This window comes from Microcebus murinus, chromosome 18, assembly GCF_040939455.1.
Source record: "Microcebus murinus isolate Inina chromosome 18, M.murinus_Inina_mat1.0, whole genome shotgun sequence".
Lineage (NCBI taxonomy): Eukaryota > Metazoa > Chordata > Mammalia > Primates > Cheirogaleidae > Microcebus > Microcebus murinus.
Window position 1 is genome coordinate 9,673,188 of NC_134121.1, and position 70,900 is coordinate 9,744,087.

The following is a 70,900-nucleotide window of genomic DNA, read 5'->3' on the forward strand; positions in this document are numbered from 1 at the left end:
ATAAGCACACTATAGCAGTGGAACAAGCAGGGATGTAACTAGAAACTGGGACCCGAGTTTTGTACCTTAATTCTCTAGGACTGTCCCCTTGCATGGATAAATAGGGAGACTTGGAAGATATCATACTGAGGTGCCCTTCCCTGCTTCTAATATCCTGACTTTAAGCCTTAAACTTGACTTAGGAATGAAGAGCAAATAAAAGGTTTCTTCAAAAGCTGCTATTCCCTTTCTGGATCATTACACAGGCTCTAACCTGTAGCAGCTGAGAAGACCAAATTTTATCTAAGAGCAAGCCTGCTGCAAAGAGATCTGCACAAATGTTTGGTGGCTTAAAACAGACCATCTTTTAAAATGTTTGGCATTGCAGATATTTAAAATCTCTTATTAAATAAGACTAGTCTTTTTTAAGTTCTTCACTTTCTTTCTTTTCTTTGAGACAGGGGTTCACCCTGTTGCCCAGGCTGGATCATAGCTCACTGCAGCCTCGAATTCCTCACTTTCTTTACAAGATTCCTAAGAATCCTAAGTCATTCCGATTCCAAAACAACTACTTCTGAGTGGTTTATATAAACTAAATCTTGCAGTTGTTTATTAAGGAACAGGCTATTATTGGTGTACTAGGGCTACTTTAACAAAATGCCACAGATTAGGTGGCTTAATCAAGACATTTATTTTCTTCCACAGTTCTGGAGCTTGGAGGGCCAAGATCAAGGTGTGAGGCTGAGTGTGGTGGCTCATGCCTGTAATCTCAGTACTTTGGGAGGCTGAGGTGGGAAGATTACTTGAGGCCAGGAGCTTGAGAGTGGCCTGGGCAACACAGTGCAATCCCATCTTTACAAAAAATAAAAAAATTAGTCAGGCACAGTGGCATGTCCCTGTAGTCCCAGCTACTTGGGAGGCTGAGGCAGGAGGATCACTTGGGCCCAGGAATTGGAGGTTGCTGTGAGCTATGATGATGCCACTTCACTCTAGCCCCGAGTGACAGAACTTTTAACGTCTCAAAAAACCCCCCAAATTAAAAAGAAACAAGGTGTCAGCAGGGTTGGTTTCTTCTGGAGACCTCTCTGCTTGGCTTGCAGATGGCTGTTTTCTGTCTTCATATGGTCTCCTCACCGTGCATGTGTGTGTCCTAAACTCCTATTGTTTTTTTAGAACACAAGTCATATTGGTTTAGGACCCATGCTAACAGCTTCATTTTAATTTAATTACCTTCTCAAAGTTTCTATCTCCAAATACAATCACATTCTAAAGTACTGAGATTATGACTTTGGTGTATGAATTTTGGGGGACATGATTCAGTCACTAACAGCATAGAATTTTTCTTTTCCTAATATAATATAAATACTTATATTAGGTTTAACATAAGTACTGAGAATTTAAAAACCAAAGGCCTGTATCATATGCATGTAAACCCATAACTGATGTATAAAAAGAATCTGTTGTCTGACTAGGCATTATATTTGCTGCATCTTAGGATTTACTGAAAAACTTTCAGAGAACTTTGCCCCAGAAGAGCAGCTTCAGATGGAAAAGGTGATAGTCAAGCCCTGATGTCCAGGGCAGTTACATTTAGAAACAAAAGCCAAGATTCACTCTATCACTCAACAATCTTTTTTTTTTTTTTTTTTGCTAACACACCAAGATGGGTGAAATTATTTTCCCCCAAAACACTCTCAAGGTGTGGTTCCTGGACCACAAGCATCTGAGTCACCTGTGATATCTGTTATGAATGGAAGTCTCTGCATCCCACCCCAGACTCCGTGAATTCAGCTCTGCCCTGAGAGCTGTGTGCTGTGCTGCCATCTAGGCACCCACTCCACTCCTCATCCCTGAGAAAGGTCATGCTTGTTTGAGTTGCAAAACCCAATCACCTTTATTTTACACACAGTGCAGTATGTGCAGAAAAGTACTCTGTATCACATTCATGATCAATATCCTCTTATTTCCACTTGGCATGTCATTGAAAACCTGGCACATCATTTAGCTAAAACTCATGACAAAGACCCCTAGAAAATTTGGACCAAAGGTTTTCTCCAAATAGATTCCCTCTTCATTAGTCAAATTGACACCTGCTGACAGGGTAATCAAAGGCAAACCTGACAGTGATATTCATTAACAAGAAAGACTAAACTTATGGTTTCAAGTGTAAAGATTAACTTTGAATGGCAGAGAACCTAATTAGACTGTTATCAGACACCAAGAACTCAGCAAAGAATTCAAGATGAAAGCAAAGCGCCATAGAAATCACACTCTTTTCTGCAAAGTTCAGTCCCACAACCTGTATGGCAGGGGTCCAAGATGCTGGAGAGGCAGCAGAGCTGCTTGGAGGGGAAACGCACTAGCCGTGCCTCTCCCTGCTGTGCCCTTCCACCACGTCCACTCTTCACTGGCTGCACTTCATCTTGGTCTTCTGGTCTCACCGCAGCTACTTGAAAGACTTTAGGTTGTAATCTTTACATTTCCAAGAATCTATTTTGGCTGAACACAAGGGTAATAATATCCCATCCAGAATGGAGATGTTCTCACGGTACACAGGTCACTCTGTAGGTTGCATGTATATATTGGCTCCTATGGGAGACAAAGCTTCCTTCCTCTTTAGCAAGAGAATACTGCTTCCGGCAACGCTGCTTTGGCTAGCTCTTTTTCCTGTGTGCCCACATGTGTGCAGCAATTGAACCAGCTATTTCTCCATTCTTCTTGTTCTGGCCAAAATAATCTAGAAACTCACCATCTGGTCCAATCAAGTACATTATTATTGTATGATCCACCTGCAGAGAAAAGGAGGGGGGGAGTGTAACAAAGATTATTACCAAAATAAACTGCTTATTTTACTGAATAAATGCTGCAGGATAAGAGAACTTTACATTAATGCTTAAATAACTATTGTAGCATCTATTACTTATAGAATGGGCCTAAGCTTATTATAGCACATTTAAAGTGAAGGATTGTCTATAATCTTTTGTGTTCCAAAATTTTGCACTGGCTATTACTTATAACATCAGTTAGAACACATGGAATTCTTTTGATTCAATCCTTAATACACTCATCTACACACATTCTCTTAGAAAAAGAATCCATGTTTTAAGACATGGCTGCTGCAGGCCTTCATAAAACAGTCAGTGCTTGCGAAACAGCAATGCTTATTTGGAAATACTTTCACTTTGAGTAAAATATCTCATCTGACCCCTTAACCATAGTATAAAGAGATGTCACATGGAATTAAAAGTGTTGTTGAAAAATTACTTTTTTTAGTAAGTCGTTAGGTGTATTCCTTTTATGTTTTAGGAGGAACTGGTTGTCATTCATTACTGTCTAAATTCTGTTTACCATGTTTTATAAGAGGAAACCAGAAAACTAACCACTGGTTTAATTAAATGATCTACAAATTATAACACAATATTTAGTCCTGATATTAGTAATTTAAACAGAAACAGGAAAAGACATGCTTTTCTCACCTAGGAAATTTTTATATACACTGCACTGAGCAATCCTATCTGAAGCAAAGCCTGGAAAGCAAATTCTCAGGGGCCACAGTTGCTGTACCCCTAAAGAGTCATCTTAAATGCATCATCCATTTTCCTGGCAAAGTTCTTAACTTAAATTTAGATTAGTCATCAATTTCTTTAGTTAGATGCTTCCACAAAATCTAATTTTAAATAAGCAGATTTGTCACTTAAGTGCCTTTGGAATTTATTGCAGGCTCTATTGCTACTTGGCAAGATAAAAAGAAAGATAGGAATGTGATCACACATACCAAACTGGAGCTACTCCCCCATATATATCCCAACACACATTACATGTCTATGAGGTTATTATTTTTTTTATATACACACATTCATGAGAAGCTAGCAAATGGAAAGTCCCACTTGCCTACCCACATAAGGAAAGAACGTACACCAAGAGCTCAAACAGCTGGCGATTTCATGTGTTGTGAAATAATTTACTACTGGAGCAAGACAGGGGATCTATGTTTCTGCACACATCTAATACAGAAATCAGAATTAAGTCTCCAGTTCTCTCTTTAAGCCTTACACAAAAACTTATACTGCTCTTTCTCCCTATTTCTTCCTTTTCTCAATTCTTTCTTTTCTCTCTCCCTTAAAAAACAGACTTATAGTGTGTGGGACTATTTTATGAGTGTTCTTACTATAAATTACTTTCTAGTATACAATAATAATATTGTTTTCTGTCAAATTTATTGGTGGTCACTTCTTAATACTCAATTGGGTTGTGGGCAAAGCAAATTTACATTTATTCTAATACAGAGATCTTCCAAGTTCTAGTACTTCCTAGTATAGAAAAAGAAAACACCAGCATTTATTGACAAGTTTTTTTCATGTGTCATCTTAGCCCATGAGACAGGTATCCTCCTCCTCTACAAATGATACAACAAGCTGGAGAGGGTAAGCTATATAATTATTAAGTGCCAGATCTAATCTTAAAATCTGGGATTTGTCCAATTTCAAAGTGTTACCACCATGATGCCACTATCTTTAATTCTACCGGACGGCAGCAACTCAGTTTTTATAACATGCAAGGGTTTTTTTTTTTTTTTTTGTATAATGTTTTATTTTTTGAGAAGGTAATACATGTACATTAAAAACAAAAAGAATATCCAGTAAACATATACAAGGAAAGCCTTCCTCCCATTCTGGACTCCCAGATTCCCTCAGTTCTTCTACCCGCAGGGGGCCATTGCCAACAGTTCCTTCTCTATTCTTCCAGAGAACTCTGCATTCCCTACTGTGTGTATATATCCATCACCACCTATTTCTTTTCATACACAGGTAACAATATACATTACTTGTTTTCTCATTTAACAATGTATTGAATATTTTTATGTTTTAGTACATACATAATAGTTTATTTTTAAAAATGGTTGGTTGGTTTTCAAGTCTTTTCTCTTTACAAACGATGCCGCAGGGTATATAAATTCCAAAACGTAGAATCTTTGACCTAAAAAGTATTTTATTTTAAATGTTGAGAGAAATTGCCAAATTGCCCTCTGAAGAGTGTGCATGTATCAGTTTATTCCTATCAAAAATGCACAAAAGCTCCTGTTCTCAACACTGTATTTCCTGTTTTTCCAATTTTGACAATGCATTTTCAAACTTTCTGTCTATTGCTGAATAGGTGAAAAATGGCATCTTGTTATACAATTCACATTTCTTTTATTATGAAACTGAACATCTTAGGTTTGAAAGCCATTTGTATTCTTTTTTCAAAAGTATTTTCTATTATAATACTTATATAATAATGCAATATCATATATAAGGCAATAATGTGCAAATTTAGTTTTCTATGGGATTCCAAATGTTTGGCATGTCCAGTTTATATACATTATCAGTCTGAAGATTCCATTCAAAAGGCAGAAGCTTACCTTTTGTTACTGTTGTCTGAGATTCAGAAAACCTCAATCCATTACATCTCAAGGGTAACCTTTAAGGCAGTCCCTCACTCCTTGCAGGTCCTTAAATCTTAACAGAAGTTTCCCAAACCATCTTGTGGATGAAAATCTGTGACCTCAAGGGACAGAAGTCACACTAATGAAAAACCTAAGAAGCTGGAGAGTGTCTCCTCCTATTGGTTGATTTAGAAAATGTATAGCAATGAATTCCTCATTGATTCTTATCATAAGGTCAAATTCTTATGGCAAGAGACCAGTATTTCTCAAAACGGGGCCTAGCATGTATTCTAGACGGTCCAAAAAGTCTCCATAAGAATTATATATTTGCATTTTAATTTGTAAGATTAAAAAAATTAATATCCATATTCTGGATTATCTGCATTATGAGTACAAATTTCAGTGCCCAGCCTATGTTTGGTTTATGATATCACTAGCTGTACACTGCTGGTTACAGGCAGGTAACATGAACATGACACATTTTTGCCAAGTCAACACCAACCCATCAAGGCAGGCTACACAAACATTTCAAAGTATTTTATTTTTTTATTTTTTGAGAGAGTCTCGCTCTGTTGCCCAGGCTAGAGTGCCGTGGGGTCAGCCTAGCTCACAGCAACCTCAAACTCCTGGGCTCAAGCAATCCTTCTGCCTCAGCCTCCCGAGTAGCTGGGACTATAGGCATGTGTCACCATGCCTGGCTAATTTTTTTCTCTATATATTTAGTTGTCCAACTAATTTCTTTCTATTTTTTAGTAGAGATGGGGGTCTCACTCTTGTTCAGACTGGTCTTGAACTCCTAACCACAAGCGATCCTCCTGCCTTGGCCTCTCAGACTGCTAGGATTACAGGCGTGAGCCACCACAAAGTATTTTAAATAGAAAGACCCTGAGGGGCAGTTGAATATAGCTGTGCATCTAATAGCAGTCTGACCCAAATCCCATTCTTGTGGTGAGTGGCACTTTGGTTTCAGGAAAACATCCTGTCACTTTAACTGAATGTTTTAAATTTAAGTTTTATAGGCTATTATTATTTTTAGGTTTTTTTTTTTTTTTATTTTTGCACCATATATGACCTGAAGAGGCTATTTGGTTTTATTTATAAAATTTCTTTTTAATTTCACAGCTATGAGCTCTAAGCACAAGACTAGGGAAGGTTACCTAGTTTAGGGCTATATTACATTGATGAATGATTTAATAAAACTCATTTAATGCTGGAAGTCAGATTGATTAGGTCATCATCAGTTAAACTCAAAACCAGTTAATACAACTCTCTATAGAAGAAGGAAAGAAGTCTCAAAAGTTCCTTTTCCATGGCTTCCTCTCTTGGCCACTATGCCCCTCTGCTCTTCTCTCATCCTTCCCATGCTGCTTGTATAGCAAGAAACCACAGGAGAGGCCCTCTAATTTCTTTAGAGTTAGGGCTTAAGTAAAAATGCTCATTTTTCTCTTGTCATTTTTCCCAATGAATCCAAGTTTCCCTAACTCTAAAAGGCAGCAGACCTGGAAGATAAAACTGCTGTTTGGGATTAATCGAGGCAAAGTGGCCAGAAGCCTGCTTTTAGTTTAGGCCACAGGCTACAGGGCCACAATATGTCCCAGGTTCAAAGGTGACAGAGAAACCAGGGTGGGCTGTAGAGACAAAGCACCACAGTGAGAAGTCCCCTCCGCACATCACACCTCGGACAGGCTCAGGGAGCTGGAAGATCAGTGATTCAGGGTCCTGTACATTTTTTTTTCCTACAAAACCAGCTTTGCAGCTGGAAAGACTTTCATGATAATTATTTTGCCCAAACAATATTATAGAAAAAGCAGAGTATGACAATTGAGGGAAAAGAACTGAAATCACACTAAGATACAATGTCAACTCTTAATCTGATAGGAGAAAAATGTCTACATTGAGAAAAAACTGGGTGGATGGGGTGGTCCTTATGCCCTTTGTTGGTGCTTCCCTGTGAAACCACTGATAAGCAAAGATACACAGTAACTTGGGCATTAGCCCAAGACTTCTGGGGAAGTGCTGATGAACGTGAAGATAGCTCTTTAATGTAAGAGCCACAGAAGTACAACTTAACAGAATTCCTGTTCCTTATCATTAAAAAGAATATATTAAAAACCTGACTGTGCAAGGCACATAATTGATATGCAAATAAACCTTACAAAAGTTTATCTTCCAATAGTTTTTGTCTTCTCTTGCTTTTCAGAATTCTCATTCAACCAAAAAGTGCAGTTCCCCATGGTCTAAAACTGTGTCTCAAAAGGAGCAATTTACTATACCTCCTACTGGGGGGCAGAGAGAACTAATACGATGTTTTTAAACTGAAATAAGACTTGTCCCAAAATGATGGCTCCTCTTTATTTCCAACATGGTACCCATGTATTTGATTTTATATTGCCCCATAATTTTATGTGTCACTAGAAAAGTAAAACAGGCAATTAAGGAGAACAGTGAATATAAATTTTAAAAATATGCTTTTGTTATCCTTTCAAATATCTAAAATTCCTAAGGAATTTGCAACAATCTTAGGTTTTCTTTCACTCAGAAGCAAGTCATTCAAAGCTGTATGAAGATTTGGGATCTGGGAGCGGGGCACATGGTAAAACCTGAGCATTTACTTACTATGTAGTCCTCATCTTCATCCTTGGGACCAGGGCTATAATACACCCTGTAAGCTCGGGCCACTTGATCGATTTCTTCTTTTGTGCCAGTCAAGCCAATCAGTTTAGGAGAAAATTCTACATAAAAAATGAGAAAAACAGTGAAAAATAAAAGCTAGTAAAAATAAAACCACCATCTAGACTTCATAAAAACAGTATCAGTTATAAAGCAGCCTGATTGCTACTTTCTTCCTGTGAGTCCCCAAACATTTCTTTATGATTTAAAGGAAAAGAATTCACACAGAACAAATGAAAATTCTCTTTTATAACATTTAAGTCAAATCCTTTTATGACTATTAGTAAAGATCTGGAAAGAATACTTTCTAATTATTTAAAATCATATTTTTAATTAATTTAGTTTTTAAGAAATACTTACATGTAGTTCTGAGATACACTAAAGAACTTCCATTCTGTTCTCCATTATGTCTGCACTAATCTACATTCCCACCAACAGTGTACGAGGAAGGAATAAGTAGATCAGAGAGATCCAGGCTGTATTTGTCTTTCTCTGCCTGGCTTATTTCTCTTAGCATAATGTCCTCCAGACAGAACCATAATTTATAACTTGAGGACTGTAGGGTGGCTATTGTCCACCCTATTTTTGGAGAAGTAGAGAAATTAAAGGTGCAAACAGAAAAAGAGAAACTAATGGAGTAGATACACAGGGCATATAAGCAACAGAGAGAAACAGACTGACTCCTGGCTTTCCTAAGAATTTCCAGATCATGAATCCAGTCTCTTCCTGAGAACTACTCCTGCTCTTAGGATTTGTCAAATTCCTGTGAATACTTATAATAAATTCCCTCATTTTGCTTAAGCTGTTTTGAACTGATTTCTATTCCTTGCAGCTGAACAATTTCAACTCACACACTGCACTATCATGTTAAAAAAAAATTTCCGAGGCTCCATAAGCCTTAGGAAATAGCCCCAAATTCTGAAGCCAGACCCAAAGCTCTGACTAACTTTCTAGACTCCTTTTGGCTTCTCAGCCCTCATTGTGGTTCTGATTTGCATTTTTCTGACTAGAGATTTTGAGCATTTTTTCATATATCTGTTGGTTACTTTAATGTCTTCTTTTGAGATGTCTATTCAGATCATTTGCTCATTTTTAATTGGATTATTTGTTTTTTTGCTGTTGAGATAAAAGTTGAGTTCCTTATATATTCTGAATACTAATCCCTAGTCACATGAATAGTTTCCAAATATTTTCTCCCATTCTGCAGGTTATCTCCTCATTCTGTTAATTGTTTCTTTTACTATGCAGAAGCTTTTTAGTTTTATATAAAACCATCTATCTATTTTTGCCTCTGTTATCTGTGCTTTTAAGGCCTTATCCATAAAATCTTCTCTGACCAATGTCCTGAGGCACTTCCCCTATGTTTTCTTCTAATAGTCTTGTAGTTTGGGGTCTTAGTCTTTAATGCATGTTAAACTGACTTTTGTATATGGTGACAGAAAAGGGTCTAGTTTCATTCTGCATGTGGACATCCAGTTTTCCCAGTACCATTTATTGAAGAGACTATTCTTTCCCCAGCAAATGTCCTTTGTGCCTCTGTGGAAAATCAGTGGACTGTAAATAGGTCCAATGATGGACATTTGGGTTTTTCCCACTTACTGGCTGTCACAAATAAAGTTGCCAAGAGCATCCATGGACAAGTTTTTGTGTGGACATATGCTTTCATTTCTTTTGAGTAAGCACCTAGGATTGGAATGGCTAGATTATATAGTTGGTATATGTTTAACTTTTTAAGATACTGACAAAATGTTTCCTAAAGTGGATGTAGATTTTTTGTGTTCCTGTCGTCAGAATATTAGAGTTCTAGCTCCTCCCATCCCCACCACACTTGGTACGGTCATTTTAATTTTGGCCACTCTAGTAGATGGTTAGTAATATCTCATTATAGTTTTAATATGCATTTTCCTAATGACCAGTAATGTTAAGCATCTTTTCATGCTCACATTTGCCACTTTAATGAAGTGTCTGTTCACATCTTCTGCCCATTTTTATGGAGTTCGTTAGGTTTTCACATGTATATGTATATAGACTGATATATTATTTATATTCTAGGTACAAGTTAGGTACATGATTTACAAATATTTCCTGCCAGTGTATGGTGTGTCATTTCAGTCTCTTAATAGTGTCTTTCAAAGAGCAGTTTTCAATTTTGATGAAGTCCAAATTTGTCAATTTTGCTTTTTATATATAGTTCTTTTGGTTTGATATGTAAGAAATCATTGCCTAACCAAAGGTTATAAGGGTTTATACTTTCTTCTTCAAGTCTAGAGTTTTTTATTATATATATTTAAGCAGGATTTATGTCCACAGTTTGCACGTTTGTCAGAAATTTGGGCAATAGCATATTCATTTACTAATGAATTCAGTGGATTATGCACAATCTTCAATTTAAATGTATTATGGCAATTATTTTTATCACATATTAACCAAACCGTAATTTTCCCAAATGAGTAGACATTTGAGTCGCTGTATCTAACTGAAATATCAAAGCCTCATGTTAATATTCTTCAACAGCACTCCCATATAGTGATCAATGATGTAATCATTACTCCCAAATCACATCTCCCAAATCATTTTGGGAGATTTTTTTAAAAATTCAAGTTGGTATTTAGAAAAATACTGCAATTTCAGCAATTCAGTTAAAAAAAATTTTGGATATGCAGCTATGTCAAGTTTCATTCACCTTTCTCTTCATTTACTCCCAGAGCAGAAAAGAAAGACAAGCCATCCTGCCTTTTTAGAACGATTTCTTAATTTAGAATGAGTTTACTCAAGGAACAAAAATAGGCTTCTATACCTTTGGAAGAAGGAATTGCTTATTGAATGTTGGGCTATCATTTCAGTAGTCTGATGAATCCAGATGTTTTAAGTGACTTCTAATGGCTCATTCACATAAATTCCAAAAACTTAACAGCAAATACAGGAGATGAATGATTTACCCTTAGCCCTGAACTTTTTTTTTTTTTTGAGACAGAGTCTCGCTTTGTTGCCCAGGCTAGAGTGAGTGCCGTGGCGTCAGCCTAGCTCACAGCAACCTCAAACTCCTGGGCTCAAGCAATCCTTCTGCCTCAGCCTCCCTGGTAGCTGGGACTACAGGCATTTGCCACCATGCCCGGCTAATTTTTTATATATTTATCAGTTGGCCAATTGATTTCTTTTTATTTATAGTAGAGACAGGGTCTCACTCTTGCTCAGGCTGGTTTTGAACTCCTGACCTTGAGCAATCCGCCCGCCTCGGCCTCCCAAGAGCTAGGATTACAGGCGTGAGCCACAGTGCCCGGCCCCTGAACTTTGTTATAACTGCTATTTTGGAATGATGAGTATTAGTTGTCCAGCCCTTTAACAGAAGTTCAGAGTAGAATCTCACACCTGTGTTGGGATTATTTGGGATATAAGATACAGATATTTTGACCTGGTATCAACTTAACTGCAAAGCAAATTTTTTTCTCATATGGTGCAATGAAAAACTATAATATATGTCTTATAATATTTTTCAACTTTAGTGTATTTCAGAACTACATATATTTTCTTAAAACTACATTAAGAATGTGATTTAAATAGTTAGAAAATATTTCCTCCAGATCTTTACTGGTAGTCATAAAACAATTTGACTTATATGTTATGAAGGAGAATTTTCATTTGTTCTGTGTTTCTTATTTACATACTGACTAGTCACAGTAATGATTCTGAGCTTCATCTTTTTATTCACCTGTAAAAATGGTGACACCACCACTTGTCCTATTTTACAAGGCATTGTGAGGTAAATGAATTGATATTTCAAAAACTGTAAGAGCTAAATAGATGTAAAGTATAAGAAGACATACCTTTCACATAATTTGCAATGGTTTCTTTTGTGTCCCTCTCTGGGTCAATGGTGATGAAAAGTGGAGTTAAATTTGGCAGAGATGGAATATCATCTGAAAGGAAGTTCCAGTTAGTCAGTATTCATACCTTAAGGGAAAAGACAAAGGAAACCAGCAATGACAGGAGAGTTTAGTGTGACAGTAAGGTATTAAGGAAACACAGGATATCTTAACATTCAGGTGCAGAGAACAGAGAAGGGGGCAGGATGGCTTCTAGGAAGAACAGATTCATATACAGAAGTACTACCTGTGGTGGAATCAGATACACATCCTATCAAATACCAGTGCATACGCTGGGCACGGTGGCTCACACCTGTAATCCTAGCACTCTGGGAGGCCGAGGCGGACGGATTGCTCGAGGTCAAGAGTTCGAAACCAGCCTAAGCAAGAGTGAGACCCCGTCTCTACTATAAATAGAAATAAATTAATTGGCCAACTAATATATATGGAAAAAATTAGCTGGGCATGGTGGCACATGCCTGTAGTCCCAGCTACTCGGGAGGCTGAGGCAGCAGGATCGCTTGAGCCCAGGAGTTTGAGGTTGCTGTGAGCTAGGCTGACGCCATGGCACTTACTCTAGCCTGGGCAACAAAGTGAGACCTTGTATCAAAAAAAAAAAAAAAAATACCAGTGCATAAATGTTGTTACTCCAGATCACATCATGTGGCTATCTCATCTCCTAATTCAATCCAGTGTTTGTAATTTTTTCCCTTACCACCATATGTCAAGGGCAAGGTAAACTATTAATAAGAACTGAATATCCGGACGCAATTCATTTTGAGAAGGAGGCATCCTTTCTTCTTATTGGTACTAATAAAATGCCACTGACTGCAGTACCATTCCATAGATTTCCTAGACTAACCATCACAGTCACGAGGGAAAAGGCAACAGCAGTGTCAGTGACAAAAGGCTATGATAAAGGAAAGGACATAAAAGCAGAGTTAAGTGAGACCCAGACCACACAGACATTTTTAAGTGATCTAATATTTAGCATCAAATTATATTTCCTTTGGTGGAGAATAAGGTCACAGGAATCAAAACAACAAACAAGTCAAGTGCTAAGAGTGTATGCTCTTGCAAACCAAATTATTACAATACCCAACCTAACAGTAATACAAGAATGTGAAAAAGATAGTAACATCAAGTAAACATATACTTTGTATAGTTAGTGATGGCTTTCTTACCTATTTCATTCACAACTTGAATCATTTTTTCTAGTTCTTCTGGACAGATGTCAGGGCAATGAGTGAAACCAAAATAAATCAGTACCCACTGACCCAGGTAGTCCTTGTCAGTTTTAGGTTCTCCAGTGTGAGTTGTGAGAGAAAATGGTCCCCCAAGTAAAGGCTTTCCAATGCTTCGCTGCCGTTCCTTCTCCAGCTCTTCAGGAGACACAAACATACACACCAAAAAAAAGTTCAGTCTAACCAGAGGTACACAAATGCCTGATACATGGTCAGTACTATATAATGACTATGGAGGCACAAAATGTGGAAAAAATAGTTTCAGTTTTTAAGAAGCTCAAGAAATCTTTTCAGAAAAATGAGCATAAAAAAAACCATAATCAAATTGAATGCTATGGTATGTAGTAAGCACTATTAAAAAAAGAGAGAAAAGAGAAAAGAAAAAGGTAAAAATATTTCTTCCTCTTCCAGAATAATTCAGTTCTAAGCCATGAAGTGTGGCCATGCTGGGGGTGGGGGTGGGGCCATGGTGGCCCAGAATAGAATGTCTGGACCCAGGTAGGCTGAGGTGGGCAGACTGGCATGAGGAGTCCAAGCCTGAGCACGCTGAGGATGACAGCTGCATGGGGAGGGAGCAGTGGTGATAGGACCTTAGTTACATATGGGGAATTGATGAAATAAACAAATATATTAAAGATAAGAGAGTTACAAAAGGAAAGTCAACAATGGAGAAGGGGGAAACTAGAATGAATCCTGAAGTACTGGAATGACACTGGAGGTATCAGGGTGAACTTATGGTTTCTATATAGAGAGATACAAAATAAATATAGATGTAAATACATCTATTTCCTATCTCTGTCCACTGAGAAGATCCAGGAGCAGACACACCCCAAGAGCAACGAGCCCAGAACCTGACTTCTAAACATCGTTCTCTGCTAAAAAGAAACAGCTTTTTGGAGAAATGGCTAAATACAGGGCTAGAGCAGAGAAAGTACAAGATAAGCCTGGAGCCTCTTGCAGCAGAAGGAAAGCAGAATTCAAAGAACACTGGAGATGTCAAAAAGACATCAAAGGCCAGGTGCCGTGGCTGACGCCTGTAATCCTAGCTCTCTGGGAGGCAGAGGTGGGCGGATTGTTTGAGCTCAGGAGTTCGAAACCAACCTGAGCAAGAGTGAGACCCCGTCTCTACTATAAATAAAAGAAATTAATTGGTCAACTAATATATATAGAAAAAAAAATTAGCCGGGCATGGTGGCACATGCCTGTAGTCCCAGCTACTCGGGAGGCTGAGCAGGATCGCTTGAGCCCAGGAGTTTGAGGTTGCTGTGAGCTAGGCTGACGCCACGGCACTCACTCTAGCCTGAGCAACAAAGTGAGACTCTGTCTCAAAAAAAAAAAAAAAAAAAAGACATCAAAGCTTGCTTGAAGGTGCACCCACTGGTCAATCTGGAACAACTTAAACATCAAAATAAAGAGAATATGGATTAAAATTCAATGAATATATAGGAAACCATGAGTTCAAAGATATCAATAGTTTGATGAGGAACAGAATATGTAAACACACAACACAAAATACATATTAATTACACAAAGGAGTAACTTTTCAGTAGAAAAACCTATTAGACACACCAGCTTAATCAAGTGATGCAACTAAACATTATTAGTAATGAGCCAACTGATATGTGGTTCCTGACTAGATGCAATGAGAACAAAACATTGCTCTTGTGATATTTCTGCCAAAGGTGCACAACCTGAATTTAATCACGGAGAAACATCAAATGCAAACTAAGGGACGTTCTACAAAATAACTGCCCTGTAACCTTCAAAGTTGTCATGGTCATTCATGAAAGCCTGGGAAACAGTTACAAATTGAAGGAGACTGAAGAGATAAGTAGGTACAAGGTGTGGTTTTGAACTGGATCCTTTTGCTATAAAGAACACCAAGTAGCAAAACTTGAAGACTGAACTGTATTCAAAACTTGACAACTGTCTAAAGATTGAAAAGTAATAACCTATCACCATTAATTTTCTGTATGTTGTGGTTATGTGGAGAATGTCCTTGTTTGCAGGAAATATACCATAAAGTATTTGGAGACGATGAGGCATCACATCAGTAAACGCCCTTAAATTATTTAGTATCACTTTTAAGATTATTTCATTAATTTTTTTTTTAAGAGACAGGGTCTTGCTCTGTCATCAATGCAGGAGTGCAGCAGCCCAATCATAGTTCATAGCAGCCTCAAATTCCTGGGCTTACATGACCCTCCTGAGTAGCTGGAATTATAGGTTCCATACCTGGTCAATTTTTAAAATTTTTTGTAGAGATGGGCTCTTGCTATGTTGCCCAGGCTGATCTAACTCCTGGCCTAAAGCAATCCTCCTGGCTTGGCCTCCCAAAGCACTGGGATTATAGGTGTGAACCACCATGCCTAGCTTCATAATAAAAATTTTTAATAAAACAAATGTTAACATTGCATTTAAAATTCCAGACTGAAGTCAAAGAAGCTTATATATTACAGAATTTTCTCTGCCATTATTTTCTTAGCTTTCCAGTTTTGTTTCTTTGTAAAACTAAAGGAACTTATTGCTTACTGGAATATGAAAATCTTATCAATATTGCTTGTTATGCCAATAATGTCATATATTTCAGTATGGGACTTATATTGCTAAGTTATATCCTAAAGCCTATAAATTCTCACTCCCAGATTTAAACATTACCCTCTGTATAATGTCATCAAGAAAGATTTAGGCAATACTTTAAAGATTTATCAAAAACTTCTAAACCAAATTTTAAAAGTCTTGAAATATTCACTAAAATATAAAGTTCTTATGAAAAAATTCTAAACATTTCAAGATTCTAATTCAGAGCAGTTCCTGGCATTCTCTGACCAGGTTCTATCTTCCCCTCATCCATAGTCAGCCTCTGGCCTCTCCTTCTGCTGATACCCAGTGGTTTGCAGTACCCACTCACACTGTTCCCATGCCTGATCCCTAGGAAGTCTTCTCAAATCCTAAGATTTGGTCTTCATTTGGCTCAAAGCTTCTCTCTGTCCTGGCAGAACCTTATCTAGTGAAATCCTTTACATCTGTGTCTTTCCCTGTCATGTGCACCTCAATGGCTGGACTGCATCTTTTGTCATCTTTGTCCCCTCCAAACTTCACCTTGTCCACATGTAAATCTGTCCACAAAGGTTTTTTAGTATTGTTAGGCAGTGTGTCCTAGATTGGATCTTGGAACTGACAAAAAACACTGATAGAAAAAGGTGAAATCCAAATAAACTCTGTAGTTTAGTTAATAATTTTGTGCTAATTTTAATTTCTTAGTTCTGCTAAATGTGCCATAAAGTAGGAGTTAAAATTAGGAGAAGCTGGGTGAAAGGTAAATGGGAACTCTCTATGCCATCTTTGCAACTCTTCCATAAATTGAAAATTATTTCAAACTGAAAAGTTTAAGAACAGCAAAAAACATGCTAGTACATAGCCAGGAAGGACTTTATTCAGAGCTGTCCAGATGATATTCACTTACGTTCCATCTTTTCTTTCTTGAAGTACTTCATTCCAGCCAATAAACCTCCTCCAATAGCAAATGTGATTGCCAAAGACTTCCAGGAAACAGGCTACTAGGGGAGAGATTTCAAAAATAAAGATCCTAGTAAGATGCAAACATTTAACTATACTAAATTTATTATAGTAGTTTTTAACATATATACACACAGGCAATGATCTTTTTAAATAAGCAAAATATTTCTGGGATGAGAAATCACTGAAAGTTTCTGTGGATGCCATTAGTTCTGAGATCTGAATACAGACAATTACAAAAGCACTCATTTCCTGGGGAAAGTTCCTAAGTCAGTTTATTTTCACGTGAAAAAACACCCAAAGGAGCTTATTTATTATTATAAATAAATAAATGAAATGGGGAAGGTTAACCTAACTCTGGCTTCCAGAAGTAACAAACTCAAAGTAGAAGAGGCATCTAAAAGTGGGGCTTCTTGCAAATGACATCGATTATTTCTTTGTACTCTTTTGCAAGTCCCCCAAAAGGGGGACCAAAAAGGGGGAATTAGGCCACCTAGGCCTAATTCGTTAACCTTCCCCCAGCTCCAAAACCCACTTCTCTTACTTATCATTAGAGGGGTGTGGCTCTTAAGTTCTTTGGGGGTCAGAACTAGAACTCAAGAGAAACCCAAGAAAAAGGCATATCAGTACGTAACTAAGATCTACTTTTTGTTTCAATTTCAACGTATACAGGGAATACATGAACGGGGTTCGAGTGGCAGAAATTATAAAGGTGCTCTGACTTCGCAATCATGGTAAACTTGAGGTTCAGAAAACCTCAAGCTCATTTTATTTTTCTGGTGCAAACGCTAACATAAAACCCAAGCCTGGGAATCTAATCACGCAGAGAGGGTGTAGGTTCTCAATTTCTCTCCGGAGGACTGGGACTACCCGCAAAGCAGGGGAAGCAGGATGAGATTCTATGACCCAGGTAAGACCGCCGCACTGAGGGCAATTTTAGGCCAGGCCGAGTAGTTTCTGAGGTTATGACCAAGTGGGATGAGAAGGACAGCGCGCTGGCTGATAGCCGCGACAAGCACTGGAAGAGCTCTAGGGATAAACTCACCCCGGGCTTCGAGGGGTGCGTGGGGTCTCTGCGGCCCTTCTCCTCCGGCCCCGACGACCCTGGGGGTGGTGGCATAGCCGTGCTGAGGGGCCGGCTTCCCAGGCACCTGCCAGCAAGCCCCGAGGCCCGCCACACCTCCTCCTGCCGCGCGCAGAATTGCCTCAGCAAGATTCTGGCGGCTTCCTGGGCCGGGCCCCAGATCCCGAGTCCAAGAGGCAAGAGACGCCAAACTTGGCCAGCCGGTGGCCGCATAATTCGGCCCGGCACTAGTAACAGCCCCGCCATGAGCTTCGGAGACCGCGCCTCCTTTGACCCACCCTGCGACTTCCGGTACTGTTCCGCTTCCTCCGGAAGTCAGGGGGAGCCGCTCTCTCCGCTCCGCTCGATGGTGGCGCGGTTGCCTAGCTGGTTGTCAGGGAGGGCGTAGCCGAGGGGGCCGGAGCGCGGTAGGTAGAGGGGTGTCCGGGGCGGGCTGGGCTGGGGCTGCGTACCCGGGAGGGCTGGGGTGGGCAGCGCGCGGGGCTGAGGGTCTGCGGGGTCCTGGGGAGCGGCCGCCTTGGAGGCGCAGGCTGCGCGGCTGGGCCGAGGCCAGGCAGCCCTGAGCGTTGGGGGCGCCCAGGTTTGTTCGGGGGCTTCGGCGACCGCAGCTAGCTCCTCGCCCCGGGGACACTTCCAGGTTGGACGAGAAAAGTCACTGCCTCGAGACTGGAGCGACGGGGCAGCCCCCATCCCCATCTTGTCTGGCCGCCCTTATTCCCCTAGTCTTCTCAGCTGGAGGCCCGCCCAGAGGAGCTGCAAGGTTGTTTACCCCTTTGCATTCTTAAAGTAGAAGCAGACCCATTATGCGCTTGACTCTTTTTTTAAATTGCTGATAGGATCATTTGAGTGGTTACAGTGGCATGGAAGACTTGAAGTATCCGGCGCTTCTAGTTATTCTAACAGCATTATAATGTAACTAATGTAACCTAATTAATAAAGCATAGCAGTGTAGAAGTATATACTGCGTGATATCCCATTCCTTAACTTAGTCTTCCTGGCTCCCAGTTGCTTAAAATACTTTCACTGACTCCCCTGTCCCCTTCAATTTAGTGGTTGGAAGTTTGTTGATGGATTCCTCATCTGGAACTGCTTGTGTTACTTGAGTACATCCACATATTATTGAGGTTAAGAGCATTTATAGGTTTATTTTTCATTCCTTGTGAAAGTTTAACTCTTTTGCATTCGTTGTGTCTGCCTTTATTTATATTTCAATATCTGTAATCTTAACTCCCCTCTTCCCCCCTACCTCCGTGGTGGATTTGCAAAAACAATAAAAGGGGGAAAATCGCCCCTCTTTTGCTTAATTACAGATCCCACTCCTGTGTGGCTTCTCTTCGAGGGGCTTCCACTGAGCAGAAGCAGCTCATGCTCTAGTGATTGTTGGATTGGAGCATGGTTGGTTTTTCTTTTGGTTTTGTTTTTCCCTATAAGCTGATAGTATGGTGTTTCTTGATTCTAAGTTGAGCTGGAATTTTCTGAAATTTCTGCTCAAAGTTCTTAGGTGTTTGCTCAACACTTCAAATCGGTAATCAAACTAATTTTTCTATATTAAAGTTGCCTGTGGGTAATATTTTTGCCCTTTTATTTTTGTGTATTTGTTTGCCCCTGGAGAAGTTTTTCCTGTAATTGACAAAAAGACATAAAAGTACCTTGCTTGTTCAGGCAATGAGCATGAAAAATTATTGTTCATTTCTTTAATTGCTCAATTATAGGTCAACTGATCAAACACACATAAATTAAAATTGAATTCAGTGTTTCCTGCTGATCTATTAAATTTTATTTGCCAAACTGACTTTTAATAGCTTTACCCTTGCTTATTAAAGCATTTTATATAACTTCTTCATATTAAATTGATTATGTTAAATAAAATATTAGCATCTAAAACAGTTCCTGGCTCAAAGTAGGTGTTTTATAACTATATTTTGGATGAATTGCTAATAATACCTCTGAACCTGATTTCATAGACCTTTGAAACGTTAGTCCTAACCTAAAGAGTTATAAGCCTTATCACTTTTATTAATATTAAATTGCCAAGATCACCAAATGGTTTTGTTTTCCTTCCCAATTTAGATACTTTTCTTGAGATAGACCATGGATTAATATCATCTGATAATTTGCTCTATCAATTGTTACTAGGCTGATCACATTTTGTGCTTGATATAACTTTAGGCTGGTTTGGCGAATATATGGAGGCCCTAACTTTTTGTGAACTTGCCAGTTACTGTAATATGTTTGCTTCATCTTAGGTCCAGATCCTTGATTCCTGTGCCTAACCACAAACATTTCCTGCCTCAACTTTTCTGTTATTGCAAAATTTAAAACAGTTTTTAAGACACTCTCTCCCTTTCATCTTTCCATGGTCTTTGCATATGAAAGTTTTGCTCACCCACCCCTTCCTGAGACATTTTGCTTAGTGTCTCAGGAAGGCTTTGAGCTTCTATTATAATCTTCTCTGTTAACAAATTCTCTCATTATGTCTGGACTTTCCTGAAACAACCCCCCTCTTTTTTTCATTGACACTGGAGCAGAGGAAACATTTTTCACAATATCATCTTTCACAAGTTGGTCCTAGATGCTTGGGGGCTTTCCACAGGAAGTTCAGCTTTCTGCCTGTCTTAAGTATTAGAGAAGGTTTATTATTATTGAATTATAGCAAGTTTTCAGCAATTAAGCATCTCTGGGTATTTCTTCCTATTCTTAAAAATCACTTATGCCTAAGGTGGCTTTCACAAAATACTGGCTGCTTATCCTGTACCATGATTTTCTGTAGGAATTTTGAGAGAAAATCTTTTTTTTTTTTTTTTTTTTTTTCAAAGCTGTTCTTTAATTATTTCATCTAGTAAGTAGAATTTGCAACTCCATTTGAAATTCACAGTTTGCCATTTTACCAGTGGTATATTTACCCCTTCCTAAAACTTTTTTTTTTTTTTTATTTTGGCATATTATGGGGATACAGATTTTAAGGTTTCAATAAATGCCCATTTCCCCCCCTCCCCCCAAAAGTCTGAGTCTCCATCATGACCATCCCCCAGATGGTGCACATCTCACTCATTATGTATGTATATACCCACCCCCCTCCCCCCTCCCACCTGCCCAATACCCTATTACTGTAGTACCTATGTGTCCACTTAGGTGCTACTCAGTTAATACCAGTTTTCTGGAGAATATATCTGGTGCTTGTTTTTCCATTCTTGGGATACTTCACTTAGTAGTATGGGTTCCAGCTCTAACCAGGAAAATATAAGATGTGCTATATCACCATTGTTTCTTAGAGCTGAATAGTACTCCATAGTATACATATACCACATTTTATTAATCCATTCTTGGATTGATGGGCACTTGGGCTGTTTCCACAACCTTGCAATTATGAATTGTGCTGCTGTAAACATTCGAGTGCAGGTGTCTTTTTTGTAGAGTGTCACTGGATCATTTGGGTAGATGCCCAGCAATGGGATTGCTGGATCAAATGGTAGATTCACTTGTATTGCTTTAAGGTATCTCCATATTGCTTTCCATAGAGGTTGAACTAGTTTGCAGTCCCACCAGCAGTGTAGGAGTGTTCCTCTCTCTCCGCAACCACGCCAGCATTTATTGTTTGGAGATTTTTTGATGAAGGCCATTCTCACTGGGGTTAAGTGATATCTCATTGTGGTTTTGATTTGCATTTCCCTGATGATTAGAGATGTTGAGCATTTCTTCATATGTTTGTTGGCCATTCTTCTGTCTTCCTTAGAAAAGTTTCTGTTCAAGTCCTTTGCCCACTTTTTAATTGGGTTATTTGATTTTTTCTTGCTGATTTTCATGAGTTCTAAGTATATTCTAGTTATGAGCTCTTTGTCGGATACGTAGGATGCAAAAATTTTCTCCCATTCTGTAGGTTGTCTGTTTACTTTCATGACTGTTTCTTTGGCTGTGCAGAAGCTTTTTAGTTTGATCATGTCCCATTTATTTACTTTTGTTGCTGCTGTGATTGCCTTTGGGGACTTCTTCATAAACTCTTTGCCTAGGCCGATGTCTAGGAGAGTGTTTCCAACATTTTCCTCTAGAATTCTAATAGTTTCATACCTTAGGTTTAAGTCTGTTATCCAGCGTGAGTTGATTTTTGTGAGAGGTGAAAGGTGTGGGTCCTGCTTTAGCCTTCTATAAGTGGCTATCCAGTTTTCCCAGCACCATTTATTGAAAAGGGATTCTTTTCCCCTGTGTATGTTTTTGTCTGCTTTGTCAAAGATTAGATGGCTATATGAGGATGGTTTTATATCAGGATTCTCAGATATGTTCCACTGGTCAATATTCCCATTTTTGTGCCAATACCAGATTGTTTTAATTACTACAGCTTTGTAGTATAGTTTGATATCTGGCATATTAATACCTCCCATTTTGTTTTTGTTGCCTAGAATTGCTCTTGATATTCGGGGTCTTCTTTGGTTCCATACAAAGAGTAAAATTATTTTTTCTATATCTGTGAAGAATGCTGATAGGATTTTAATAGGTATTGCATTGAATCTGTAGATCAGTTTGGGTAGTATAGACATTTTAATGATGTTGAGTCTGCCGATCCACGAGCATGGAATGGATTTCCATCTGTTTACATCCTCTGCTATTTCCTTCCTCAGTGTTTCATAGTTCTCCCTGTAGAGGTCTTTTACCTCCTTGGTTAAGTATATTCCTAGGTACTTTAGTTTCTTTGTTGCTATTGTGAAGGGTATTGAGTCTTTGATTTGGTTCTCAATTAGATTGTTGTTGGCGTATATGAATGCCTCTGATTTCTGTGTATTGATTTTGTATCCTGAGACTTTACTAAATTCATTGATCAGTTCCAGGAGTTTCTTGGTTGAATCCTTGGGGTTTTCTAGATACAATATCATCAGCAAACAGTGAAAGTTTGATCTCTTCTGCCCCTATTTGGATACCTTTGATTCCATTTTCCTGTCTGATTGCTGTAGCCAAGACTTCCAGCACTATGTTGAACAGAAGTGGAGATAGTGGGCAGCCTTGTCTGGTTCCAGTTCTAAGTGGGAATGATTTCAATCTTTCCCCATTCAGTATGATGTTGGCTATGGGTCTGTCATATATGGCTTGTATCATTTTTAGGTATGTCCCTTCTATGCCTATTTTCTTAAGTGTTCGTATCATGAAAGGGTGTTGAATTTTGTCAAAAGCTTTTTCTGCATCTATTGAAAGAATCATGTGGTCTTTGTTTTTGCTTCTGTTGATGTGGTGAATTGCATTTATAGATTTACGTATGTTGAACCATCCCTGCATCCCTGGGATGAAGCCCACTTGGTCGTGGTGGATTATTTTTTTGATAAGTGTCTGGATTCGGTTAGCTAAGATTTTGTTGAAAATTTTTGCATCTATATTCATTAGGGATATTGGTCTGTAGTTTTCTTTTTTTGTTGCATCCTTTCCTGGTTTTGGTATCAGAGTAATATTCGCTTCATAAAAGGTGTCCGGGAGGTTTCCGTTCTTCTCGATGTTGTGGAATAGTTTCTGCAAGATAGGTACTAGTTCTTCTTTGTAAGTATGGTAAAATTCAGGTGTGAAGCCATCTGGACCGGGACTTTTCTTTTTCGGGAGATTTTTAATTGCTGTTTCTATTTCAGCTGTTGAGATTGGTCTGTTCAGGGAATCTATTTCTTCCTGGTTGAGCCTAGGGAGGCTGTGTGTTTCTAGAAATTTGTCCATTTCCTCCACATTTTCCTGTTTGTGTGCATAAAGATTTTTGTAGTATTCATAAATTGTATCTTGTATCTCTTTGGGATCAGTTGTGATATCTCCTTTTTTATTCCTGATGGAGCTTATTAGAGATTTCTCTTTTCTGCTTTTCGTTAGCTTAGCCAATGGTGTGTCAATCTTGTTTATTTTTTCAAAGAACCAACTTTTTGTTTTATTAATCTCCTGAATAGCTTTCCTGTTTTCAATTTCGTTTAGTTCTGATTTGATCTTGTTGATTTCACCTCTTCTGCTGGGTTTGGGGTTGGTCTGTTCTTCTTTTTCCAGCTCTTTGAGTCGTTTCATTAGATTGTCTATTTGTGATCTTCTTGTCTTTTGGTTATAGGCATTTATGGAGATAAACTTTCCTCTCAGAACTGCTTTAGCTGTGTCCCAGAGGAGTTGATAACTTGTCTCTCCATTGTCGTTTTCTTCATAGAAGTTTTTTATTTCCGTCTTGATTTCTTCATTTACGAAGTAATCATTTAGTAGGAGGTTGTTTAATTTCCACGTTTTTGTGTAGAAATGTGAGTTTCTGTTAGGGTTGATTTCTAGTTTTATTCCACTGTGATCTGAGAAGGTACATGGTATGATTTCTATTTTTTTAAATTTCTTGAGATTTTCTTTGTATCCTAGGATATGGTCAATCTTAGAGAATGTCCCGTGAGCTGATGAGAAGAACGTATATTCAGTGGATTTTGGGTAGAATGTTCTGTAGATGTCTGTCAGACCCAATTGTTCTAGAGTTTTGTTTAAGTCCATTATTTCTTTATTAATTTTCTGTTTGGAGGATCTGTCTCGTGCCGTCAGTGGGGTGTTGAAATCTCCGGCGATTATGGAGTTGGTATTAATCCATTTGCTTAGCTCCAGTAAGGTTTGCTTTATGAATCTGGGTGCACCTAAGTTGGGTGCATATATATTTAAAATTGTTATCTCTTATTGTTGGACTGTGCCCTTCACCATTATATAATGACCCTCTTTGTCTTTTACTACTTTTGTTGGTTTAAAAACTAAATCGTCTGAAATTAGAACTGCCACACCAGCCTTCTTTTGGCTTCTATTTGCTTGGAATATTGATCTCCACCCTTTGATTTTTAGTCTATATGCATCCTTACAGGTTAGATGTGTTTCCTGAAGACAGCATATACTTGGCCTGTATTTTTTTATCCATTCAGCCAGCCTATGTCTCTTGAGTGGAGAGTTTAAGCCATTCACATTTATCGAGAGAACTGATAGGTAAGGTAGATTACTGATCATTCTGTTGGGTTGGATGTTGTTGCTATGATTTCTGTCTTGAGCCATTGTAATATCTGGCCTTTAATATCTTTGGGTTTTGGTTGTTTTTATATTCGTGGGTTATTTTTATGATGTTCCGTGCATAACGCTGTTTTAAGTACTTCTTGTAGGGCTGGTCTTGTCTTGGTGAATTCTCTGAGCCTTTGCTTGTCTGAGAATGTTTTTATTTCTCCTTCATATACGAAGCTTAGTTTTGCAGGGAATAATATTCTAGGCTGGGCATTGTTTTGTTTCAAAAGAGTGAGAATGGGGCCCCAGTCTCTCCTTGCTTGTAAAGTCTCATTTGAGAAGTCTGATGTTATTCGAATTGGCTTTCCCTTGTATGTTACTTGCTTCTTTTGTCTTACAGCTCTTAGAAGGGCCTCTTTAGTTGATACTTTGGTTAGTCTGATGACTGCATGTCCTGACGTCTTCCTGTTTGCGTTGAATCTCCCAGGGGTCCTCTGAGCTTCTTGAACTTGTATATCAAGATTTTGAGCCAGGCCTGGGAAATTTTCCTCTATTATATCTTCAAACAGCTTGTCCAACCCTTGAGTGTTGTCTTCTTCCCCTTCCTGTAACCCTATGACCCTCACATTAGGTTTCTTCACATAATCCCACAGCTCTTGTAGGCTTTGCTCTTTTCTCTTGTTTCTCTGCTCTATTTCTGTGACTGATTTATTTAATTGGAGGGTGTTATCTTCAAGCTCTGAGATTCTTTCTTCTGCTTCATCTACCCTGTTCTTGAGACTTTCCACTGTATTTTGTAGTTCCTTGAATTGATTCTTCATTTCCAGGAGTTCGGTTACACTTTTCTTCAATGTGTCTATTTCTTTTCTCATATCCTGGAGACTTTTTGTGGTTTCTTGGTGTTGGTTGTTGAGTTGTTGTTGCAGCTGGGTGAGTGTTCTTATGTTCCACATACGAAATTCCTCTTCTGTCATATTGGTTGCCTGATTTTGGTCGGTGTCCGTTTCTAGGGGGCTGGTGCTCCTCTTTGGGGGTGTGTTTTCCGTTTGGTTCTTCATATTTCCTGAGTTCTTTCGCTGATTTCTTCCCATGTCGATCAGTTGTTGTTTCTTTCCTTAGGTTATTGTTTGGGTATTCACACACCTTGTTTAGTTTCTGAGGCGTTAGGTGGTGCCTGTGGGTGAAATTGGACCACTCCCTGTATATTGAGTCAGTGGGTGCCGTGGAAAGGCTGTGCAAGATGCCGTCCCTGTCAGTAGGTGGCGTTTGCTTGGAGGAACAGGCTATGGTGTTGATTTTGAGTCCTGTTATCAGCTCTGGTTCTGGGCGGAGCTGGGTTGGGTAAGCCTGCCCTCAGGCCGTTAGCAGGGGTCAAAGTTCTGTTCTCTGCTGTCAGGGCGGGGCTGGAATGGTCCCGCTCAGCCAGAAAGTCTGGGTGTGGGGGTGGGGCTGTCTGAGACCCGCAGTCTGCAGCAGGCCTCGCTTCTTTCCACCCTCCCCAACTCTGCAGCTACTCCTGGGCCTCTGCCAGCAGGCCAGACCACAAGCCACCAGGCTTCCCCGGACTGTGGTGCCGGCGCCGGCGGGGAGGTTCCCTGCACAGGAACGCCACCTGGGTTGGGCGCACGGCCTCCTCCTGGGAGGAGGGTTGCCCTCTAGGGCGCCGATCCGCCCCTGGAGGCACACAGTCCTCAGTAGGCTGTTCACGTATAACCCTTCTGTGCCCCGGGCAATGCTAGCCCTCGGTGCAGGGGATCTGGTCTGCAGGTCCGACCTCTGGGTCCCAGAGTTCAAACTGTATTCCCACCAGGGAGAGGATTTCCGGTCCTAATTCACCCACAGGGAGCCCAAGCTGGGTCTATGTCTCTCAGCCTCTGAGTCGGCACTGTTTTCCTGGGAACACGGTGCCAGCAGCACCTGGGAGGGCGGGCGGGGTCCCAAACGGGAAGGTCCCGTTCCCTGGAGGTGCCTCCGGCTGGTGGCTGTATTGTCTCTCTGGGCAGCCGCGGGTAGGGTCGGCGGAGGGGAGGAGGAGGCAATATGGCGCCTGCCGCGTGGCTCGGGTCCGTGCACACGGAGGTGCCCGGAGGAAGTTGGGAACCTGGTGCCACGTCTGCTACAGGCTCACCGTTGGCAGGCGGCGGCAGTCTCTGGGCTGATGTCCGCAGGTCTCTCCACCCGCTGGGGAGCCCACCAGCAGTCCCGAATGCAGGGGAGGGGGAACAGCAGATCCACCTACCCTTGCCGCTGGTCTCCGGGCTGCTCCGGTGGTCTCAGCCTCCAGTTCTCCTCCGCAGCCTCCTCCCGTGGAGTCTCCCGGTGTCTCAGGTACCCCTCCTTCCGGCCCTTGTCCGCTGTATGCTCGTCTTCTTGCTTCTTTCCTCTAGTTTCTGCTAGAATCGGTCTTTTCTGCAGAGACCCTCTGTCTGGCAGTGTTATTCGTCCGCCATCTTGCTCCCCCGAGAGAAAATCTTTTAAAGTTTTCTTTTTCTTTTTTCTTTTTTTTTGCTTTTTAGAGACAGGATCTTGCTTTGTTGCCTAGGCTGCAGTGGCACCATCATAGCTCACTGTAATGGCTCACTGTAACCTCGAATTCCTGGGCTCAAGCAATCCTCCTGCATCAGCCTCTTGAGTAGCTTGGTCTATAGGCATGAGTCACCACACCCAGCTAATTTATTTTATTTTTTTGTAGAGACAGGGTCTCATTATGTTGTACGGGTTGGTCTTGAATGCCTGGCCTCAAGCATTTCTCCTGCCTCAGTTTCTCAAAGTGCTGGGATTATAGGTATGAGCCATCATGCCTGGCCAATTTTATTTCTTTAATTCCCAATCAAAGAATCTTTGAACCTACCTACAAGCTATAAGCCCCTTTAAGATTTCCTGCCTCTTCAGGCCAAACCAATGTATACTTTCCATGTGTTGATTTATGATTTTACCTGCAATTCCTGTTTCCCTAAATTATATAAAACCACACTGTAACCCAACCACCTTGGAACCACTTGCTCAAGACTTCTTGGGCATTTCTCCCCAGGCAATGGTTACATATATTTGGCAAAGAATAAATTTCTTTTATAATAATTCTGTAAATTATTTTACAGAGTTTGGGTTTTTTTTTCCCGATAACAACTAAAAATTTGCCATTCTCTTTTCTATTCAAAAACAAAATATTTCCTTTAGTCTTCTACATTTTCCAGATTCTATTTTCTGTAAATTTTAGATCTTTTAAAAAAAACTTTGTATTATAGACACTTTTAAATATATATGAAAGTAATGAATAAATCTCATGTACTCACTGCTAACTTCAAAATTTATTATCCTCTACATATGCATTTTTGTGTGTATGTATTCGGTAGAGGAGAGAGTATTTTGAAAAAGTTCGGTGACATTAGAATTTGTATTAATTCTGTTTCCTCACTGTAGGTGGCTTTGTGTTTTTGATCTCTCTACTCACCAGGACCAGTCTTTCTTAGATCCCTGACATCTCCGTGAACCATAAAATGAAAGGCTAAACTAGGTACGAGACTCAATTCCCTGCCTACTTAGTTCTTTTTGCCCTGCCTTACTCACTTCTGACCCTGATTGTCTACCTGAATATGTTCCTGAAAACTGAAATGCTCCAAAATCTGAAACTTGAGTGCTGACATGACATGCAAAAGGAAATGCTCATTGGAGTGCTTTGGGTTTTTGATTTTCAGATTAAGTATGCTCAACTGGTAAATGTATTCCAAATCTGAAAACATTTGAAGTCCAAAACTCTTCTGGTCATAAGCATCTTGAATAAAGAATAACCTGTACAAATTTAAGTTTCTGTTTTTCAAAATAATTTCTTTGTTTAATAAAATTGTAAGTTACCTTCCTATTTCTAACCTTGTTTTAAAAGCTTATCGAGTCAACATTTTGGATCTTTTTTCTGTCTCAGAACACAATGCTATTTTGAAATGTGTGCCCCTTAGTAGTTCTCTCCACATTGCTTAACTTTCTTTAAAAGGTTGGCAAATCTTAATATAGCTTTGAGTTTCCCTAAACTGAACGGCGTTCCAGTGGAAGGTGTATTTGACAGGATTTTGGTATCAAATGACAGAAAATCAATTGGATTTGTCTTTAAGCTCAAGGGGGATTTTATTGGCTGATATACATAACTAAATGACCAACAACAGTTCTAGCCTGGACAGGTGGTTTGCAGGTATTCAACTAATGTTGCCAGGACTCTACTTCCCATCATTCAGATTTGCTTCCTTCTGTTTTGTGTTTCTTCTCAGTTAACTTTTCTCTAAAAACCCTAGTCTTAGTGTATCAGTTTGGCAGAATTAGTGGCAGTACTTTTGCTAATAGTTCCAGCAAATGTCCCAGGCTGATGCTGATAGACTTAGTAGAGATTATTTACCTACCCATAACTGGCCAGAGGAAAGCTGGGCTTTTATAGACCAGGCCTGGGTCATGTGTTTCCCATTCTACTTCCCTAGCTGGGGGTGGAGGTCACACAGGAATGGAGAAAGGGGAACTGGATAGATGCCTAAAGGAAAATTAGGGTGCTATTATTAATACATCAAGAACAGGAAATGAGTGCTAGGTAGGCAAAAATAACAGCTGTGTACTGGAGAGAAGATCAAATTAATTAGGAGTAAATCTCCTCAAGGAGATCCAAAAACAAAGAAGTTCATTTAGCAGGGGATAAGAGCATACTCAGAAACAGTTTTCTCTTAAGCTTTCATATTGTTTATGTGATATACTTGCTAAATCATCTTTTGATTTGATTCTCCTTTTAATGCTGAACTTGGAATCACAAATGTTTGAAACCTAACAAGGCTAGAGATTTTCAGCCGACTTAGTTGGGTTTTGTATTTCTTGTAATTATATCAGAGTTCACCTTTCAAATCAGATTGTCTCTCATTTATATACCCCTGGTTATATATTTACTGACTTGATATCTAGTGAGGTTTTCAGATAGAGTTGTAGGAAGAAATGAGCAAATAAAAAATAACAGCATGAGAACACCAAACCATTTTGAAAGATTTCCATCTCTTTTTTTCTGGTGTTTTACATATTTTAGGGCTAGTTATGCCCAACCAGATTAAGGAAGAAAGGAAAGTAGCTGAAGCGCATAATCGGGTTAATTAGAGAGTCTGTCATTAGTGACAATTATTTTAGAATGAAAAGAAGCCCTTAACTCTCAAATAAGCCAAATTGAAGTCTGCCCTTATTCCGGCTGTGGAGTTGCTGCCTCCATCTCTGATAGAAGTGCTGTTGCAATAGAAGTCTCACATGTCTGTAGAGGATTAAATATGGACTCTGTAGGCGCATTCGGCAAATGACTAGAGACTAGGAATCTGAAAGTAATTTTAGAAAGATGAATTTTTAGGTTTAAATAAATTCAGACAATACAGCAATAGTTTATTACTGTAGTCTTTACAACAAAAGTAGTTGATAATTTAGGATCTTGGTCTTTGATTTTTGTTTTAACCGTTAGTGTTCTTGGCTCTTTTAAGAGATTATAATTTAGATTTTAATCAATCTAATAATGGTTTTTTTCAAGTTTAAATCTCTTGTTCTTCTTGGCCACTGAGGCAGAGCAGAGATCATATGTAAGAAGAAAAGATTTCATATTTACTGTTTGATTTTGGGGGTAGATTAATATTCAGGATAAAAAACCTGGTTCAAATTAGAATCCAACTATTGAAGAACCAGGAATCACTGCTCACAGACATGATAATAGTCACATCAATGTCATAGTTTTTGTGGTGGATTTTTTTGGGGGGAGTTTAAGATTATTTCTCTCTTTTCATATTTTTATTGCTCCTCAAATCCCCTGTTACTTCAGAGATAAAATAGAAGAAACTAACTTCAAGTGCCTACCCCCCACTGATGAGAAAAGAGTCAGTCTGACATGAAATAACCCATAATGGGACCCTTTTACAAAGTACTTAAAATAAGTGAGTGTAATATACAAACAACTTTCCAAAAAAACCTTGAAGTTTTGATAGAATTATTTGATGTTTATGGGAGGGTATGTGTGTATAAGTATTTCTCAAAAATTAGAATTATTCCAGATTTGAATTTGGCTTTACTAGAAATAGAATGCCTGTTCATTGATAGGATAGTACCCTTTTGTAAATTGTTACTCTTCTAAAGGGTGGAGGTTACAGAAGAGAAAACTGAAGCATTTTAGAGGTTTAGTAATTTCGACTGAAGAGCGTTGGACTCTAAAGCCCATGTAATTTTTCCAATATCAAGCTGCCTAGTAAATTAACCATTAAGTTTAATAGTCATTTTACCATTATCTTCAAATTAAGAAATAAAAATATTTATAACTTAGTTATCTTTTTTACTTTGTTTAGTTTATTTAGATACCTGTTTGGAGGTTATGGATGATAAACCCAATCCTGATACCCTAAGTGAGAGTTCAGAGCGTCTCTTCTCCTTTGGAGTTATTGCAGATATTCAATATGCTGATTTAGAAGATGGCTATAATTTCCAAGGAAACAGGCGGCGATACTACAGACACAGTCTTCTTCACTTACAGGAGGCCATTGAAGACTGGAATAATGAAAGCAGCACACTCTGTTGTGTCCTTCAGCTTGGAGATGTCATTGATGGGTATAATGCACAGTATAAAACATCAGAGAAGTCCCTAGAACTTGTTATGAACACATTCAAGAAGCTTAAAGTTCCAGTTCACCATACATGGGGAAATCATGAGTTCTATAACTTCAGTAGAGACTATTTAACAAACTCTAAACTTAACACAAAGTTTCTAGAAGCCCATATTGTGCATCATCCTGAGACTGTGCCTTCAGAGAATTACTATGCTTACCATTTTGTACCATTCCCTAAATTCCGGTTTATTTTACTTGATGCTTATGACTTGAGTGTCTTGGGCATGGATCAGTCTTCTCCAAAATACCAGCAGTGTATGAAGATGCTGAGGGAGCACAATCCAAATACGGAACTGAATAGTCCTCAAGGTGAATTATTCCTTTGAGCTGAGAATCTAATACATTGTCTTTAAATTCTTCAGCTACCTTTTATTCAGCAGGAAGATGGACAATTAAGGTAAAAGTATATTGTCGCTGTTGTTCAGGGTCAGGATTTCTCACAAGCCTGATCTTAGATGGATTGGTTACAGTTGATTCAAGATTAATTTACTTAACAGATATTTGAATGCCTATTCCAGGCCAGGCACTTTTTCTAGGGATAACTATTCAGAGCTGTAAACAATACTGACAATATCACTTTTTTTATGGACTGAATGAAGGGAACAAAAGCGGTAGGTGGGCAGGGCAAGTGATAAATGAAACAGAAACAAGATTATTTCCACAGTGATAAGTGCTACCAAGAAAATAGAGTATGATATTATAGAAAAGGACTAGGGGTACTGTTTTACATTGGGTCATCAGAGAAAGCCTCTCCATGGAGAAAAACATCTAAGCCTAAACTTAGATGACACGAAGGTGTCACCCTTGGAAAGGAGGAGGTTCAGGACTAGCAGACAGAGGGAAAAGCAAACGCAAAGGCATGAAGCGGATTAAGACTTTGGCATCATTGAAGAACACAGAAAAGGACCAGGGGGTACAAGATGATTTTGGAGAGTAAACAGGGGAAAGACTACATAGTGGCTCGGTGGCCGTAGCAAGGAGTCTGTATTTTGTTTTCAATGTAGTGGCAAACCAGTGAAGTAAGCAGGGGAATGTTAAGATTAGGAGTGCGATGTGGTGTGGTTTATTTAAATGTTGCTCTGACTTCTTGAGATTTCCTTTTTTAAGTTGATTGCTGCTAATCAAATATTACTAAAGAAAAGAACAAATGTATCTGCATTAGCTAAATTTGAATGCCCAAAGAAGGGGAAAAATGATATTTGGTGGGTCTGACTTACTTGAATTTATTTCAGGACTTTCTGAGCCCCAGTTTGTCCAGTTTAATGGAGGATTCAGTCAAGAACAGCTGAACTGGTTGAATGAAGTTCTTACATTCTCTGACACAAACCAAGAAAAAGTGGTGATCGTGAGTAAGTATTTAAATTGTCTATCTGATTACACTAGCATTTTAGAGATTGGGAAACGTTAAACTTTAAAATAGACTAGCAATATTTTTGTTTTGATATCCTTTTTCTATAAAATGGATGCTTAGTTTAAAAATTTTTATTGAGAAACAACCTGTATATAAAAGTAATATTTAAGGGTGAATGAGGAAAGGATTGTAAAATAAAAAATCTTGCCCTATATTAGAACCTATCAGTTGGCCTTTTGGGTTTCAAAGTAGAATGGGATCCCAAATGGGATCTATTTATGAGGTTAATTTTATTTTTAATTTTTTTCTTAGAGACAGGGTCTCTCTCTGTCACAAACTCCCGGGCTCAAGCAAATTCTCCTGCCTCAGCCTCCCCAGTAGCCAGGACTACAGTAGCCACCATGCCTGGCTATTTATTTTTATTTTTTTATAGAGATGGGGATCTCGTGTTGCCCAGGTGGGCCTCAAGTGATCCTCCTGCCCCGGCCTCCCAAAGTGCTAGGATTGCAGGTATGAGCCACCCTGGCCAGTAATTTTTAACTGAGAAATTCAGTTCAGGCCCCACATCAAATTTCAGCCCTACGAGACCTGCCTATTATTGAAGTGCCACCAAAGAGAGGCCACTACTGCCTCAGTGAAACAAAGCTGATATAATGGGGATCCATGTTACAGACTCCACTGGCAGTGAGTACTTTCAGTTCTCTAACTGTGTCTAAGGTATATATTATTTTCATTTAGAATCATTTTCACAGACACACTGCCATCAGAGATTGTGGGGATATGGAGGTGCTTACAACACACTAACATGTACACATGTGCATGTGTGCACACATGAAGAACCAAATTTGGATTTACAGCATGGCTGGTGGACTGGTTGGGGGCTGAGATTAGAGCCCTTATGTTAGAATTAGAATCAATATGGGATAATAGGTGAGAAGACTGGATTGAGAGCCGGAAGGATCGGACCCCATTCTGGGTATTGTTTATGTGAACTGTGTAGCCCTGGACAAATATCGAATGTACAGACTGCAGTGTTCTCAATAGTGCCCCAGATGAAATTATGAATGTGAAAACCCTTTGGAAATGATAAGCTATTTGGATAGTTGGTAATATAAAACTATATTTCAACCTATAAATGTAGTTTTTACTTATTATTCTTACAATAATGTGGTAAAAACATGTAGATAGAGCAGGAATATTTCTGCTACTGTTGGACTATCAAGTGTCATTTAAGACTTGGAAAAGATTAAGTACTCTCAGGGACTGTTGGGACAATGGGACACCATTTGGCTCTATAATAAGTGGTCTCAAACTAGGATACTTCTTGACTTGTGTCTGCTACTTAGTTTTCCACTGCTAGGCTGTACCTGTTACTTTTTAGAAGCACTGGAGCTGAAAGGGACCTAGAGATCATATAGCCAAACCTTTTAATTTTAAAGATAAACTGGGCCGGGCGCTGTGGCTCACGCCTGTAATCCTAGCTCTTGGGAGGCCGAGGCGGGCGGATTGCTCAAGGTCAGGAGTTCAAAACCAGCCTGAGCAAGAGCGAGACCCCGTCTCTACTATAAATAGAAAGAAATTAATTGGCCAACTGATATATATATAAAAAATTAGCCGGGCATGGTGGCGCATGCCTGTAGTCCCAGCTACCCGGGAGGCTGAGGCAGAAGGATCACTCGAGCCCAGGAGTTTGAGGTTGCTGTGAGCTAGGACGCCACGGCACTCACTCTAGCCTGGGCAACAAAGCGAGACTCTGTCTCAAAAAAAAAAAAAAAAAAAAAAAAGATAAACTGAAGCCCAAAGTGATTAAATTATATAGCAAAAATCATACAGCAACTGACAGAACTGAGACTAGAATCCATGTTTTATATCCAGTCCTTTTTCCCACTCTATCCTGTATCCTTCCCTTTTCTTTTTTCTGATGGCAATATACATATCTACTTAACAGTCTTTTCAGTTTCTTCCTTCATTTGCCATAAGCTTAGAAACTGGATACGCAAACCTTTAACAATTGAATGTCTCAGGTTTTCTTTAGTAAAGTTAAATTTCCCTTTGTTTTTGTTTGCTTTTTAACTTTCATTGTGGCTACTCAGATGTCATTTTGGCCACTTTTTGAGTTTTGGCCATGCAGTTGGAATGATATTAGCTGAGATGGGGAACACAGCAGGGTGAGGGGGTTTGAGTGGGAAGGGCAGGGGGCACAGGTTTGGAAATAGTAAGTTTCAAATGCCTCTTAGACATCAGTGGGGATGTTGAGTGGGCAGTGTGGACACATAAGCTGGAGATTCAGAATGGATTTAGGGTAGATATATAAATATGGAAGTGAGAAGGATGTGGATTATAGATGATATTTAATGCATGTAAATCACTTAGGAGATCACCAACACATTAGGTGTAGAAACAGAAGTGTAAGAGCCAAGCATTTAGGCACTCCTGATAAGATGCTGGGGAAATGAGGAGGAACCAGCAGGGTTCCAAGGAGATTGGAAGTTAGTGGCTGTCAAGTTTGGGGTAAAACTAGGAAGACACCATTAGGAAAGCCTAGCGGTGTCCTGGAAGCCAAGTGTTTCAAGGAGAAGGGAGCAACTAACTGTGTCAGAAGCTACAGGGACTTGATAGATTCAGTATGGATTCTAGGTACTATTACTAGAGAGCTACCCAGACCCTTTGGACTCTCAGCCCTGAGAGTTGTAGTTAGTGTGTTTGTGCACCTGGGCATGCATGTACATATGCATACCTTTCCTGCTTTAGGGATCTGTTAACCTCTTCCTCCCAAGCCCTCCCTGCTTTTTTTCTTTTAACTTGTATTACAAACAAATAGATATTAAACAGAAGCATGTTTAAATTTCAGAAAAAAATGAACAGTAGCAGAAAAAAAAAAGTAATTTTATAGGAAGAAGCAGAGACCAGTGAGCTATGGTACACCTACTTTAGAATGAAAACTGTGGCTTGATATATGGTATGGGCTTATAGATGTGTTGGCATTGGGAATTAGAAGTTGTCTTGGCTCTACTTCTGCATGTCTCCTGTGGGACCTCAGTATAAATCTTCCCTGCTTTAACTCAGTTTTCTAATCTGTGAAGTGAGTATGCCTAACTCATGGCAGCATTTACAGTCCCATGAATAAATTCAAATGCAGCGGTCCCAACATTTTTGGCAGGGGAAGTGGAGCTGAGGTGGTGATGCAAGAGATGGGGAGCCACCGTAAATACAGATGAAGCTTCACTCACTCACCCACCACTCAATGGTGCACAGCTCACCCACCAGTCCATCGCCCGGGGTTGGTGGCTGCAGTTCTGAGGCATTGAGTGTTTGTATAAATGACACATACTCCATGGCCCATCCTTAAGCTGTTCTTCTATTTAGTAGTATATTTTTCTATGTATATAACATTCATATTTAAGGCATTCAATGAGATTGGATTGTGGTACAGGACTGCCTGATTTCTGGGTGCCTTTTAGACTGCCCTCAACAGGATATCCTTGGTCTTCTTTGGTGTTTGGGCAGCTTGAGACTATGTAGGCCTCCGAGATCTCAGGGTTTTGCCTCTATAGGAACCTCTCCCACCTGATGTGAACTGTCCTGCCCTTCTTTCTATGCTCCAGAGACTTGGCTGTAGAGATGATCTAGTTCTTCCTATATGTGGGTTCTCTCTGGTTTAGTCAATTTGGATAATGAGATAGCAATACACAATTTTTTTTCCCTGAGTACTAGCTTTAGCCATTTGTTTTGATGGAAGAGATATTTCTTAACCACTTCAGTATGGTGCTCACAGGCCACGAAACCTTGCCCACAGCCAGCATTCCTAGTCCGCACGATAGTTTGTGCTGTGCGTTGACGACGAATCCGTTTTGCTCTTGTGTGATGAGGAAAGCTTTAAAGCACGAAAGCTTGTTTTACTTTACAGGCAGCTTTACTTGTAATGTAAATCAGAATAGGTAACATGTACATATATGTTTTCATTATGTTATTTTTAAATGTTCACAATTTTATTTTGATAAATGAAAAATTAGAAAAGTCATATCACGGCTGTTGGCTAAAGTCGATGCTCGGCTGTGTGCGTTCATCTGTCGACTATAGTCAACGCTTATACTGAAGTGGTTAATAGGCTCATAACTCTTCTTTTCTTTAACAGGCCATCTTCCCATTTTCTCAGAGTCCTCCGACGACGTATGCCTGGCCTGGAACTACAGAGACGCCCTGGCAGTCATTTGGTCCCATGAGTGTGTGGTGTGTTTCCTTGCTGGTCACACTCATGATGGTGGCTACTCTGCAGATCCTTTTGGTGTACACCATGTCAGTCTAGAAGGAGTTATTGAAACAGCTCCAGACAGCCAAGCGTTTGGCACAGTTCATGTCTATCCTGACAAAATGATGTTGGAAGGGAGAGGCAGAGTTCCAGATAGAATTATGAATTATAAGAAGGAAAAAGGGTTCCATTGTTAGTCTCATATATTTTAGTCTGATCTCACAAAGAGAAATGAGCTTTGTGTTTGCCCCCCCAAAACAAAAATAAAAATCCTCAGTCTCATTGTTTATTATTCTGCTTGTATAACGAAATATATTTATGAGTTCAGTGTGCTTTAGTTAAATAAATATTCAGATAAGATATTCAGAACTGTCATTTTGGATAACTTATCCAGTATGAGTTAGAAACATATCAGGGAGGAGAATGAAGAAGGGTCATATAGTCTTCATAAAAGATTTTTTTTGTCCTTACCTGAAAACTTTTTACTTTTTATAAGAATGTATTCATGTGTTAACTGTGTAACTTAAAATTCATAATTAAAAAAATAATTATGGTAAACGTTTCTGCTCACATTTCTGTGTAAATGAGCTTTGGACAATTTTCAATCAGAATACCTATGCTTAGACTTTTATAGGCTTGTAGTTCCATTTTGTAAACAAAACAAAAATCAATAGTTATTTCACAGGTGAATGTGTAGCACTACATCTCTGTAGGAAAGGCCTCCAGAGAAGTCACCTGGTCCTCTTGTGATTCTAACCAAAGCCAGGACCAAGTGCTAGTGTAGCGGTGTGCCTGCTAGCTTGGTTTGTTTGGGCCACCAGCTAGTGCTGTAAGACTACAGCAGGCAAATAGATTTATGCTTGACTCTCTTATAGACAAATGAGACATGTTTAACTCAGTTGTCATATATGCTAAGGCTTATTTACACAAACACTGGATGGCAAATGGGGATTGTTCAAGTGTAAAGAAAGTTTTATTTTGGGCCTAAAACAATGAGAGAGAAGGGATACGAGATGGCAGATGAGAAAAGCTGCCAGCCAGAGTGTCTGTGCAAAAAAGACAGATTTTACAAGAAAGTGAAAAAAATAAGCAAACATACATCAGATGAGGGTCAGAAGGAAGGGTACCTGAGATTACAGGAGACTCCACAGGAAGAAGTTGCGGAGGAGAACTGGAAAGAGAAAGGCCCCCAGAGGCTTGGAGACCAGTGACAAGGGTAGGTGGAGCAGTTAACTTTACTCTCCCTTGCATCTTAGACTACTACTAGTGGGCTCCTGGGCAGTTGGAGAGACCTGCTAACACCAGCCCAGAGATGGCTGCGCCAGTGAGCAGTGAGCCTCTTGCTGATGGGGCACCAGGCTCCCAGCTCCCTCGGGGCACTTCCCCACACATAGACCCAAGATGTTTGGCAGGTGCCATATTGCTTCATTCTCCCCTCCCCCTTCCCTGTCCACAGCTGCTGAGAGGCAATTTAGCCACCACCCGGAGGCATCTCCAGGGAACAGGACCTTTCATTTTGGGGCACTACAACAAACTGAAGGGTACTCAGATTGTGAGCTCACTACCCGCCAGCCCTCCCAGGTGCTGCTGGCCTGGTGACTCCAGGAAAACAGGGCAGATCCTGAGGCTGAGAGACATCTGTCCAGCTTGGGCACCCCATGGGTGACTTGGGACTGACACCACTTTCCTTGGCAGGGTCAGGGATTGAACCTTCCGAAGCCCAGGGGTCAGGCCTGCAGACCAGATCCCATACACCCAGTTCTCGATCGCATTGCCCTGGGGCACAGAAGGAACATTTGTGAACAAGCATACTGAGGTGTGTGTGCTTTCGGGTGGATCAGCGTGCTTGAGGGGCAACCTCCTCCCATGGGAGGGCCACATGCCCAACCCAGGCTGCAATCCTGCCCAAGGAACCTCTTGGCTTGCATCACAGCCAGGGGAGACCTGCTGGTGTGAGGTCCTGCCTGCTGGCAGAGGCCCAGGAAAAGCCACAGAGTCGGGGAGGGAAGAAAGGAGCAAGGCCTGCTTCAAACTGCAGGTCTCAGACAGCCCCACCCACATACACAGACTTTCTGGTTGAGTGGGTCCATTATAGCCCCTCCCTGACAGCTTTGCCCAGGAGAGAATAAACCTTTGACCCCTGTTAACAGCATTTGTGGTGCCTGAGGGCAGGCTTACCCAACCCAGCTTCACCCAAACTCACTCCCAGACCTTTCATAACTGCAGTGGAGAATAAGGACACGCCTGGAAGTCCCAGGGCCCCACCCACCAAGTGAGGCACAAGACTGCTTCTCCAAAGGAACAAGAGCTGGCTACAGCATCCCAAAACAACACTATAGCCTGCTACTCCCAGCAAGCTCCACCTACTGACAGGGAGGTCATTCTGCACACCCTTTTACTGCATCTACTGACTCATCATACAGAGTGTGGTAGAATCTCACCCACAAACAACATCTACTGGCTCAAAGACTAAACAGGGCATGTCATTATCCAAGCGAAAATCTAAAGGTAAGAAGCAACAACTGATCCAGATGGGAAGGAATCAGCTTAAGAACTCTGGAAGTATGAAGAATCAAATGGAAAGCACACCCCCAAAGATGAACAGTAGCTCTCTAGAAATGGACATCAACCAAAGTCAGAACACTAAAATGACAGAAGAAGAATTTCTAACATGGATTGTAATAAAACTCAATGACATGCAAGAAAAAATGGATAACAAACACAAAGAAACCACAAAAAAATATCCAGGACCTGGAAGAAAAATTCACTAAAGAAATTGAAACATTAAAGAAAAATCAGGCCGGGCGCTGTGGCTCACGCCTGTAATCCTAGCTCTTGGGAGGCTGAGGCGGGCGGATTGCTCAAGGTCAGGAGTTCAAAACCAGCCTGAGCAAGAGCGAGACCCCGTCTCTACTATAAATAGAAAGAAATTAATTGGCCAACTGATATATATATAAAAAAAATTAGCCGGGTATGGTGGCGCCTGCCTGTAGTCCCAGCTACTCGGGAGGCTGAGGCAGGAGGATCGCTTGAGCCCAGGAGTTTGAGGTTGCTGTGAGCTAGGCTGACGCCACGGCACTCACTCTAGCCTGGGCAACAAAGTGAGACTCTGTCTCAAAAAAAAAAAAAAAAAAAAAAAAAAATCAAACTGAACTCCTAGAATTGAAGAATCTATTCAGGGAACTACAAAACACAGTGGAAAGCCTCAAAAACAGGGTAGATCAAACAGAAGAAAGAATCTCAGAGATTGAAGATAACACCTTCCAATTAAATAAGTCAGTCACAGACATAGAGCAAATAAGAGAAAAATAGAGAAAAGAGCAAAGCCTACAAGAAATGTGGGATTATGTGAAGAAACCTAACGTGAGGGTTATGGGGATTCCCGAAGAGGAAGAAAAAAACATGCAAGGGTTGGAAAAGCTATTTGAAGATATAACAGAGGAAAATTTCCCAGGCATTGCTAAAAATCTAGATATCCAAGTATAAGAAGCTCAAAGGACCCCTGAGAGATTCAATACAAACAGGAAGACACCACGACATGCAGTCATCAGACTGACCAAAATATCAACTAAAGAGGCCCTTCTACAAGCTGCAAGGTGAAAGAGGCAAATAACATACAAAGGAAAGTCAATCCAAATAATTCCAGACTTTTCAACTGAAACCTTACAAGGAAGGAGAGACTGGGGCCCCATTGTCACTATTCCGAAACAGAATAATGCCCAGCCTAGATCTTATACCCTGAAAAACTAAGTTTTGTATAGGAGGGAGAAATAAAGACATTCTCAGAAAAGCAAAGACTGATGGAATTCACCAAGACAAGACCAGCCCTCCAAGAAGTACTCAAAACAGTGTTACCCATGGATCAGTACAATAAACACTCACGAATGTAAAACCACTCAAAAGCTAAAGATCAAAGGCCAAAACAAAGCAACAAAGTTCAACCCAACAAAACGAACAGCAATCTGCCCCACCTATCAGTTCTCTCAATAAATGAGAATGGCTTGAACTCCTCACTCAAGAGACATAGGCTGGCTGAATGGATAAAAAAAATTACAAGCCAAGTATCTGCTATCTTCAGGAAACACATCTAGCCTATCAGGATGCATTTAGACTAAAGGTAAAGGGGTGGATAACAATATTTCAAGAAAATGGAAGCCAATAGAAGGCTGGTGTGGTGGTTTGATTTCAGATAACTTAGTTTTTAAATCAACAAAAGTAATGAAAGACGAAGAAGGTCACTATATAATGGTGAAGGGTACAGTTCAAGAAGAAGACATAACAATTCTAAATATGTGCACCCAGATTCATAAAGCAAACTCTACTTGATCTAAACAAATTGATAAACAACAACACCATAATAGCCGGAGACTTCAACACCCTGCTGACGGCACAGGAAAGATCATCTAAACATAAAATTAACAAATAAATAACGGACTTAAACAGAACTCTAGAACAAATGGGCCTGACATTTACAGGACATTCTACCCAAAAACCACTGAATATACGTTCTTCTCATCAGCTCATGGGACATTCTCTAAGATTGGCCATATCTTAGGACACAAAGCACGTCTCAAACAATTTTAAAAAATAGAAATTATATACCATGTATCTTTTCAGACCACAATGGAATAAATGTAGAAACTGATCCTACCAGGAGTCCTCATTTCTACACAAAGTCATGGAAACTAAACAACCTTCTGCTGAATGATCACTTCATAAATGAGGAAATCAAGATGGAAATCAAGAGATTCTTTGAACTAAATGACAAAGGTGACACAAGTTACCAAAACCTGTGGGACACAGCTAAAGCAGTCCTGAGAGGAAAGTTTATTTCCATAAATGCCTATATCCAAAAGTTGAAAAGATCACAAATAGACAACCTAATGAATCATCTCAAAGAGCTGGAAAAAGAAGAACAGACCAACCCCAAACCCAGCAGAAGAAGTGAAATCATTAAGATCAAATCAGAACTAAACAAAATTAACAACAGGGAAACTATACGGAAGATTAATAAAACAAAAAGTTGGTTCTTTGAAAAAAATAAACAAAATTGACACACCATTGGCTAGACTAACGAAAAGCAAAAAAGAAAAGTCTCTAATAAGCTCCATCAGGAAAATAAAGGAGAAGTTACAACTGATGCCACGGAGAAACAAGATATAATTTATGAATACTACAAAAACCTCTATGCACGCAAACTGGAAAATGTAGAGGAAATGGACAATTTCTTAGAAACACAGCCTCCTTAGGCTCAACCAGGAAGAAATAGAATTCCTGAACAGACCAATATCAAGTACTGAAATTGAAACAGCAATAAAAAACCTTCCTAAAAAGAAAAGTCCCTGGACCAGATGGTTTCACATCTGAATTTTACCACACCTACAAAGAAGAACTGGTGCCTATCCTGCAGAAATTATTCCACAACATCAAGAAGGATGGAATTCTCCCCAACACATTTTATGAAGCGAACATAACCCTGATATCAAAGCCAGGAAAGGATGCAACCAAAAAAGAAAACTACAGACCAATATCCCTTGTGAATATAGATGCAAAAATTCTCAACAAAATCCTAGCTAACCGAATCTAGGTGCTTATCAAGAAAATAATCCATCACGACCAAGTGGGTTTTAATTCACCACATAAACAAAAACAAAAACTATATGATCTTCTCAATAGATGCAGAAAAAGCATTTGACAAAATTCAACACCCTTTTATAATAAGAATGCTTAACAAAATAGGCATAGATGAGGCTTACCTAAAAATGATACAAGCTATATTTGACAAACCCACAGCCAACATCATACTGAATGGAGAAAAATTGAAAACATTCCCAGTTAGAACCGGAAAAAGGCAAAGTTGCCCACTCTATTCTACATAGTGCTGGAAGTCCTTGCTATAGCAATCAGACAAGAGAGTGGAATTAAGAGAGTAAAATGGGGGCAGAAAAGATCAAACTCTCACTCTTTGCTGATGATATGATATTATATCTAGAAAACCCCAGAAATTCGACCAAGAGACTCCTTTAATTGATAAATGAATTCGGTAAAGTCTCAAGATACAAAATGCACACAAATCAGAGGCATTCAAATACGCCAATAACAGTCAAACTGAGAACCAAATCAAATACTCAATTCCCTTCACAATAGCAACAAAGAAAATAAAGTACCCAGGAATATATTTAACTAAGGAGGTAAAAGACCTCTAAAAGGAGAACTATGAAACACTGAAGGAAATAGCAGAGGATGTAAACAAGTGGAAAACCATACCATGCTCGTGGGTTGGCAGAATCAACATTGTTAACATGTCTATACTACCCAAAGTGATCTACAGATTCAATGCAATCACTATTAAAATACCAACATCATTTTTCACAGAAATAGAAAAAATAATTTTATGCTTAGTAGAAAACCAGAGAGCAAAAGCAATCCTAGGCAATAAAAACAAAATGGAAGGAATCAATTTACCAGATTTCAAACTATACTACAAGGCTATAGTGTTTAAAACAGCTTGGGACTGGCACAAGAACAGGGACATCAACCAGTGGAACAGAACAGAGAACCCAGATATAAAACCATCTTCATATAGCCATCTAATCTTTGACAAAGCAGACAAAAACACACTGGGAAAAAGAATCCTTATTCAATACATGGTGCTGGGAAAACTTGATAGCCACATGTAGAAGACTGAAACAGGATCCACACCTTTCACCTCTCACAAAAATCAACTCATGCTGGGTAACAGACTTAAACCTAAGGTGTGAAACTATTAGAATTCTAGAGGAAAACATTGGAAATACTCTTCTAGACATTGGCTAGGCAAAGAATTTATGAAGAAGACCCCAGAGGCAATCACAGCAACAACAAAAATAAATAAATGGGACCTGATCAAATTAAAAAGCTTCTGCACAGCCAAAGAAACTATCATGAGAGCAAACAGACAACCTACAGAATGGGAGAAAATGTTTGCAAGCTACACATCCAATAAAGGGATGGTAAGTAGAATCTATTTAGAACTCAGGAAAATCAGCAAGAAAAAATCAAACAACTCTATCAAAAAGTGGGCAAAGGACATGAACAGAAACTTTCCAAAAGCAGACAGAATAATGGCCAACAAACATGAAAAAATGCTCAACATCTCTAATCATTAGGAAAATGCAAATGAAAACCACAATAAGATATCACTTACTTCCAGTGAGAATGGCCTTTATCAAAAAGTCCCAGAACAATAAATGTTGGTATGGATGCAGAGAGATAGGAACATTCCTACACTGCTGGTGGCACTACAAACTAGTGCAACGTCTGTGGAAAGCAATATGGAGATACCTTGAAGAGATACAAGTAGAGCTACCATTTGATCCGGCAATCCCATTACTGGGTATCTACCCAAAAGAACAAAAGACATTCTATTAAAATGACATCTGCACTCAAATGTTTATAGCAGCACAATTCACAATTGGAAAGATGTGGAAACAACCCATGTGCCCGTCAATACATGAGTGGATTAATAAAATGTGGTATATGTATACCATGGAGTACTATTCAGCTCTAAGAAACAATGGTGATATAGCACCTCTTGTATAGTCCTGAATAGAGCTGGAACCCATTCTACTAAGTGAAGTATCCCAAGAATGGAAGAATATATCACATGTACTCACCAGAAAATTGTTTTCACTGATCAACACCTAAGTGGACATACAGAAATAATATTTACTGGGCAGGTGGGAAGGGGAACAAGGGGATGGGTATATACAAATGAGTGCGATGTGCACCATCCGGGGGATGGACACGCTTGAAGCTCTGACTCCGGGGGTGCGGTGGGGGTGAAAAGGCAACACATGTAAACATTTGTACCCTCATAATATGCTGAAATAAAAAAAAATAAGAAAAATATTTGCATAAATGTGCCTATTGAGTACCTAGCCACTATGAGGATATAAAGGTATATGAGTTTTCTCTGGCTGCTGTAACAAATTACCACAAACTTGGTGGCTTAAAACAGCACATAATTGTTCTCTTATAGTTTTGGAGGTCAGAAGTCTGCGATCATTTTCTCTGGACTAAAACCAAGGTGTGGGCACGGCCACACTATCTCAGGAGGGTCTGGGAGGAATTCCTTGCCTTGCCTTTTCCAGCCTCTGGAGCTGCATTTCTTGCATTCCTTGGCCTATCTCATGGCCTCTTCCTCCATCTTCAAAGCCAGCAGCGTAGCATCTTCAAGTCTCTGCTTTGTTGTCATAGCACTTCCTCTGCCATCTGTGTGGTCACATCTCCCTGGGCCTCCCTCTCACACGGACACTTGTGAATACATTTAGGGACCGCCCAGATAGTCCAGGGGATCCCCATCTCAGGATCCTCAATCATATCTGCAAAATCCATTTGTGATATAAGGTAATATGGGTTCCAGGGGTCAGGACCTGGATATCTCTGAGGACCATTATTCAGGCACAGGGGTGACTGTGATGTGCTCCTGCATTCACAGACCTTATGGTGAATGAGAGACAGCTCCCCAGACATAGATGTATGCAATTTGCTGTCATACTAAGAAAGGACTAAGACCATGGAGGTGGACCTTAATTTTGTCTGAAGTGATCAGGGATGACATGAAAAAGGAAGAAAAATGGTTTGAATAAGCGGAGAAAATTATTTCAAGCAGACTAGCGTAAGCAGAGGCATCAAAGGATATGCTGAATTTAGAAGTGGCAGGCCACACTATGAGGACTCATCAAAAGGTGCTTGAGGGTGGCACGAAGTCAAGCAGGAAAGGGTCGGCTAGAGCTACGTTATGAAAGAGCCTCAGATGATGAGCCAAGAGTTAGAATTTCACTTGGACAGCGAGGAGCCCTCGGGCTGCTGAGCTGGGGAGTGCACGATTAGATTTGAGTGGCAGTCTAGGCAGTAAGTGAGGACAGGCTGAGGTAGAAGAGGACCAGTGGGAAGGAAAACAATTGTGGGGTTTTGATGATAGAAATACTAAACTTATTAATACTTCAATTGAAAAAAATATTTCATTAATAAAGACACTTGAAAAGACAGTACTCCACAAAGACTGCCTTTTGTATGCTTAACTCTGGAGATGCAAAAGGGACTATGCATATTCACAGAATTTGTAGATAAGATGAAAGCTCATCTTGAACATGACTATATTTTAAGCACAGAGTCAAGCATGACTTGCAGGATGGGTAGGGCTTATATTGGAATTTGCAAATGAGTCTGTTTCTTTGTGTGTGACTTTAGTAGCTAATATTAAAGAAGGCATAAAAGCCACAAATATCGTGTAAGCTAAATGTATACTAGAAAACTCAAATCCTTTACATGTATTTTATTGCCCCATAAAATAAATTTCACTTTATTTTAATGTCAACTAGATATTTTCCCCCTTTTCTCTCATCCAAACCTTAATCTCAGAGAATTTCTCACTGTTCAGTGAAAACAAAAACAAAACAAAACACACATACCTATGCTTTAACAAGTATTCAGAGAATACTTACTATTGTAAAAAAGGGAATAAAAATAAAAACAACAACTACCAACCAGACTCATTTTCACTCTCCTGACATGTGGAAGGTACTGATTTTTTTTGAGTGAAGTATTTCCTAGATCTCATAAAACAATACACTGACTACAGAGTTTGATGCTAGTGTATGTAAAACAGCTGCCATTGATATGTTCCAGAACAGGACTGTCCGACAAATGCAAGGTGAGCTGCACAAATAATTTAAAATATTCTAGCAGTCACATTTTAAAAAGTAAATAGAAACGGACAAAATCAATTTTAATATTGATATTTTATTTAACCCAATATATCTAAAATATTTCAACATGTGATCAGTGTAAAATATTTTACATTCTTTCTGTCTTTAAAATCTAGTGTGCATTTGACACTTATGGCCCACTCATTTGGACACTAAGTTTTCATTGGGGATACTTGATCTGTATTTAGATACAAAATTTTCAGTTGAAAAAGCAGACTCACGGGCCTGAGTCGTTCCACGCACACATAAAAGTTTTCTAATAATTGAATATCAGTTTTTAAAATGCAAATGAAAAAAATGAAAATTTACTTTGTCAGTCACTCTAGCTAATTTCAAGTGCTCAGTAGCAACATGTGGTTAGCGGTAACCATATTGGAGAGTGCAGTTCTAAAATGCTCTTCCTCCTCGGAGTTACCTGGGCCATCCATTTAAAAAGAACGTGTATAGATTTTGGCCTTATTTCTCATTTAGAATGTAATTACTGTTCCCTATTTCCTTCCTCATTGGTCTCAAATGCCTTTATTCAACTTCCCTTTCTTTTCAAGACATGCCTTTTCCTTTGGTTCACGAAGAGTTCTCATGCCGTTCATCGCATTGTGCCAGGTCAGGAACTACTGAGGTTAGCTCCAGGCTATCGCCCTCTCTTGAACCCGTATTTCATTGTGTTACTCAAACCTTTCCTTTAATCCTGTGCAGCCCTTTGTAATCTTTGCAAGCACTTTATGTTTTTAGAATGTGTTGTGTTATCTGGTTTGATCTTTGCAACTGTGTAAGTAGGAGATCTGGTATTAATGCTATTTTATAAATAAGGAAATATCCACAAAGTGGTTTATATATTTCCCCAAGTCACAGAGATGAAGTTGAATAGAACTACTACTTTAAAACTTTTGTTCTATGCCTTTTGCACTACTCTATAACACAATACCCTTCAGAAAGACTTCCAAAGACTATGAGACCCTGGCTCTTACCAGTCCCATCCAATCTTGCACTGAATTATAGGCATCCTTAAAAAGTTCTTAGGATTAAAAAAAAGTACATTAGCCCAGATGAACTAAGATAAACTCCTGTGAAACTGGCTAGTCACCCCAATGTTTTAAAAAATTGACTGAAAATATTTATTTTAAAAACAGGAATTTTGAAGTCATTTAAATTACTGTCTTGCAGTGAGTTGGCCAGGAGGAACGCATTTCCTTGTTTATGTATATGTAGACCCATGAGATTAACGGGAAAAGAGCGATTACAATGCCAATAGCCAACTGAATTCTTCCAGCAACTGGATTCCTATAAAGACACACAAAAATTATAATAAATAAAAATCCAGTAAAAATTATGGATTGCTTTGGAAACAAGTATAAAGATTGAATTGGCAAAACACATCATTACATTTTAGTTTGCTCTCTTCTCAACTGTTTTATTGAAGTATAACTCACTGATTTGTAGAAATTCTTTATATATATTCTTAATAAAAATCCTTGTTGTTTACATGTGTTGCAAATATCTTGTCCCACTCAATGATGTCTTTTGAGGAACAGAAGTCATTGTAATTAGACAATGTTAAAATTGATCTTTTCCTAATGATTTTTCTGTGTTCTGTTTAAGAAAACTTTCCCTCACCGTGGTCTTGAAGATATTAAGTTATCTTCTCTAGAAGATTTATTGTTTTGCTTTGTTATGTTAGATCTATAGCACACCTGGAATTTACTTTTATGAAAGTTGTGAGGAAGGGATTGCTTCACTTTTTGCCCACATAGATCCTTAATTGATCCAGTCCTTTCTATAGAAAAGACTGCCTTTCTTTGCTACCCTGCAGGGGCACCTTTGTCATAAGTCAAAGGTCTACATACGTATAGATCTATTTCTATTATAGATTCCACTATGTTCTGTTAGTTTATTTATTTATAATTTTGCCAGTATAGATTTAGCCCTCTGATTAGTTAGGTCTTCTTTCAATTCTCCTATGATGTTTTATGATTTTGCGTGTAGAGATTTTGCATATCTCTACTAGATTATTCCTAGGGAGATGATTTTTTTTTGATGTTCTTATAAACGGTAACTTTGTTTTTATCACTTTCTGTTACTTACTGATAGAAATGCAGTTGATTTTTGTATATTCAGTAATCATGCTAAACTCACTTATTTTAGTTATTTTTTAGATTCTTTTTTTTTCTACATATGTAATTATGTCACCTACAAATAATGAAAATTTTATTGCTTCCCTGGGCCTCTTTTTTTTTTTTTTTTTAAAGACAGAGTCGTGCTCTGTCACCCAGGCTGGAATGCAATGGCAAAATCATAGCTCACTGCAACCTCAAAAACATTAGCTCAGGCAATCTTCCCACCTCAGCCTCCTGAGTAGCTGGGACTATAGGTGTGCACCACCACACCTGGCTTTTGTAGAGCCCGGGTATTACCTAGGCTGATCTAAAACTCCTCACCTCAAACAATCCTCCCTCCTCAGCCTCCCAAAGTGCTAGCATTAAAGGCATGAGCCACCATGCCTGGCTTCTTTGAGCCTTTTATTTCTTTTTCTTGCCTTATTGCACTGGCTAAGACAATAGCTAGCACAATGTTGAGTAGAAGTGGCAAGAGTGGCTAATTCATCTCATTCCTGATCTCAGAGAGAATGTTTTCAACTGTTCACCATTAAGTATCATACTTCAGTATAGATACTATTATCTGGTTAAGTTTCCTTCCACACTCATTCTCTAAGAGCTTTTATCGTGAACAAATGTTGAACTTTATCAAATGCTTTCTGTATAGATTGAGAAGATAGTTTATTTTCTTCTTTTATTTTGCCAATGTGGCAGAAACTATTGGTTGGTTTTTGAGTGTTAAAGTAACTTTGTATTTCTAGAATAAACCCAACTTGGTGGTTGGGCTATATATTGCAGGACTTAATTTGCTAATAGTTTGTGTAGAATTTTTCCATCTGTGATCATGAGTGAGACTGCTGTGCAATTTCCTTTTTTGGTAATGTTCTTGTCAGGTTTTGATATCAAGGTTATCTGCTCTCATAAAATGAGTTGGATAGTGTTTATTTATTTATTTTTTTTCTGTTCTCTGGAAGCATTTGTTGAAATTTAACATTACTTCTTCCTTAAATGTTAGGCATACTTCTCTAGTTATGCCATCTAGATTTAGAATTTTCCTTTAGGAAAAACTTAAATTATTGACTCAATTTTTTTAATAGTTATGTGACTGTTCTGAATATTTCTTCTTGTGTATGTTTTGGTAAATTGTATTTTTTTCAAGGAACTTGTCCGTTTAATCTGTATTTTCAAATTTATTGGCATAAAGTTCTTCATAATATTTTATGAATTTTAAAATATTCATTAGATATGTATGGTGTTCTCTTTTTTATTCCTGACATTATTTGTGCCTCTTCTTGCTTGTTCTTGCTCTTTTATTTTTTCCTTCTTAGTTTTACCAGGATTCATCAATGTTATAAACCATTTTAGAGAATCAATACTTGGCTTTATTAATTCTCTATTTTTGTGTCAATTTTTAATTTCATTGGTTTCTACTTTTATGTTTATTTTCTTCTTGTTTCTTTAGGTTTAACTTGATGTTCTTTGTCTAACTTCCTGAAATGGAAAATTCCTAACTTCTTGAAAGCTTCATTCATTGATTTTTAGCCACTTAAAAGTATGTATATATGTACTTAAGACAGTAAGTTTCCCTCTGAGCATGAGTTTTAGCTGTATGCCATAAATTTTGATATGTAGTGTTCTCCTTATTCAGCTTAAAATATTTTCTAATGTCTATAGTGATTTCTTCTTTGACACAAATATTATTTGAGCGTATTTCCTAAGTTCTAAATATAATGTGATTACCTACTTATCTTTTTGTTAATGATTTCCAGTTTCATTGCACTGTGGTCCTTGCACTGTGGTCAAAGAACACAAAGAAATGTATTGGGACTTATTTCATAGCCTGACATATAGTATTTTTGTAAATACTCGATGTGTACTTGAAAAGAATGTGGATTCTACCGTTCTTGGTTGCTTGTCATGTGATTAAAATATTTTATATCTACATTGATTTTTTGTTGTATGTTTGTTCTATTAATAACTGAGGAAAATATTTTAAAATCTCCTAAGATGATTCTAAATTTTTCAATTTTTCTTTTTAGTTTGTCAATTTTGTTGTATCTTTTTTGAGGGTATGTTATTAGGTGCATACAAATTTAGAGTTGTTATATCTTCTTGATGAACTGAACTTTTCGTCATTAAAAAGTGTCTCTATTTGGCATCTTAAATCCACCTTTAAATAAGCAGTGTTGAGGTGAGGTGTGGTGCCTCAGGCCTGTAATCCTAGCACTTTAGGACTGAGGCAGGGGGATTGCTTGGGGCCATAAGTTTGAGACCAGCCTGAACAATAGATTAAGACCCCATCTCTACAAAAAATTAGCTGGTTGTGGTGTGCACTTGTAGTTTCAGCTACTTTAGAGGTTTAAACAGGAGGATCATTTGAGCCCAAGAGTTTGAGGTTGTGAGCCAAGATGATGCCACTGCATCTGTAGCCTGGGCAACAGAGTAAGACCTGTCTCCAAAAATAAATAAAAGAAAAGAAATGAGTGATGTAGAGATAACTACATAGCCATATAAAAATATAAATTTGGACTCATTCTTCATACCATGACACCAATATAAATTCTGAATAGATCAAATATTTAAGTGTAAAAATGTAACCATACATGTATTAGAAGAAAATTGAGGTAAGTTACTTTACAACTTGGGAGTGAGGAAAATTTTCCTAACTATGCCTCCAAATCCAGAAGTCATAAGGAAAAGGATTGATAAATATGGTTACATTAAAAAAAAACAATGAAAGACTTCTTATTGGCAAAGTATACTTTGCATAAGTAAAGTAAAAGAACCATATCAAACTGCAAAAAAAAAATATTTTCAGCTTATATCACTCATAAAGAGCTTCTAAAAATAGAGAAGACCAACAACTTTAGCGAGAATCAGGTTAAAACAACATTTCTCAGAGGTGGACCAACATTTCATAGAAAACAATGCAAATGGCTCTTAACCACATGAAAATGTGCTCACCTTTGCTCTTAATAAGACAAATGTAAGTTATTAATAAAACTGCTCCTTTCTTAACTATCTGATTAGCAAAAATTCAAAGTTTTGACTATATACTCTGTTGGTAAGACTGTGGGCAAAGAGGTACTCTTCTCTGTTGTTGGAGGGGATACAAAATGCAACAGGCCCTATGGAGGGGAATTTGGGAGTCTATCACAATATTAACTATGCATTTACACTTGGGCACAGCAATCTCACTTCCAGGAATTCATCTCAAAGACATACTTATAAAAATATGTTAGATATATACATGGAGCTATTTATTGCAGCACTGTCTTTAAGAGCAAAAGACTGGATACTATCCAAACAGTAGAGGACTGGTTGGATAAGCTAGGGACCTACCTACTAGCAGAATAAGAAAAGCTTTTATACACTGTAGAATGAGCTCCAGGATGTAGTAAGTGAAAAAGCAAGTAGAATACAATTGTGTATAATATACGACCACTTATCTAGGACAAGCAGGAATACAAATAAATGCACATATTCACTCCATTGAAAAACCGTGGAAGAATAAATCATAAAATTGAAAAAAATGTCACCTGTAGGGAAAGGGAAGATACAGAGCCAGATACAGATTTTTTTAAATATATCTTATTTTGTAGATTTTACTTTGGAGCCATATAGATATTTTACCTAATTATAAAATAATATCAATATATTTGGAATAAAATTATCCCTAGAAATAAATGAACTTAACTGTGTATTCACTTGGCAGCATTAGCATACAGAACAACTATTCCCAGGAATTTGAGTGTGCATCCCTTTGTGGGATACACCCTAATGACAAAAACAAGACAACCTGTTTTCAGTAGTCATATAGTTATTTTGAGACTGTGTTTGTACTGGAGGATAAATCAAGTAAGTTATGTTCAGGTCACTGAGACTAGAGATTTTTCCAGGATTAAAAGAAGATATAGGTACAAGATCTCTGGAAAGGTAAAATGAAAACTGGTATCCTCAATACGAATAGTTAGAATCAGTATGAACTCATATTTTATCTTTAAGTATATATGTACATGTATATATGTATATTATACACATATGTATTTATGACAGATATATAGATTCACACACACATACATTGCAGAAGTGGTTGATTCCAGGTCCGGGGCATAAAACATGATTCTGGGTATAACATGAGTCTGGAACATCTTGTCATACCAGAAAGCAAGGAAGCCATCAAAAATTACTACGATCATGTCAAAAGGCATTCAGAAGCCAACCTGATTAAGTGCCAGAGGTCAAAGATAGGACAGAATAAAGACATAATAATAACTGCCATGGACTGAAACACTTCAAATATGTCTAAAGCCATGACTTTATAATGGTACTAAACAAAGAAATGAATACAACAAAGAGACAAAACTCACTGACCACCTTTGGCAAATGCCCAGGTAAGAAACAATTCATTCTGAAAACTGGTAAATAAAGGGAGAGACTCAACTCCTTTTCCTTTCCCTTTCTGCTCATGATATGAACCTCAGTGTAGTCAAGAATTAATAAGTGGAAGTTTCTCTTTATAGATGTTTTCTAGCTAATAAACAAGTAATTATATAATCAGAATATCACCATTTTGCAACCCAAATGAGTTAACAGATTCAGGCAATAATCATCAAAGACTATTAATAGCACAGAGAAACAGGTAGATGTTATGTATATTATGATTGAATAATATAACACCATCATTTAACATAAAAAAGTCTATAATAAATAATAATTATAATACCAGAATCTGGTATTATAATAATCAGAAACTTCTAGATCTGACCACCAATTTATAGGAAGTATAAGGCACAAAGAGACAAACATTTATAAGATTGTTGGGGAAATCTAAACAGTAACTGGAAAACTCATAATTCTGAAGAGGTATTGTCCTTTTAGCTTTTGTATGATGAGAGTAGAGTGGTTAGTTTTGAAATGCTTTGCTTTTAGAGATACATTCTGAAATACAAAGGAAACAATATGATGTCTGGAATTTATTTCAGAATAGTCTGGCAGTGTGGAGAGGGTAGTGGTTTAGATGAAACAAGATTGGACATATTGATACTTGTTGGTGCTTGGTGATGGATACATCTGATTCATTCTATTAGCTTCTCTGATTTTAGATATGCTTGTAAATTTTCAAAATAAACAATTAAAAAAATTAAAAATATTCACAAATGTTGTTTTCTCTAATAATTGTCTTAAAGTGTACTTTTTAATGAAAATGGCCATACTGGCTTTCATGTGGTTGGTATTTGTACAGTACATTTTTTCCATCATTTGACTTTAAGTCTTTCTGTATCTATATATTTAAGGGTTGTCTTTTGTAAACAGTGTAGAGTTGGGTTTTTAATCTTTTCATACACTTTGAACATCTTTGACTCTTAACTGGAATATTCCATACATTTTAGATTTAATATAATTTCTGATCTCTTTGGCTTTAAATCACTTTCTTAACATGTGCTTCCCATTTGTTCCATTTATTCTGTTTTTCCATCTCTTTTCCTGCCTTCTATAATAATTTTTTATTCTTTTAGTGGTTACCCTAAGGATTACAACATGAATCCTTCACTTGTCAAAGTTTAATACAAATTGGTACTTTTACTCTTCCCAGACTATTAAAGGACCTTAGAACATGTTTATTCCATTTGTTCCCTTCCAACTTACATGCTACTGTTGTCATGTGTTTTTATCTGATATATGTTGAAACCCACAAAACATCAATATTATTGCTTTATAAGTTAGTATTCATTATATGTACACACACATTTGTATTTTCCTTTTTTTTACTTTTCTGAATCTTCCAGCTTCCTCTGAGATCATTTTCCTTCACCCTGGAGAAAGCCTTTTAGGCCGGCAACTGCCCGTGATTGCACTGGGCACAAAACTGCACAAAAACTGCACAAAACTCTGGTGTTCGTGAACATGAGTGATCATGAAACTTTGAACCTACTGTTGCTAACTTCCCTTAGGGAAAGGAAATATTTCTTTAAAAAAATTCCTGTTTTTACTTGTGTGTCAATATTTTCACTTACCACCTGATTTTATCACCCTTGAAGACATCTGATTGTAACTGACGCGCTAAATGCTTACTTTGATGAACTGCGGCACAGGCTCATCCATGCTGTGATAATCACCAGACCAGAGAGCTCCCTGCAAAAAAGCACACATTTCATACCGTTGGGGTGGCTGCAAGTGAGATGCGTATCGTCACATGCTCTGTGTGCCTGCTTGATAGTACATTCTGACCTAGTGACTTTCCCCCACGATACACAGCATCCATAGAATATTTCTAGCTGTGATCCATAAGTTACTTTTTTCAGACAGTTTAAAGGCTTATATGAAAATGAATTTCATCTTAAGAGGCAGATATGAGATCCATGACTGTTCCCCAACTTATAAGTGGACCTTCCCAAAAACTAAATGAATATTTAAAAACCCACAGAGACGCATCACTTATTTTAGGTCAGTGGGAGGTACAGTGCAACCAAGAAAACAATCCCAGATTGATCAGTCATCATTTTCACATTTATTAGAGGCCTCAGTATTAGGCGCGATGAACTTAAATCAATACATAATTTGAGCACATATTGCAGGAGATCGGGTCACTTCTTAGGGGAGAGGAAAGATTTGTAGTATGAATCAGACTGTAACTTTGGGGTGGGTATATGCTTCTAGATATAGGTATTATAACAGAATAAAAACAATCACATTCCGCCATAGTTCCACTGACAGCCCCACCTTGAGCGCCCCAAAGCTCATGGGCTTCATGCTGCAGGTGACTCAACCTGTTTGGTTACATCCTACCTGCAGGCCGGCCTGATTTGCTCTCCAGCTTTCTAAAGATTAGGGACTGTGACAAAGCAGCACCTTTTCAGAGACTCGGAACTTACAGTCTCTGACCCTCGGCGTTGGCAGATGTCAGCAGTGGGGCAGAGAAAAAGGGAAAGGGCTTATGAATGAGGCCAAGGAGGTCAAGGGTGGCAGAAAGCAAAGGACGAGGTGATAAAACAGGAACAAATGGTCGTGAGAGAGGGCGGAGATGACATGAGACAAACCACCGAGTCTAACAGGCTGGCTTCACATCTTGACCTCTGAGGTGGCTGATCACACTTGCAGATAAGACTCCGGCTGAAACTGGAACTGGGTCGGAACGCTGACAGCGCTGTGGGTGACTGGCCTGAGTATCGCTGCAGAGTGCTGCCACTCGTCACAGGGGTCAAGGGCCCACTGCCTGACAGTGATCCAGTGTAACGTGCAATGTAAGGACAGACTGTCTGCCGTGCGAGTGATGGGGTTTGAGTCCTGACTGCACCGTTCCCTCGGTTCCTTCAGCTTGGGAGGGAGATGGCACCTGCCCTGCCCCGCACAGCGAGCCGGGGAGGCCAATCACCGCGGTGCACGGGTAAGGATTATAAAGGAAGACAAGGTCCCGCAGTTCTATCCCGCCCTTCCAAAGGACAAGAGCCACTGCTCACCTGCCTTCTTCCTCGTGCAGGATGCTCTGCTGTGTATGAAGCAAGAGGTGGTAGGCCAGGCCCACGGCCCAGGCCACACAGAGGAACGTGTGCACCGCAGAGACGCCCCTCCAGACGCTGTTACCTAAGACAGACATCCTGATGCCATTCATCACGGAATCACGCCCCACAGAAAAGCGATCCCTGTGCTTGTTTTGCCGTGGTCTGCTTTCAGAAAAGGCAGTCAGAAAAACTTTTTTTTTTTTTTTTGAGGGACAGCACGGAGGTGATAGCACCAGCTATAAACGTGACCTCCCCTTCCTGGGGTGACCGCCCTCGTTTGCTTTGGGAATCCACCCTGCCCACCCCCAGTCCGAGCGTCCCAGCAAACTGGACCACGGCCGGGTCCGTCAACACATCCGTCCCTTCACCCACAGCGAAGTGGCTCAGGACAGACGGTGAGGCAGGGCCAGCAACGCGGTTCGGACTTCAGCATCGTGAAGAAGCAGAGTCTACGTCCCGTGGGGCTCAGCACGGTGCGGACGCGAACCGGGAGCGCCCGGCTGCCCTGTGGGGCCCGCGGGTGACGTGCAGGGGCCACCAGTGCCTGAAGCCAGCACCTCCCCAGCCCTTCCAGTAAACTGCACCAACACGTCTCCTTCTTAGCTCACATTGGAGTTGAGGTTTTTTTACAGCTTACAACTAAAGTAGCCCTAACTGACCCACCTTAAAGATGTAGACAGAGTTCTAGGGGTCTATAGGAGGAGTCCGGGCATCTGGGGAGCTAGAACTTTCCCCACCTAGGTAGGAATCACTATTTTTTATTCTAAAGCCCCCGAGAACTTCCAAGCTCACTACTAAAAGCTATATTTTAAAGAAACTAAAAAATAATCTATCGGGACTAAACAGTTTCCACTAATAAGAAAACCAATATAAATGTATTCTTTTTTCTGTTTTTGTAGTATAAAACTGTCTAACGTAAGGTTGGTTGAAAGTTTTTTAGTGCCATAAAAAGTGAAGCGGCTACGTTTTGCCCAGCATTGAGCTGGGTGGCCTGTGAGCTATCCAAACTAGTTATTTTAAGTGGATTTTTTTTCACATGTTTTTTATCCACCTGGGATGTACATGTAAGGTGTCCAAGAAGCAGGTTACAGAATGAGTACATAGTAAATCCTGTTTTATAGCCATTCACTCCTTTGACAAGCATTAAGCACCTACCATATGCTTGGCCATGTTGTTGTGGGCTGAGTATTTGTGTTGTTCCCCCCCCCCCATCCATATGTTGAAATCTTAACCTGCAAGCTGAGAGTATTGGGAGGTGGGGCCTTTGGCAGGTAGTTAGTTCATGAGGGTGGAGCCCTCACAAATGGGATTGGTGTCCTTATAAAAGAGGCCTGAGAGAGTTCTCTCGCCCCTTCTACCACGAGAGGACACAGAGAGAAGGCCACACGTATGAACCAGGAGTGGGCCCTCGCCAGACACTGAATCTGCCAGCACCTTGATCTGGTACTTCCCAACCTCTAGGACTGGGAGAAATAAATTTCTGTTGTTTATAAGCCACCCGGTCTGTGATATTTTTGTTACAGCAGCCCAAATGGCTTAAGGCACATACATGTAGGCTAGGCTTATGCAAAGATGCATAAAACATGATCCTGCTTTTAAGGGGCTTACACTGCCTAGTAGGGAAAACCATATATAAAAGCATGCAATACACTGCTGTAGGTACCATGACAGTATGTGGGGAGATTAGGAAAAGCAACATATTATTAACGAAAAATCTAGATATTTGTTCTAGACATTATAAACAATTTCTCTATTTGAGTGCTGCTTCACATAAATAGATAATGAATAAATTCAAAAATAGGAAAATGATTAATGGGGGTGGTGTTGCTCCAAGAAAAAATGTGTAAAAAAAATGAGTTGAACTGGGTTATGAGGAGAAAATAAATGCTACACATTGATTGTCACTGAGTATGGGAACACAAGATTAGCACTTAGATTGTTGCTTATTTTACGTTAGTTTGGTGGCTTAAGAAATCAATGCAGTGGCCAAAACCCTTCCCTCTCGTGGGCTGAACTTCACAACCACGATTCCACACCAGCATCAGGGGTCTTGGGTCCAAGTTGGTAAAGAAGGGCTTAGTGCAGCAGATCCTCGTAAGGTTTTCCACAAGATGGGCAAGAATAATCTGTATGAGAATGACCTCCTTTCGTTATCAGAAATGAGAAGAAAGGCCTAGGGAGCCCCGTTTTCCTCCCGAGAGTCGGGCAGATAGACCTCATTCTTACAAGGAAATCTGATTTGCTGTACCTCCATTCAGAGTGCAAGGTCTATACCTGTGACAAGAGGGTTAAATCCAACAAGCAGAGTCAACACCGCGGGTATCGTGTACACCACCTGTTAGCAGAAAGAGAGGAAATTATGTGGGTTAGGAAGTGTGCCCAATACTTGAGGCGTTCAGAGGCGTCCAGGAAGCAAAGGAAAAATGAGCTCAGTGGCTGTTGTGCTCCAACACAGCCTCTAGGTTTCAGTAACGACTGAGGAAGTGGCAGCCTCTGCTTCTGTGGCACTTGCCACTCCTGGCTGCGATTTTATCCACCTTCCTCCCAGACTGTAGGCTACTCCAGGAGAGGCTTGTTCATCTTCGAGCTCTAGCATTGAGCACAGAGTCTGGGTCTTAAGACACGCTGACTTCCCAGTGTCTCCCAAGCAAACTCTTGGGAAACCCAAACTCTTGGGAGACCCAAAACCCAAATGGCCTTTCCCCACTTGCACACAGGAAAATGTTCTTTGAAAAGTAGGGCAGGAGTAATCACGATTAGCTAGATGGCCTTGCTGGGTTTGACCCACTGGACTATCCGGCCCAAAGATCCAACCCTGTGAGACCACAGAAAGTTTCCTAACAATGTATGGATCAGCTGTCTCAACGATAAGGCCGGGCTCTTCCTTTGCAAGCTGTTGATAAGTTGGTCTGGAAGTGGGAAGGCTTGCCCTAAAGAGGCCCTATCCTAAGCCTCATTCATAAGAGGCTCTGGACAAACTTCACTATTGTGTGTGTGTGTGTGTGTGTGTGTGTGTGTGTGTGTGTGTGTGTGTGTTTTGCAGGCAGAGGGCAATTAGGGAGGGTTGGTTTATAAGACACATGGGGACTTTTTGAGATGTGTAGCAGTTTAACCACATCAGTTGCTATGCTTATGTCAGAAACATCTGGTTTGTTTGGAAGCTGTCAGAGCTGTACATTTGAGCTATTTGTTTTCAGTATAAAAACATGTCTGTCTTGCCCCTGGGGAGAGAGAGCATCGGATTAGACACTCGGTCTTCATCTTTCCCACTCCATCCCTCATGATTATTGGAATAATGCCCATACTGACATTTGAAAGTCAAGTAGTCTTGCACAGGTGGACGGTCATGTGACTGAGGGTCAGACCAGTGCCAAAGTTTAATGTGCGCCCCAGTCACCTGGGATTGTGTTAGAACGCAGAGTATGATTCTGGAGGTCTGGGTAGGCCACAAGACTCCGATTCTTTAACAATCTCCCAGGGGCCACTGCTGCTGCTGTTCCAAGGACTACAACAGAGCAGTAAGGGGCTGCTTTTCTAGTGAAAAACTACATGGCTTAGCCACCGAAGGGGGGTGGGAGAGAAAGAAGTTAAAGACACACACACATCTATTATACAGTATTTAACTGTGCTGCCTATAAGAAATGTTTGGCAGAGGCCGGGCGTGGTGGCTCACACCTGTAATCCTAGCACTCTGGGAGGCCGAGGCGGGAGGATTGCCCGAGGTCAGGAGTTCGAAACCAGCCTGAGCAAGAGCGAGACCCCGTCTCTACTATAAATAGAAAGAAATTAATTGGCCAACTAATATACATAGAAAAAATTAGCCGGGCATGGTGGTGCATGCCTGTAGTCCCAGCTACTCGGGAGGCTGAGGCAGGAGGATCGCTTGAGCCCAGGAGTTTGAGGAGGCTGCTGTGAGCCAGGCTGATGCCATGGCACTCACTCTAGCCTGGGCAACAAAGTGAGACCAAAAAAAAATATATATATATGCATCCATCCAAATGTATCAGATATCTGTCATTAATGGACTAAAGTTTCTCTAAACCTTCTTATTTCAGCATATTGTAAACATATGAATGAAACAATCAACTAAGTAATAGTTTCCCATGGCAGCTGCGACCTGATAATCTTTATTTAAATACTTTCCTCTATCTTGAATGAGGTTTAAAAAATTGGAGGACAGAGAAATTGAAAATAATTGTTTCTAGAACACAAGTTAAAACAACGCATAGTACAAACACTCAATAATGAACTCAGTCTTTTATATTTTTGTTGGTGGATTTTCAAAAAATATAAGGGTGTTATGGTATTCATTTATAATATTTAGCTTATTCAAAACATGGTCATTGAGTACCATGGTATCATGCCTAACACCGCTCTCCTTTGTCCACCTATTTGTTTTCTCAGGCTCTTTCACAGGTAGAGGTGGTCATGTTCTAGCAATGAAATGTAAGAAGCCTTTTAGAAGGAAGGCTGATAGCCAAAGCATTTAACAACCCATGTGCATGGGTGCTGACCAATCAGACTGGAGCCCTGACAATGTGCCATACTGGTACACACAGGACTGAACAGCAGCTCTGCCCAAGGGGCTTTTGGGAAAACATTTTCCTCTCTCATAAAAGAAAAGAAAACACAGGACAAAAATGTGTTGTTCTTCTGCCTTGCTTCTTCCTACTTGGGATGCTCTTTTCTGGGGATGAGATGCAGCAGCCATTCTGTGAACATGAGGAGTTATCACCCACACATTGAGGATGGCAGAGAAGAAAGACAGCAAGCCCACGTTCTTGATGACCCTGTTGACTATTCAACAGCTACCTCTGGATGTCTTAGTGAGATGTTCTGTATTTTTACAACCTGATGCTAGTCAGATTTTTCATTATTATGGAAAATTATTATTCATTATTATTACTATTATCTATTATTATGCATCCTGATACAAATATCCTTCATAAGCAAGGTGAAGTAGGGACATGGAAATGGGTTGGGTATAGACCAGCCCCCAAAGCCCAGTGACCTAGTGTGTGTTCATCCATTCATTCAAGAGTCACTACGGGAAGGATTTCCATCAGGGAGGCTTTATGGTAGATTGCCGAAAGGCTAACAAGAAGAGGGAAGATTGGTCCTTGTCCTCCTGGGAGCTGGCAGAAACAGAGACAATACTAATGCAAGGCCAAATGTTTCAGTGCTACAAAAAGGTTCAAAGGAAGAATGGTTGGAAACTACAGGAAAGAGGCAGAGAGAGATTCCTGGGTGAGCCAGCATTTGAGACAGTCCTTGGCGCTTGGGTAGAGTATGACATGCGGGAGTTCTAGGGGCAAGGCCCATTAGCTATTATTGCTGGACTAGTTGTTGAAGGTGGGCTGGGGCCATACGGTGGTGGGCCTTGAATCCAAGTTGGGAGTTTCCACTTAAGAGATCTTGGGAAGTAACAAAAGTTTTTGAAGCAGAAAGTAACACACAGGAAGTGTTCTAGGAACAGAGGAGATGTAAGGCGGGCAGAGGAGTTGGGAAGGTGTGCCAGGGGTCTATGTGGGAGGTAACAGAGGGCTGAACTGGGAATGAGGAGGATGTCTGTGGGGATATGGGATCTATTCTTCATATTATATCATTTGAGCATGAAGTTAAAGGTAAAATGTACAGGTACCATGCAGATAAGCAATTAAACCTCGATTGTTGGTTTAATTAATTCTGTAAAGATAGGGTCTTGCTATGTTGCCCAGGCTAGCCTCAAACTCCCAGGCTCAACTCATCCTCCTGCCTTAGCCTCCTGAGTAGCCGGGAATACAGGTGTGTGCCATCCTGCCCGGGTCAAACTTATTTTGTCTTTTGAGGGGATCTCAAAGGTAGTGGCAAGGGACAGAGGATGTTAAAGATGACTGAGGTTTTGAGCAAGGATGACTCAGAGAATGATTCTGCTGAAAACAGAAATGCCAAGTCAGGAAGAGGAGTGAGTTTTGCAGGGAAAGAAGCTAGGTAGGACCTTGGGCATATCTGAGGAGCACTGTGACCTACAGGTGGATATATCCAGCAGTCTTTTGGAAATTCAACATTAAGCTGGATGTTTGAGACTTGTCTGTGGGGAAATACTATTTGGAACACAAGATATGAATCAGAGTGCCAAGAAAATGCAATTTGATTTGATTCAGGGGCATATGAATCTGGATAAGCAATATCAGAATGAGGTTTTACTGCACTAAACAAATGGACTAGAATTTTGCATTATAATTCTATTAATAAATGCTTTGATGCATGTTGCTCACATGGCCAACATTATTCTAAAGGCTAAGAATCATCTCCCCATTAATATTGTACAGTCTTGTGTATCTGTATTGAAAGAAACTGGGCAAAATTCAAATATTTCAGAAAATGTATGGGACACACATTTCTCCTCTAATGGTTCAAATCAGAGTGTCAGTTAACACATCGACTGCCATGATAGAAAAAAAAATTTTCCCTGGGGCCACAGTGTTTTATTAGAAAAGTAGAATAAAAACTTCTAATTTGATGAAAAGTCTGTTATTTTTCATTGTTTTCTGTGCGTGAGTTATGTGCAACTTGAAAAACTGCCCGTAACGGTAAAGGTAAACAGACATGTGAGCTCCACAAGCTTCACAAGACCCAGGGCTCAAAACTAGCATGAGTTAAATACAGCTCACATGGCAGTTACGTGCTAAATGAACACTGTAGGTCTAATGGGCTTTAATTACGTTTAGAAATGTAACTCCCTACATCAGCAGCACCACAGAGCTTAGGCCTGTCATTTCCCGACCAAAGGTCTGCTGGAGTTTCTGGCTAGAAACCAAAGGGAACGGTTCAGTCACTCTTGGGGAGTCTCTGGGTCCCCAGAGGGGCCTCTATTGGAAGGGGATCCTGTGGAAAGACCTCTGACTCTAGAGAGTTTGCAAGTTACACACACTCTACATTGTCACTCTGATCTCCCTACTAATATTTCAGGAAAAAGAGCTTACAAACGGCTTGGTTTCTAAGTTTTTAAGTTAGCAAAGCAGGGAGCAGAGGTAAACAGAAGACTGCGTGGTTTTGTGCTATTCCAGGATTCTTTCAAATGGAGGAAAGTGTCCCCGCAGCTCATACTCACCACCCACAGTTCCGCGTCCGGGTCGTTTACCTGGAATGCCAAAACACCAAGGCTAAAGTTAGCAGACACCCAGTCCCTTGCCGTCCCTGTATTTGGCCTGCTTTTTCATGCGTTTGGTCCGTGCCAGACGACGCACGGGAGTGGCGGGTCCAAAGTCTGCGTAAGACAGTCTCGCAGATGAGGCAGGTTCGAGGGGATTCCTGGCACGGTTTGCGTGCGCGTGTCCGGCCACACGTTTTTGAAAGGACCCGCACCGGAGCTCAGGAGCGCGCGCCGAACCCAGGCTGGGTATTTTGAGGGCCCTCCAGGCCTCAGGAAATGAGGGAGATTACGGTGGAGGCCTCCCAGGCAGAGTGGGAACCGTAACGACGCTACACAGGGTTTGCTCCGCGTCCTCCCCTGACCCTGACGTGCGCGCAGTGTCACCCCGGGCTGGATGTCGGGAAGGAGCCAGGGCTGCCTCTGCGCAGGCCCCTCCCGCGGGGCGCGCTGACCGGCTCCTTCCCGCACTCGAGCTCGAGGCTGCGCGCCAGGGGGGCCGGCGGGCCAGGGTCGCAGGCGCGCGGCTCGCGCCCCCGAACGCATCTGTGTCCGAGCAGGGGGAGCCTGGGGGGGCCCCACGCATAAGCCCCGATCCTCACCCTCCTCGTACACTTAAACCGCCCCTGTGACTCCCCGGGCTTGCCAGTCTACACCGCGCGCCCGGCCTGGGGGCGGAGCCCGGGGAGTCCCCTGTCCCCAGCCCGCCCCGCCGCCGCGGCCCGCTGACCTGCACGGCGGCCGCCAGCGCGAAGAAGGCGGCCATGAGCGCGTTGCAGCCCCGCCACAGCGCCCGCGCCCAGGCCCGCGCGGCCGGCGCCATCGGAGCGAGCGCGCGGGGCGGAGCGCGCGGGGCCGCCCCTTCCTCCCGGGGACGCCCGCCCGCCCCGGCCCGGCCCGGCCGGTCCCCAGGGCCCTCCAGTGGCCGCGGGCAGGCGAGCGCCGGGGACGGGACGGGGGAGGAGCGTGGCTTGAGCCCTTCCCGCGCCTTCCTCCTTGGCAGAGCGTCCCCATTTCACAGATGGGGAAAGTGAGTCCCAGAGGGACTGGGTGGCTTGCCCAACGTCGCACAGCTCATCGGAGGTGGACGGAAGTTGAACCAGGTTCAACTCCAAAGCCTGCTTTCACTAGGGCTACCTTCCTAACATTAAAAAGAAAAAAGAAAAAGAAAAAAAAAACTAAAGGAAGAAAGGAACAGGAAAAAAGGTGTGCGTGTGTGTGTGCGTGTGTGTGTGTGCGTGTGTGTGTGTGTGTGCGTGTGCTCGCGCGCGCGTGTTTTTTGGTTAGTATTTATGCATTTCTCCCCAAAGCTCAGGAACTTTCAAATCCCTGTAAGCATTATGGTAATTTCTAGAGCGACGACAGTTATATTAACATCTGATACTGCTCACAGCTTTTCCGCAGACAGCCTCGTTTATCTCCATGGGCTTCTATTATAAAAGGCATTTACATATTATACATATTTACAATTCTCTCCCACCACCAAAACCAACAAAATTTCCAAAATTGCTCATGAATTTCTTATGAACTAAGCACACTGCAGTATGCACTGTTCTGCCCGCGCTGCGGCCGTCTTTTTCTGTTTGGTAATTTACCCTTCTGATGAGTTCCTCCCGCGCTCATTTACACATCCATAGGCTTCATCATTTCTGCTGTTCCCAAGAGTCTGTATCACTTCGAATCCTGAGCTTGTGTGCCCCTCCTCCTTTCCTTTTAGCTAAATCTCTGAAAACTGTTTAGGAGGGTTTTTTTTTTTTTTTTCAGTTTCATTCCTTTCGATAAATACTTACTGCAAGAACGACGTCTGCCCGTCTGCCCCGTGCTGGGTGCCAGGACCAGGAAGGCAGATTTGCTGAGTCCCCTCTCCTCCCAAGGCAGCCTGGTGGCCGCAGGGCGTGGGCACGCGTTTTAGCAGGGGTGTGGTGAGGGCAGCAGGGCCTGCCGCTGGTTGGAGCTCCAGGACTGAATCAGCCGGGGACTGGGAATAAGCTGTGACCACCCTCGCTGTCCTGTTCCTCAAACGAAAAGAAAAAAGGGGAGAGAGAGAGAGAGAGTGACCTGGGCTGAACTGTGTCCCCCTTAAACTCGCATCCTGAAGCCCTGGCCCCCCGAACCTCAGAATGAGACCGTATTTACAGACAGGCTCTTTGAAGAGGTGATTAAGTTAAAATGGGATTATTATGGCGGGCCTTAATCCAATATGACTGTTGTCCTTATAAGAAAGGGGCGATTAGGACACAGGCAGTTGGGGAGGGCCGTGCGGGGCACGCAGGGCCAAGCCGGCCATCTGCAGGCCGAGGACAGAGGCCACAGAGGAAACCGGGACTGCCGGCCCGGCCCCTGGACCGTGGACGCCCAGCCTCCAGAACTGTGGGAGAATAAATTTCTGTGGTTTGAGCACGCAGTCTGTGGTGCTTCGTCATGGCAGCCCTAGCGAAGTGGCACTGGGAATGGCCGTAATACCTGCGGGAACAGAGTGGTATGGAAACGCTGGTAAGCTCTTCTGTGCCATGCGAGCACCGTGAAGTTGCATACTTTTCATTGCTGTCTGGCACCTGCAAAGCCACCGTAGCGGGCGTCTGCTGTTCTCGCCTGTGCAGGCTTCATTCCCCTTTCTTCCACAGTCAGCATCTCGATTCTTGTGGGAGCCCAAATCCCACGATGGGCACATGTGTGCTTTGGGGCGTACCATACCCCTCCCCCATCCCAAGGACAGGCAGCTGACCTTGGCCTGCCTGCTGGCAGATCCCATTTTCACCGTGACTGGGTCTGGGATGGGTACAGGATCCAAATGGCCCAGATTCTATCCCAGGACCTGTACTAGACTAAGGGTTGCCAGATAAAATACAGGATGCTTAGTTAAATTTGAATTCTGGATCATCAATGAATAATTTTTAAATATAAGTGTGTCCCAAAAATTTGCTAAAGCTGGTAGCCTACATATTATTATTATTTTTGGTGGAGACACGGTCTCTCTCTGTTGCCCAGGATAGAGTGCAGTGGCCTACACGGGCTATTAAAGAGAAGCTTTCTTTGTGCTGAATGTGTTGAGCTGGTAGAATGTGAATCTAGAGCTGTCAGGAGAAAGCCTTCTAGGGAGAATGGCTCCCTGAAGGTGAATTTTCTGCAGAGAAAGCAGAGCTGAGTGATAAAGGCAGGGACCTGGCAGCACTGCTGGAGGCTCTGGATCCAGCCATGCCTGAAGCTGGGAGCTACCTCGCAACCCTTCTGTTTTGTGTGCCAACAAACTTTCTTCTTTACATAAGCCCATGTGAATTGGCTTTCTGTCATTTGCAACAAAGAATGGTGACTTGTAAAGTTATGATTCAAATAGTTAAGCCAATGTGCAAAATCCTCTAAAACCTCCTCTGTGGGTTTGTGCAGACTTTGCATGCATAGGGAAGAGAAGGGAATGGGAGGAGAGGGGAGGGGAGGGAATGGGAGGGGAGGGGAGGGGAGGAAAGGGAAGGGGAGGGGAGGGGAGGGGAGAGGAGGGGAGGGAAGGGGAGGGAAGGGAAGGGGAGGGGAGGGAAGGGAAGGGGAGTGAAGGGGAGGGGAGGGGAGGGGAGGGCAGGGAAGGCTTAGTCTAAGAAGTGAGGAGAAAGGCAGTGATGTACTGCTGCAGAGGGGATGAGGCTGTGCAAGGAGGAGGGGCCTGTCAGGGCCAGCTTCCCTCTGCAGTAGGGACCCTGCGTCCACCGGGCATCCCTGCTGTCAGCGACAGCGTCATAAAAGCCATCCAAGGCACAGGTGTGAAGTGAGCCAGACTTGCTTCTCTGCTGGAACCCAACATTGGTTGGAGGAATGTGGGCATCTGTCTTTGAGAACTTGGAAATAGGGGCATTTGCTTGTTCTATGCCAGGGGGACTATAAATCCCATACCAAGAGACGGAACAGAGACATAAGCTCGTATAAAGACACAGCTGGCCACAGGGCCATGGGGAGGTGGAGAGCAAGCGAGTACACGCTGATGGACACGTGAACGTATGTATTAATGAAATAAGAATGCCGGCAAAGGGGCGCTGATGCACCGTGGAAGCCCAAAGTCACATCCACGCGGGAGGCAAGTGCAGACTGAACCGTCCCCGCACAGCCTGGAAAGGGGACTTTTCTTGACCAGATGTGGACACTCACAGGCCCTTGGTCAGGCCGACCTCGTGGGGGTTGATGTGGGCTGAGAGGCACCTCACAGCCTCAACCCCCCCTCCCCTTGCTGTGATTCCGCAGGTCAGCTCTGGAGATCTTGGCTTCCAACCCGGCCGGCAGACAGAGTGGAGAAAGGGCCCACCTGCTGGCAACCACGGTCAACACGCCAGCTGTATTGCAGGCCTCTGTTGACAGAATGCCGGTGCTCTCGGGTAGGCTTGTTTGCGTGTAGCAGTCTCCATGGTCTGTCCTGCTTGCAGTGTGGTCAGCTGCTCTGGACTATGGGCTGGGGGAAGGACGCTGGACAAAGTCTGAAGCAGGGTCATCATCGGGGAGTGGACCCTCTCCCAGCTGTGTGTCCAGACAGCGCTGATAACCGACGATGTGGCCGCGAACACGAGAGACACGGTCTTTGCCGTGTAGCGCTCACAGACTAAACCACAGTGCTGCGGGCCGTGGGGCAGGAGGAGGTGGTGGCGGGGCCAGCAGGGCAGCAGTGGCCGTGGAGGGTAAGAAGCGTGCATGAGCGCCACGGAGGAGAAAAAACCAACGGGGCTGTGTGCGGGGAGTGAAAAATGAGTCCACTTTCCGTCTGATGACAAAGTCGAGTGTTCGAGGCTGCGTGGTTGAGGTCAGGCTGCAGGAGGTGGGCGAGGGCCCAGTGAAGTGGTGGGCCCTTCCCCACCTGGCCTTTGCTTCACACAATACCCCTAGAGTGCCAGGCTTTGCAAGGAGTTTACCTGGCCTCAGCGGGACTTCCCTGATCTCCTCAGGTGGGAACGAGAATGCTCTTCTCCTGCTTCTCCTTATGTTTTTGCTTTTCCCCCCCCTTTTATTGCACTTAGTCTTTTTACCTTACACCAATTGCTCCATATGTACATGTATTATTCATGCTTCGGCACTATGCCACAAATTGCAGGAGGTGAAGACTATAACTCATATTTTTATTTCTTTCCCATAGTACCTGGGCATACCTAGATATCAACTGTGAGTGGGGATACATTTAAATGCTGTAAGAACGTTGGGTTCGGTGGGAGAGGATGTAATTGGTAACATGTCTTGAGTTTACTGGGTTAGGCAGTGTTCTGAACACTTTGTCTATGTTAACTTCTTTTGTGTCCACAACAGATCTATTAGGTAGATAATACTAGTATCCCCATTTTATGGATAGAGAAACTAAGGACTGAGTGATAGACTAGCTTTTCTTTTGTTTTTTGAGAGACAGGGCCTCGCTTTTGATCATGCTGATCTCGAACTCTTGACCTCATGAGATCCTCCTGCCTCAGCCTCCCAGAGTGCTTAGGATTACAGGTGTGAGCCACCATTCCCGGCCCAGAACTACGTTTTAAATAGACTGGTTGAGCAATAAGTGAGCCAGAAATTAGACTTCTTTAACCTCATGGAGAGGCCTTCTGCTTATGAAGGAGCGAGTGGAGTAGGCGCTCTCTCTCATGAGTAAAGCATTTCACTAAATAGCCGATGTCCTTCGTGGACTGGAGAGGGAGGAAGGGATCTGTAGACCAGGGTCTCAGTTCTCCAAAGGCGGAAGGGGCAATCCTTCAGACCTGTTTTGACGCCATTCTGCTTGCTTCTGAGCTATTTATTTTGAAGACCATAAAGATTCTCCACTCATGTCATTGACTTTTAGAGCCAATGAGATGAAGCTGTATTTGGCAGTAGGAGGACAGGTTAAGTGACTTTGAAGCCACCTCCTCTCTGATTTTGACTTCCTGTTCAGGACTAGCCTGTTAGAACTGCACATGTCCACAAGATGGCGGACTTCTGCTGCGAATGGAGCCAGGTGGGCGCAGAAGGACGGAGGGGAGGAGGGAAAAGTGGGCTTGGGCCTGCCCCCCAGCTCTCCCTGGAAGAGTGTGATGTAGACTTTCTGGGTGGGTACGAAGTTGGTATCACCCTCAGGTGAAGAAGGACAAATAGAACTTTGCGCCTGATTTTAGTCCAAATGCCCAGAAGCAATTCAAATAGAACTTTGTACCAGGAAGTATTTATGTTCAAATAGGAGTGTTAGGTCCAAAAGGAAGAGCTAAGCTTTGCTGTGCCGCTGGCAGAACTGACACCTGTTTGCTGCCCCAGGACTCCAGGAAAACCAGATATGCTTGAGCGGAGCAATCACTTCTTCCAAGATAGGATTATCCGGAAAGCAAATAATGATAATAGCTATCGATTGTTGAGTGTTTACTGTAAGCTGCTGCCCTTTCATCTCCTGACATCTCAAAGCCACCACAAATCCTACATCTCCAGATCTAAACTCTCTACTCTTCCTCCTATTCTACAAGACCTGAGCCCTCCAGTCCCCAGTCCATGAATGACCATACTACCCAGTCAATGGCTTGTTGTGTTGGTTGTCTAGGGCTGCCTCAGCAAAGGGTCACACGCCTTGCGGCTCAAAACTGGACGCACTTACTCTTTCACAGCTCTGGAGGCTGGAAATCCAAAATTAAGTTGGCAGCAGGGCTGTGCACCCTCTGAATGAGCTAGGGTAAAATCCTTTCTTGCCACGTTGCTCCAGTTTCTTTCTCTCCCTTCACATTGCCTGCTCTGTGTCTGTGCCTTCTCCTCTTTTGTCTTTTATAAGGAGATGTATCGTTGGATTTAAGGCCCACTTGGATAATCTAGGATGATCTCATCTTGAGTTTCTCAATTTAATTACATTTGCAAGACCATTTTTCCAAATAAGGTCACATTCACAGGTTTTAGGGGTTAGGATGTAGACATATCTTTTCTGGGGGGCCAATACACCCTTTATAGAAACCTGGGAGTTATCCTAGACACCTCTTCCTTCCTGCTGTCCCCTGGGTATGCTGGTAGGATTTTCTGCTCAGTTCCCCCCATCTTCATTGCCAACACCTAGTCCAGGCCATCAGCATTTCTCCCCTCGGTTGTAGCAACCTCCTAACTGGTTTCCCTGCACACATCCTGTGTTAGGGACTGAATTGTGGGATGAGTTGTTTGGTGTCTATGTAAACCACAAGCCCAAGAGCCCCAGCAGGACAATGCTTTGTCTGCTTTTGCTTCCTGTTGCTTTCCCAGGCTCAGTGCAGTTGGAACACAGCAGGTGCTCATTAGCTATTGTTACAGGACAGAGCCACGGGATAAATGAATTATTATGATTCTAATAAGCGTCTCACATCCCTTAGATATTTTTATTCCCAGTTTATAGATGTAAAAAGCAAGGAGCAGAGTGGTGAGGTAACTGGCCCCAGGTAACTGGCCCAAGTTTACCAGTTAGTAACAGTTGTAACAGAAATGAGAATCCAGAG

The 70,900-nt window shown here is 41.0% G+C and overlaps 3 protein-coding genes across 9 annotated transcripts; 1 reads left to right on the forward strand and 2 right to left on the reverse strand.

Annotated features, from left to right (window-relative positions):
• Positions 1 to 1,279: 1,279 nt before the first annotated feature.
• Positions 1,280 to 18,087, reverse strand: SCO1 (synthesis of cytochrome C oxidase 1). 2 transcript variants are annotated; one of them, XM_012777681.3, is made up of 6 exons: positions 17,746 to 18,087; positions 16,648 to 16,738; positions 13,122 to 13,319; positions 11,899 to 11,991; positions 8,021 to 8,136; positions 1,280 to 2,768 (listed from the first exon to the last, which is right to left on the reverse strand). In XM_012777681.3, exons 1-6 carry the CDS (start codon positions 18,028 to 18,030, stop codon positions 2,634 to 2,636), a joined length of 918 nt encoding a protein of 305 aa, XP_012633135.1. In that variant the 5' UTR covers positions 18,031 to 18,087; the 3' UTR covers positions 1,280 to 2,633. The 2 variants fall into 2 exon arrangements, with proteins under 2 accessions (XP_012633135.1, XP_012633145.1); XM_012777691.2 differs by having other exon boundaries at positions 16,648 to 16,741; positions 17,746 to 17,874.
• A 13-nt stretch (positions 18,088 to 18,100) lies between these two features.
• On the forward strand, positions 18,101 to 37,283 carry ADPRM (ADP-ribose/CDP-alcohol diphosphatase, manganese dependent). Of its 5 annotated transcripts, XM_075994099.1 has the most exons (7): positions 18,103 to 18,191; positions 26,864 to 27,069; positions 28,162 to 28,255; positions 31,077 to 31,703; positions 32,627 to 32,743; positions 33,323 to 33,429; positions 36,881 to 36,969. In XM_075994099.1, exons 4-6 carry the CDS (start codon positions 31,103 to 31,105, stop codon positions 33,397 to 33,399), a joined length of 795 nt encoding a protein of 264 aa, XP_075850214.1. In that variant the 5' UTR covers positions 18,103 to 18,191; positions 26,864 to 27,069; positions 28,162 to 28,255; positions 31,077 to 31,102; the 3' UTR covers positions 33,400 to 33,429; positions 36,881 to 36,969. The 5 variants fall into 5 exon arrangements, with proteins under 5 accessions (XP_012633101.3, XP_075850214.1, XP_075850211.1 ...); XM_075994096.1 differs by lacking the exon at positions 33,323 to 33,429 and having other exon boundaries at positions 36,881 to 37,283; XM_075994098.1 differs by lacking the exons at positions 26,864 to 27,069; positions 33,323 to 33,429 and adding an exon at positions 27,434 to 27,526 and having other exon boundaries at positions 18,117 to 18,191; positions 36,881 to 37,283.
• Positions 37,284 to 46,760: 9,477 nt separating this feature from the next.
• On the reverse strand, positions 46,761 to 64,562 carry TMEM220 (transmembrane protein 220). 2 transcript variants are annotated; one of them, XM_075994100.1, is made up of 6 exons: positions 64,204 to 64,557; positions 63,435 to 63,464; positions 58,616 to 58,676; positions 56,300 to 56,423; positions 54,915 to 54,974; positions 46,761 to 48,027 (listed from the first exon to the last, which is right to left on the reverse strand). In XM_075994100.1, the coding sequence occupies exons 1-6, from the start codon at positions 64,294 to 64,296 to the stop codon at positions 47,892 to 47,894; spliced, it is 504 nt and encodes a 167-aa protein (XP_075850215.1). In that variant the 5' UTR covers positions 64,297 to 64,557; the 3' UTR covers positions 46,761 to 47,891. The 2 variants fall into 2 exon arrangements, with proteins under 2 accessions (XP_075850215.1, XP_012633159.2); XM_012777705.2 differs by lacking the exon at positions 63,435 to 63,464 and having other exon boundaries at positions 64,204 to 64,562.
• Between the last annotated feature and the right edge of the window lie 6,338 nt (positions 64,563 to 70,900).

Excerpts from the sequence above, each read along its gene's own strand:
- ADPRM (XM_012777647.3), top strand. The coding sequence starts at position 31,103 with ATGGATGATAAACCCAATCCTGATACCCTAAGTGAGAGTTCAGAGCGT. Across the intron at positions 31,704-32,626 it reads GGAACTGAATAGTCCTCAAG|GACTTTCTGAGCCCCAGTTT; the intron begins GTGAATTATTCC and ends AATTTATTTCAG. Across the intron at positions 32,744-36,880 it reads AGAAAAAGTGGTGATCGTGA|GCCATCTTCCCATTTTCTCA; the intron begins GTAAGTATTTAA and ends TTTCTTTAACAG.
- SCO1 (XM_012777681.3), bottom strand. The coding sequence starts at position 18,030 with ATGGCGGGGCTGTTACTAGTGCCGGGCCGAATTATGCGGCCACCGGCT. Across the intron at positions 11,992-13,121 it reads TCAAGTTGTGAATGAAATAG|ATGATATTCCATCTCTGCCA; the intron begins GTAAGAAAGCCA and ends ACTTCCTTTCAG. Across the intron at positions 2,769-8,020 it reads ATGAAGATGAGGACTACATA|GTGGATCATACAATAATAAT; the intron begins GTAAGTAAATGC and ends TTTTCTCTGCAG.
- TMEM220 (XM_075994100.1), bottom strand. The coding sequence starts at position 64,296 with ATGGCGCCGGCCGCGCGGGCCTGGGCGCGGGCGCTGTGGCGGGGCTGC. Across the intron at positions 63,465-64,203 it reads CGCTGGCGGCCGCCGTGCAG|GTAAACGACCCGGACGCGGA; the intron begins GTCAGCGGGCCG and ends TTGGCATTCCAG. Across the intron at positions 56,424-58,615 it reads ATTTAACCCTCTTGTCACAG|GTAACAGCGTCTGGAGGGGC; the intron begins GTATAGACCTTG and ends TGTCTGTCTTAG.